Source organism: Pseudopipra pipra, chromosome 1 (genome assembly GCF_036250125.1).
Source record: "Pseudopipra pipra isolate bDixPip1 chromosome 1, bDixPip1.hap1, whole genome shotgun sequence".
Classification (NCBI taxonomy): Eukaryota; Metazoa; Chordata; class Aves; order Passeriformes; family Pipridae; genus Pseudopipra; species Pseudopipra pipra.
This window is the reverse complement of record NC_087549.1, coordinates 113,478,248-113,530,397: the sequence shown is the minus strand read 5'-3', so window position 1 is coordinate 113,530,397 and position 52,150 is coordinate 113,478,248. Positions and strand designations below refer to the sequence as shown.

The 52,150-nt window shown below is 40.2% G+C and overlaps 2 protein-coding genes across 2 annotated transcripts; both read right to left on the bottom strand.

Annotated features, from left to right (window-relative positions):
* Positions 1–11,036: 11,036 nt before the first annotated feature.
* CMTM6 (CKLF like MARVEL transmembrane domain containing 6) lies at positions 11,037–18,680 on the bottom strand. The gene is made up of 4 exons (XM_064672340.1): positions 18,418–18,680; positions 13,644–13,820; positions 12,646–12,744; positions 11,037–11,196 (listed from the first exon to the last, which is right to left on the bottom strand). Exons 1-4 carry the CDS (start codon positions 18,541–18,543, stop codon positions 11,047–11,049), a joined length of 552 nt encoding a protein of 183 aa, XP_064528410.1. The 5' UTR covers positions 18,544–18,680; the 3' UTR covers positions 11,037–11,046.
* A 6,968-nt stretch (positions 18,681–25,648) lies between these two features.
* DYNC1LI1 (dynein cytoplasmic 1 light intermediate chain 1) lies at positions 25,649–51,561 on the bottom strand. Its single transcript, XM_064672318.1, has 13 exons — positions 51,311–51,561; positions 50,940–51,013; positions 39,894–40,010; positions 38,222–38,452; positions 34,765–34,934; positions 33,515–33,608; positions 31,933–32,068; positions 31,459–31,570; positions 30,395–30,454; positions 30,223–30,267; positions 29,181–29,301; positions 28,855–29,013; positions 25,649–26,597 (listed from the first exon to the last, which is right to left on the bottom strand). Exons 1-13 carry the CDS (start codon positions 51,478–51,480, stop codon positions 26,485–26,487), a joined length of 1,602 nt encoding a protein of 533 aa, XP_064528388.1. The 5' UTR covers positions 51,481–51,561; the 3' UTR covers positions 25,649–26,484.
* Between the last annotated feature and the right edge of the window lie 589 nt (positions 51,562–52,150).

Here is a 52,150-nt window from a genome sequence, read left to right as displayed (position 1 = left end):
CTTCAAAGCCTGTGTCTGGCATTTTCATGTTCTGCTAAAGCTGCAGGAGGATGCACGAGATCTGACATAGAGGCTGTGGAACATGGCATCAAGTTGCCACATGCTCTGCCTTGTTTAACTTAAAATTGCTCAGGGCCCCACTGTTCTTAGGGACAGCATGGAGCAAAATGTTGCTGCTGAGGCTGTGTGCTGGCCAGTGGCCTTGGCCATCCCTCCAGCCTGGGGCCAAGTACAGACCTTTTAGACTGAGTGCAGTCTGAAAGCCAAGGAGAGCTGCAGTTACATATTGCTGGGCCCTACTGATGCACTTGACTCTGGGGTGGCATCCTGAACGTGCTGCTGGTTGTGTGAGATGGGGGGAGGTGCTTACCAGAGAAAGGGTCTGTGGGAGGCCCACATCCTGTTCTTTCTGCCTCCAGGGATTCACACCCATGTGGCAAGAAAGAGCTCTCACCACAAACCTCTGTGGTACTCTTACACAACCCCTCTGTTGGGGCTGTTTCACGTTTCAGACTGGAGTGCAAGTGCAAGTGCCGTGCCCTTGGCTTACCTTTTGCTCCTCTGCAGATGCACAGGGCTGCACACTTGTGAGGTCATCCTGTTGGGAACAGGCAGCCCTTGCTTTCAGTCCCTTGGTTTGTTTAACCCTGCTACATGGAAGCAGGTCAGAAAGTCACTCTGGTGCGTGTCATCTTCCTCTCCTGGAGAAGGATGATTACTTTTTTCCAGCACAACAGCAGCTGGAAAACAGGAAGAGCAGTAAGTGCTGTTAGCTGCTCCTGTCTGTCCCTTCTGGAGGTCACTGATAACCCACAACTGGCTACTCCAGAGTTTATTTCTTTTCTGCCTGTTCCTGAGCCCAGAGTCCCTCAGCCCCAGCTAGTCCCCTGGGTCAGCACTCTGGTTTCTCATGGCCAGTATGGCAAGTACACACTGGACTTTATTACTAGGGACTGACCAGTATACTCTGGGTTCCCACCATCCAGGGGCTTTCATGAAAGTTTAAAAAAAGGCCATATTTCTAAATAACTGATGATTTATCCTCTTATTATCTCATATCTGCACTGTTTTACTGTGTAAATGACTTGCTAATTTATTAAGTATCAAACAAGCTCTCATCGCCTGCTTGAACCAGTCCCTCTGCCTTGGGGCAGTTGGCAAAAAAAAAAAAAGAATCTGTCTGCTTTTTTAACCTCTACCTCTGTCTGAGCTGCTCTGACAGTAAAAGTGAAATTGTCTGGCCATGCCCAGAAGCAGCACTTGACACAGGTAGGAAGACTGAAAGTTAGGAAAAATAAAGAAGAAAAAAAAAATTTAAAAAAGGTTGCAGCATCACAGGAGTTTCCTGCCTCGAGGGTGAAGTGGCTGCCAACACGAGCTTTCAGTTTTACATGGAGGCAGAATTTAGATACCAAAATCTTTGCCATTTTTCTGGCTTAGTGCTGTGAAAGCTTGGCTTTAAGAAGCCAGTGTTGAGTAGCCAAAGGCACGATATTGTGGCTGGTTGATACGTGTTGTGAGGAACAGCAGTGTGATAGGGAGGCATTATAAAATGGAGGCAGAGGAGAACCCTGCCTTTTGGGGTGGTGAGGAATGAGGGAAGAGCTAGAAAAGAAAGTGCAGATGAAGAAGCCAGAAATCAAGGGAGCACTGCAGAGTAGCAGCACTACCGGACTACCTTTCCTGAGGGAGCAGCTCAGAATAGTGCTGTTCCTTGGGTTAATGTTTTTGTATCAATTCCTGAACATAACATCACCTCCAGCAGCACCTGGGCTTTGCATGTTGCTGAAGTACAGCTTTACAGAAAGGCACACAAGATAAATATTTTCAAAAGCAGTTTTGTCACTGTGTAAATGCCAACTGACTCTCAGGTGTGTTTGAGCAGAGTATGTCCTTCAGAGCATTAGTCAGCCCTGAAGGCCAGAGCTTTTGAAGCAAAAGAAAGGATTAGGATATAGATAAATTTACTTCAATTAAAACGCATTTTTGTTAATCCTGGCTTGGACTGAGTTGAACTCAGAGTGCCCAAGATCATATAATATCATTTATTGCTCTTTAGATGTTTACAGACCTAGAACAACAGCAATACACAAAGCAATCATTTGAAAGGAATAAAATGCAACCTCTAAAGCATTAGCAAAAGAGCAGCAGTCCTGCCCTCTTAACTGTGACAAGAAATTCTGCCAGCAGTGTCAAGTGACACAGGAATGCACAGGTGCCAACACTCGGTGCTACAAAGCCCCCAGGTTACTCTGACTGGCCCTGAAGTGATTTCAGGTCTGCCAGGTGCTCAGAGGCACTGCCATGTACATCACCTTCAGAGCCATTCTCATGGGTGACTCCAGAGAGATGTGCCCACAGGCTGGGACCGTGCAAAGGCAGACAGGCAAATGTGCAGCAAGCCAAGCACCTGGGGAAAACGGGGAACAGCACAGACAAAAAGGAACAGGCTGAGTGCTCTGTGCTTTGCGTGTGTGGGTATGTGCAGAAAAAAGTAATCTGTGGTGGTGAAGGAAACACCTGCATGTTTTTGTGGCTGATGAAGGGGCTACCAAAAGGCCAAGAAGACTACATCAGCTTTTGAAGTGGAGTTGGCATCTGTGTCAATGATGTGGCAGGCCAAGCAGGGTGGTGGGGCATTCCTCCCCGCAGGGGTGGATATCCTCAAGCCACTAATGTAGAGTCATTGCTAAATTAAGTATGTCTGAACCACTAATTTTCTTACATGTTTGCACTTGTGCAGAAAGAGCAATAGAAGACAGGCAGCCCTCTTGGCATAGGAGGAATTGCAGCAAGCCTCTAGACACTTGGGGAAGAAAATTCCACAGGTGTAGACTCGGAGGCACCTAACCCTTCAGCAATACAAGGTTAGACTAGGAAGCTGAAGACAGCACTCATTTTGCACCTATTTTTACAGGGCAAACCGAGTAAATACCATTCTCCCAGGAAAACGCACAGTGTGTCTTGGGCCTATTTGCACAGGACTAGCCTTAATACCCAGCCACTCTCCCCTGCAAATTCAATGAAGAAAGAGAAGGGCAAGAATGAATCAAGCAGCAGTGACTCAAAGTGCAGGAGTTACCCTTCCCTCTGATTCATTCTCTCGATGTGCCTCTTCCTCCATCATGTACCAGGGGTGCTTGGCCACTCAGCTGGAACATGTAAGGGTATAGCTGAGGAGAGACCCCCTTTCACTTTTCCCTGTGGAGCTGCGGCAACACTCACCTTTTAATTCCAGCACTGGTATCTCACTGTTGCTGGGTGGATGGAAAGGGACAAGGCTAGGAGTTTGTTGTCACCTCACAGCCTGTAGCTACCCAAAAGCATCCATTTGCAGCTTCCTTCTATTACATCTGCAGGCCAGCTGTGATGGTAGGGTATGATTCCCCCTCCTCCCCCAGTACAGCCCTGCCAGCACACACAATACACTAATACAACTTTCTTTTATTAAGATTATTGGGGGTTATATGAGGTGGACTAGTGCTGGTGGCTTTGTCCCGGCCATGAGTATGAATCACAGTTCTGCTGGTACAATAGCTCCTTTTAAATCAGAAGTGCTTTGTCCATCTAGCACAGTCTACTGTTATTTCTACATCTGTAAATCACTTTTAACATAAAACTTAATGATCTGCATCCCCCTTTTTCATGAACCCCTGCCAAACAAGAGCACAATGCTGCAGCTGTAGCTATTAAGCTATGGTGGCAGCAAAGCACTCCATTAATACCTCATGCTCAGCAGTTTGTGATGCATGAGAGCTGAATAATTATGCCCTTGTTACCCTCCAATGAGAGGCACAATTGCCAGAAACAAGTGTTTACAATTAGAAAAAAACCCGTATCAAGTCAAGGACAACATTGGCTCATTCATAAAATGAGCCTTTCTGAGCAATAGGACTGTGAGGCACAAAACAGGCTTACATTAACGAGACACTTGTTTCTAGAGCTGTATTGTACCCCCTCAGACAGACCTCCATAGCCACTTTATCCCAGATGTTTTGAGAAACTAGCAGGCAGAGCTTTAGCCAAAGCTCTTGTTGCTATGAATTGCACTGATAGGGAGATTTAGTTCAGATTTCAGGTAGAGGAATGGGAAGCATCAAAGAGGATGTGAGCATCAAAACCCAGTGATCTGAAGCACTTGAAACAGAGCAGACAGGCAAAAGAGACTGAAAACAGGTGTTAACAATGACAATAGGAGTGGTGAGTCTGTGGTTGCTGAGGATGCCTTGCTGGTCATAGCAGGATACCAGCTCCACACCTTTGGTTAGTGGAGCTGGAGACCACAGAACAATTAAGTAACTGTCCCTTCCTTACCTACAGCTCAACATGAACGGGGATTTCAGAATTGTATCGCACTGATATTTCTGGAAGAGCGACAGCTGGTGCAAAGGAAGTAGTTAAAAGGAGGGCTGCAGTGCAGACAGACTTGCATTATTTTGAGCAACATTGCACTATTCTCTAAGCAAGGGTAGAGCATATGGTAACAAAAAACTTGTCATGCTTTTTGTCTTACAACATTATGCTTTCAGTAAGTCCAAATGAGCACTAAAAAGAGAGCTCTGAAGTACCCCCCAAGCTTAGCACTGCAGAATAGTACATGCTTTCATGCAGCACATCTAGCAACACACACCTGACTGGGTATTTGCTGTCCTCCTCTGGCTGCACATGAGTCATGCTACTGAAGCATGTGCTTATGCTGTCACCTCCTGTGAAGCCCTGATTCTCACCTCAGGACTTGCCAACTTCAAACCAGCCAAGTCTGGTTTGTTTTCCCACCAATAATTTAGCCAAGAGATAATAGGTCATAAGAAACAAACTGAGTAAGTGATCAGGGCACGTGGGCTGGTCAAAGCAAGTTTCACTGGGGTGCCTGAAGAGGACTAGAATTGCAAGAAGTCCTGTCTGGCATGCTTTACAGCTATGTTTGCCAGCATTTCTGGTTGTGGGCCCTGATTTTTTTCCCGCATGCATAATTTACATTTTTGGATAATAAGCTTCTCTCATTTAACTTTCCAAGAGTCCAGGAAATGCTCAGGTACTCCCCGCTCCTTTCTTCTCCCACAAATGATCCACAGACCCTTCATTGAAAACCACAGCACAGTATGGACCACAAAAATCTCCAGTGCCACAGTGCAGTGCTGTAGGTGGCAGGCATCGTCATGCAGCTGAAGCTCAACTTGAATTTTTAAAAACATCTATTGACAGCTTACAAACCAAAAGGAATACAGGTAAAACCCTTTCAAACTGCTCAGGTAAAGTATCTGTTTGAGACAATATTGACCTGAATATATTACCAAAAACCTTCAAGCTACATTTTGAGAAATAAGCATATGATTGGAAACAGTATCCCTATAATGAACAGTTAATTTATAGCCACGCTGACAAGAGAGGGCACGGGGCAGTTCAATTCCACTGAAAATACAGGTGGGAAGAGGGTGAAGCCCTCCAGACTAAATAATTTCAATCAAGGATCATCTTTGCCCTCTTGTGGGCAAACTTCCCTCCTGCAGCTTCTCAGCAGGTTCCTGTGCAGATGGCATGAACAATTCAAAATACACTGCAGGCTCTCCCTGTGCTTCCTTCCGCAGGCAAAGAATAGCTATTCTGAATCCGAAGAGCAGTCACACCCAAAGACCAGCCAAGCAGTGAACCTTGCTTGGTTCCTGCACTATGGCAGCTCTGTGATAGAGCAGGTGGCCAGTTGTGCTCCTCACTGTAAGGAGAAACCCATCCCAAAGCAAGGAAACACATACGTGCCTTGAATAAAGGATGGACAGACGGCAGCAACCAGGTGGTGCCTGTGCACTCACAAAGAAAAGCCACAGACTACCAGCCCATATTCTGCCTTGCTGCACTGTGCTGATAATTTACAGTAACCTAGTTTGGATTACACGCCTGAAAAAGGAGTTGCCATGACTTTAAAGTGCATGGTCATGATTGGAATTATTAAATCTAGGACTTCTGAGTTACTTTCTCATGGTGTGTAAATCCACCACTGACATACTCTTTTAATACAACATTTTGCCTCAATTGTTTTCTTGCATCTAGTTTTCAAATGTAATTAAAAAGCATTAGGGACCTTTTTCCCTTATGAATCCTTAGTTACACCCATCTCTGGCAATTTCATCAGAGATAATGTCACCTTTAGCATTTACAAGGAAAATATACGGTGGCATTCCAATTTCAGTGCTGACAATGAAGGAAATGGCATTCTCCTCCTGTGTACCAGATGACCACAAGGTAATAAGCAAATAGGATTAGGAGACAAAAAAAGCACTACTCTACCAGAAAGCATGCAGGTTTATTTCCTTTTCTTCACCTCCTATCATTGATAATCAGCCAAACAATACTTAAAGTATCCAGCGGCTCTCCCTCAACCAAGTGACTTGGTCACCTGCGTTTTTCTACACCAGAATAAATTGTTTGCACTCAACACCTTTAACTAGGTCATGCTCCTTCCTTTAGCAAGTCTGCCACTTTGCTTTTTTCAGATCCATGTGATCAATAGGAAAGAGCACCACTTGGATTATGCTTGTCACAGTAACCTAAAGAGCAGGGTATGTAAAGGCTACTGCAAACTAGTTTGGCTGGACCCTGTCGTCAGAGGCAATACTGACCTTATCAGACCTTTTCTCCTGGGAGCCTTCTGTGAGAACATCCAGCTTTGCAAGTTAGACCCCCTGTTAACTGGCAAACACAATGCAAGCTCTTTCCTCCAAACCAGGAACAAAGAATGATGTTATTTCCTATGGTTGGCTCTAGGAGAACTGCATAGTAACACTAAATCATAGAAGCCAAAACAAGAAACACTTATTTACCAATATTTTATTTTAAAAATTATTACAAAATATTTTATAAAGTTCTTTAGAACAAGAAAGCATAATACAGTAAAAAAGATCACAGGTTTAAAAGGGAAAAGAATTTAAGCATTTCAAAATTATTTAGATGAAAATTCAAGGCAACACTGGGAACAAAATTGTATAAAAATTTTATTATATATAAAATCATTGTATTATCATCATGATTTCATAAACATTAAAAATCACTTAAGTTCTGACCAGCATAACATTTAATATCAAGAGAACTGCTTATGTTTACAGCAATAGACTAAAACAGAGATGAATTTCCATCTTAAAGGCACCACCAGCATCTTGAGTCATTAAAATTTTACAGAACCTTTCAAAAATTTCATAAAATATTTCCCTTCAGTGTAGAAAGCTTGGTATTTTTAGTGCACAAATTTGAATGAGGATTACCGTGACAGCCATTATGCAAAAACATCTTGTGCTGAGCTCTGAGATTTGCATGAGATCCCTCACTGCTCTTCCAGGTTGGAAGGTGCAAAGGTAGAACTCAGCTGTAACAGACCACAACCCTTCCCTGCTATTGTGAAGCACAGAGTGCAGGCAGTAAGGCACAATTCCTTCCCATACTCAGAACCACACAGCACTGGTAGCACTGTGATTTTAATGTGGGCTAAATGCCAAACAAAAATTAACAATCTATATAATGCCCAATGCAGATTTTCAGAGAAGAAGCTCACAGTCCAGCCACTGAACAAGTCCTCACATGTCCTGGAGAATCCTCTCCGCTGATTCTCAATGCACTGTAAACAAAGCCTGAAAGTGAGTGCAGAACCTTTAAATATTTTTGGATGTGCTCAGCTGGAAAACACTAAAGCTTTTATGTGTCTGAGCAGGCTTGCAACACCACTGCCAAGCACTGTGGTGAAGAATGGAGAAGACAATCCCCAGACAGATGTACTGGGACAGTTGCTTCTTTCCACAGGTTTTACCACCAGTTATGATGTACAGAGATGGTTGCTTTGAAGAAGAAGAAATTTGAGACAGTTGCCTCTAACAGCACTTTTACCAGAGTTCCCACCACTCTCCTTAAGAATTCCTAAACCACTTAAGCAAAATCAGCCACCTTAATGGAGACAATTTAAATAGGTGGTTTAAATAAGGTAGGCTGATTTCATCAGAAGCAGGGTGGGAAACAAGCAAACCACTTTGCTGACAGAGCATGGGAGGGGTAAGAGACATCCAGCCACACAGACAGAGCTCCTGCAGAACCAGACATTTAATGCGGCTCCAACGGCATTCTCTAGGATCAGTCTAATTAAAAGGCAGACATATAAAGCCAGCACCTGACACCAGAAGCATCAATGGGGGCATGTCCAGACTGCAGCAGACCAATCTACTCAGCCACTGCAGCAAGAAAGCCTCTCCCCTTCCTAACCTGGAAGGGCAGAGGAGCAAGGAGTGATAAGGAAAACTAAGAAACTATAGAAAACTGATAAAGCATTTAAGAAAATGACCTAACAGAAGCAGAGAACAGCATACACACTACCAAACCTGCTTCTCAACTACTTAAAAAAAAGAACAAAAAGAGCACTTTATGAGTTGTTAGGATTAAGAAAAGAACACTTGATGAGGAGCCTAGGATTAACAGTACCACCATGCATGTTAGCCAACAACTGGTTTGAAAGCAACAATTTAGCAATTGCCTTAAATCTGTAACCAATATGTGACTTGCTTGTAGCATTTAACTACTATGTGACAGATTCATGGCTGGACTTCCCGAACGAAGATTTGGGAAAGGTCTCTACCCACATTTGTCAAAAGCGTGCTGGTGGCTAAAAAGGCCAATACGAGACAGGCATGTCCGATTGCAGAAGGCACAGCAGAAAGACTCCTTAGGTGGTAAATTCTGCAAGGCACGATTCTTTCTTATGTGACAGATAATTGCCAGGTAAACTGCCAAGGCAGAGAGATGACTTTACAGATCCCTTTTGGTACCAGTATCTCCAGTTCAGGAACGGACACCAGCAACATAGCACTTTAGGTGGGGAAAAGTCTATAGAAAAAGCAAGCAAAACCCAGACCTCTAGTAACATATTTTCAAGCTGAGAAAAATTACAGAAAAAATTACCTCAAGATAAAAGTCATGCCATGGTGCCGCATTGCTTAATAAATATCAGCAGCACAGTATTGCTCTTACACTATATTTACAGCTATTCATTACAGAGGAAGATTTAGAGACTACAGACATTTTGATGTGAAAGCAAATTCAGTAGTATCCTAAGCAATAAGAAAAAAAATGAGACCCCCCCCTTCGAATGTTAATCACATAGGCATGATCCCCAAAGTAAGAGATTGCAGATCATAGCAGAGATATTTCTCACTATGGATATTTTGTATCATCAGTAGCATCACTTGTAAACAAACCAGCTCTAGGCTACACAGTTATCAGAGACAGCTACAGCTCTGTACACCTACACTAAGATCAGGTTTTAGTGCAAATGAAGACTAATAAATACAAGGGGAAAAAAGCCAGTCTGAAGAGCATTACTTCTTTACAGTACAGGAAATTCTAGGAAGGAAATGTCTCTTTCATCCATAGGTCTGAAACCAAGCTACAGCTTTAACTTGGTGCTTCACACCACCTGTCAAAATTTTACATCCTCCAAGCAAAGCGTAGTGTTAGGCTTAAGTCTCAGGCTATAGAGGGAGAACATCACAAACTCACATTCATCAGAAAGTGGCAGCAATGGAAAAAAAAAAAATCATTGATCTGCTATTACAGTCCTTTGTCTTACAACAGCTTCTTCTTCCTCTCCCAAATACAGGTTGCTCAGCCTATTTCTGGGGGCTTAGTCTCAATGCTGCCACAACAGGTTACAGGACTATGAACATGTCAGACTAGGGTAGTGATGAAGTGGACTTAAGACATGGCAAATGGCATGAGCACTCAAACAAGAACTGTTTTTGCATAATCAGCTTTTTCTCATTTGCTTTGGTATTTTGAAATGTCTCCTGGCTTACAGCAATTTGCTCTGCTTTTGAAGGCTTTCCTCTTAGAAGAGGTGTAGCATCTTGCTTCTACCTCAGACAACTGAAAAATGCTTTTGCACCCCTTCATTTCTTTTACAGCCATCAACATCTGGTCTGACACATCCGTCACTTGTCTGATACCTGTCATATCAGTAGTGTTTCTTGCATACCTACAGACTGTTGCTTTCAAAACAAATCAAGGATAAAAATGCTTATTTACCTGTTTACCAACTGAGCTAGTCAGTAGCAAGGACTCTCAAGGTACTGCCACATATTTATAAACACAGAAAATAGTAAGGTTCATAACCATTCTGGCAGAACTTAGCATTATCTGTGCATAGACAAGCTGCATATGTATTAACTTTGCAAGCAACATTCACCAGGATAGTACCAATGGGCTGTTAGGTTTTTCCCATTGATATTCTGATTTTTACTTCTGAGGTTACTTCATGAAAATATCTATTCTTTATCATGTTCCTCCCCCAGGTGGCTTTTCAAGTTTCTTCCTGCAACTTCTATAGCTTTTCAAACCATCTGAAAGAAGATTCTGGTATACAAGTCCAAACTTTGACAATCATGGGGTGCAAAACTGTCTCCTTAATATACCATTTACATTACCCTCCCCATAAAACCCCTACAGTCACTATTCCATTAAACTGATCTCCACAGACAGAACTGAGACACAGGAATAGTAAAAAAACCCAAACCCCGTTATGTGAGGATAAGCATTTCTGTAAGGTTCCAACTAGGTATCCCTTTCACATTCAGTTTCATTAAGTACAAAAGTGAATTTTGCTGTTCTAATTTATAACTCATAACAGAAGCATCTGGTCCATTTATACAGGAAATATCTTTAGGCTATATCTCAGAATTTATGCCTCAGACATTAACCTTTTTTAGTTACCTCTGCCAAAATCAAATCAGCACATTGATTGTGTGTTGTCCTTAAGTTATTTTAGTTAGACTCAAGGTTTTTTAGTGCATGTCACCTGGGCAGGTGACAAGACCAGTCATTAAGCAGGACCAGTTACCTTAGAACATTGTGCTCAAGATGCCATTACTTGACCTAGGGATCTATCAACATTTTGATGAGCAATGTGTACAAAATTGATTAGAATGAAGAGACAGAAGTTGTTACCTACAGTGCACTGAAAGTTCATTTAAGTTTGCTCCATTTAAAAAAAAAAAAAAAAGAAACAATTTCACGAAGTTAGGTTTGTTTATTCAGTGGCTGATTTTCTGTGGCTCTCGGAGTGTTACCAGGATTTTCAGATTGTCCAGCGACGTTTTGTTTTCGCCTGTGAATGCACTGTATAACAAATTCAACTACAAATGCAATACTTGCAAGAAATCCAAATGTCTGTGAAAGTGAAAGAAATATGTGATTTTAAAATGCATAAAAACAGTAACAGTATCCTAACATTGTCTGGAGAGATTTGCTGGACCATTTGCATACATTAATAACACTTACATATTAAGATTACAGTCCCCCTTATATTGATAGTTCCATTTAAATTAGAAACAGATCAGAATTCATAACTCTAGCACATTTAATGCAGAAGTTTTTACAGTTTTCATTCTTTTAATCACATGTGAACTCTATACTGTGTTCTAAACAGCCCTTAATAATAAAAATATATTAATTTTATTGCCAAAAATCAGTTACTAAAGCAGTATGGCATTGGTGATATAGCAGAGTATTTATCCAAGAGATGATTGCTGACTGAAGAGAGTAAATGAAGAAGAGCAACACATGGAAGGTGAAGGGAGATGAGATCTGTAGATCCTACGCAAGTCCTTACAGGGTCAGCAAGGGAGAAAAAGACATTTTGTGAATGACATTTTGTTACTAGTCTTGGCAAGGAGAAAGCTGTTATTAGCTGCTTCTTTCAAACTAGGAAAGAAACATGCACTATTCTAACTCTACCTACATTTTACACAACTGGTTTGGTCCAAAGCAGTTTGACGCTAGTAAGTATTAAATCACAGTAGTTTTTATTTTTCCTGCACCAGAAAAAAAAAAAACAAACCTGAAAGACTTTATACTGAAACTATTAGGTCTAAATATATGAACATCACAGAAAATAACTATACAAAAGTGTGCATCTCTAGTAGCTCATCCTGCCTGTGGAACAGAATTATCTTGCTTTCTTTTCTAACTCATTTTTCCTTGTTCAAGAATGAAATCAAAATTTGATGTTTTAAACTAACATATTCACAATTCCAAGGTTATTCAAAAGAAGTGCCAAATGACTAAGGAATTATGATATCCACAGCATCCCAAAGCCTTGCATGCCCTGACTATTTCTGTCACTGAGGAAAATGCTGCTCTTATTGCAGCCTTTGCAAGTCAGCATTGTCCACATATGCTTTGTAACACCTGGCAAAAGACACGGTTTCTTGCTGACTTTGTAAGCGGGAGCCATTATGACAGGACAATTGAAGGGAAAAAAGGAATTTCAGAAGCAGGGTATCAGAAAACTGGGGAAGCTGCAAAAGATAACAACATTGAAACAACAACAGACGACAGAAAACAAAACAAATTCAAGAGAGCTTCCCAGCAGGAAAATGCTGGGGAGCTGCAAGTACACACAGAACTTTCCAGCAATCCTCAGGAATGCCTGCTGTTTGGATTTCCTATGTTAAGTTTCTGGAAGTTCTGAAATAGTTAATTCCCCCTGAAACATCACAATGCACTGAATTCTATTCCCTGCCCAGTTTCTTCCCTGCAAATTGAGTGAAGTTAAAAGGTCAGAGAAATTAACACACCAGATAAATACAAAGTAAATCCTGCCATTTTAAGACTTACACATGCAGCACTTTCAACAGCAGAGCCAGAGCTGGTCACAGCAAACACTATTGATGCTAACACAAACCAGGCAGCTATGACTGGCATGGCCCAAAAATTCTGCAAATATAAAGAAAAAACGTTATTGAATTGTAGATGGGTTACCTGAAGAGAACAAACATCATAACAGCAGCTGAGTTAACCTGCCTGTGAATGTATGTTTTGAAACTTCATGCTAATGGAATCTTCAGAAAATATATTTTACAACTACATTCGAAATGACATTCAATATTATCAGCTATTTAAACAACATTATCAGATATTTAAGTCTCCCCCATTTTTGTCTTTTTTAAGTATTTAATTAATTTCACCTAACTTTTTGCACACTCAAATTCCACCTCAGAACAACCATGCTAGCATTATTCCCTATGTAAAAGATTTGGGAATTTAGAAACCTGTAAGTAAATGTGCTCATTCAAATCTTTTACTACACTCCCTCAACTTTACCTTCACATAAAACCCCAACTGTTTTCTCTGAAGGCAAGTAGGAAGGGACACTTGTAAGACAGTATAATGTTCTTACTGACTTTACAGAGCAACCTTCTCCCACTGCTGGATTTTCTGAAATATAAAGCCATACACTGTAACAAGTATGATCATTACCAAAAAGGAGGTAGGCTACATCCAGTAGGAAAACAGACAGGGTAAACTGATAAATTACAAGCATCATGCTGGCAGTGAACTTTATTCTGTCTATATACATATATGTGATGGCTATACAGCAGCATTAGTCTGTGTGAAAGATTTTTTCACACAAATCCTAAAATCCTGCAGGTAGCCAATGTGACAGTTTTGGAAAAGTTGTCAATATAAAAGGGAGTCTCAAAGTTTGATCATTTTTTAACTATAAACTACTTTAACCTACCCTTTAAATGGAGAAGGAGATTCATTCTGCATAGCCTTTTTACTCCACAGCAGTCTTTATGCACTTTGTTTTTTAAAAAAATAAATTTCCTTACCAGTTTCTCTACTTTATCTTCCCCCAGTGTGTCATATACATCAGTGCAATACACAGACAGAATCAGGAGGCTCAAAAGAAAGGCACTGCAGCTAGTGAATTCAAAGAAGTAAAGTCCACCACAATTGCCGCAATCCTGCACAATTTCTTCACAAGTAACAGCCACAAAGGAGAAAATCTGCAAACAAATAACATGCTTGAGTTGAAGCAAGTCTCTAATATATTCAGCAAACAGACATCTCTTGATATGAACATCAATAAAGATAGCTATGAGGAAAATCCTCAATCTACAAAAAGTCTGGTAAAATGCTGCACTATTTTCTTACAGGCATAAATAATTATATAATGACATGGTTTACAGTTGCTGCTAAAGGTGACTGATAAACTACACTCAGGTAAGCTGAGCACACTGCCAAACACAAGCTTCTGGATTAACAGTCAAGATTCCTGTTTTGGGGTTTTGTGCAACTGCCAGTTGGAAGCAGACGAGGAAGGCAGCATGGGGAGCACACATCCTGCTCAGAACAAGCAAAAATGCTGTCCCTTACTACTTACAGCTGCACTCAGTTTTAAATCCATTTGGGTTCAGGGAAGTGGGGGAAACTGGGCAGCAATGACACACTCAGCTACCTCCCTAATAGTTTACAGCTGATGTCACCTTGCTCGATAAAACTCCAGAGAAAGTACAGGGAGCCAACAGCTCGCGTGCTTATGACCCACTAACGACAGAAGCTCAAATATTTCTGTAGGAACCAAAACTTCAAACTGTGTTTAAGCTACGTTGGACAATATTTAATCTATGCAGAAGCTCATCTTCACCTTCCTGCCACAGTATGTTTTGAGGAAAGAATATGAGTTAATTAATAACTGCTGGATTTTCTACTATTTTATTGTACAAGAAAGAATATTGCTCTATTTAACTGTTCTCTTATTTTGGCCACTTCTTGCTAGTTTCCTTCATCCCATAAAGTTGACACAGCTTTATAGATCCTCTTAGTATGGAGTTCACCAGATTATAAGAAAACCATTAACAGGAATCAGACTCGGTCATAAAATTGAGAATGATATAAGGATGACGATCATACTTTTAATAAGAGTATATGAGCAATAATGAGGTTGACGGTTCTTAAAAAAAAAAATCAAATTCTAAAATTCAGAATTCTCAGAAAGTAACCACTGGTCTTCGGTTTCAGGTTTTTAACAGTAAAAACAAGAACAACAATTTAGCAGTAGGAACTGTAAATTCCCCCTGCTAAGCCAGACCTCAGAAGGGCACTTCAAAGAATGATGTTTTGAAAATGCTACAATCATATAAAGTAAACAGGAGCTCCGAAAGGGAAATAAGCCGAGCTGGGAAACTGCAATATTACTACCAGGCCTCCACATTCTACCCTTTTCTCCTGCAGTGGTTGGCAACACAAACTTCTCAGCAGCCCTCGGACCTAAAACCGTGACTACAATGGCTGTCCAATGAATGTTTTGAATTCTGAATTTCTGATTTTTATGGGGTTTTTTGCATTTGAAAAGATCTGCTTACAGCTGCGTCCAATGACTTTTAATTTCACATTTTTCACAAGGTCAGTTGTGAGATATGTTTTCATGTGTAGTGCTATCTCTTTTTATAAGCTAAATGCCATTGCTTTCATCTGGGCTGAAACAGAACAGATAGGAAATAAACCCATCCTTAAATAGAAGTATAAGTCCAGATAACCACAATAACTAACTAAATAACTGAAAAAAGCCTCACCACTGAGTGTACAAACAAGCTGAAAAAAATCCCACTCAAAGAACAGTTTTAAGCGGTTCTGTGTTAAATACATGAGATTTATCAAGTGGAATCCTTTGTGGGGCTTGTCCAAGTCAGTGTTCAATTTTTTATTAATAAGCTGAACAATAAAATAGAGCATATCAATAAAAAAACTTTGGCTGGAAAAACTTTAAGTTCTTTGATTAAGTTGGTGTACCAATAGCACATTTATAAGACACCAGAGAATTCTGCTTGGGTTTCTTAGTTTGCTTCTTGATACCATTATCAGAAACAAAAGGAATTATGCTGTTGTCCTACTGCAAAAAAAAATAGTTTTAAATACCAAAAGCATTGTTAGAGAAGAAGTTGTTTTGGGTTCTTTTTAATTTTATTATTAGTCCTATCTGTCTGTAGGTACACCAGAAATTAAACAGCTTTATCTGTCCCTTACCAGCAAGAAGTTATTCATTGATATTGACATTAATGTTGGAATTTTCTACACAAGTGTCAGGTTTGTAAAGGAGATTTAATAAGTAAAAAGCTACAAAAGAATGCTACAAAAATAGAGCAGATCAATGAACGTGCTAACAGGCCTGTGAAGATGCTTGGCAGTGGTATTCCCAGCACAAAATCTTCTAGTTCAGATGGGTGGACTTGCTAATACCCTATACTATATATAATACTATAGAAAGTGAACAGCTCAGAAAAAGAGCAGATATTTAGGGCTGAATTACAACTTTCCTTTCCAGTTAGGGTATTTTGGTTAAAGACAAACAATAGTTGATGACAACTATTTCTCTTTTAGATAAGAATTTGTTTCTACCTCAATCTTGGCACAATATACACTGTGCCATTTACCTTTGCACAGAATTTGAACCAGTCATGGACCAACAAAAACATTCCACCTATTTATAACAAAACAACAACAATCTAGAAACCCATGCAATAACATGCCTCTCAGCATCCTTTTGGCAGTCACATTTTCCTTATTTGATCTGCCCAAAAGAACAGGCTAAGGTTACAACGTATGCCATTATTAATCTGAAGAAAACTATTTCTTAGGTCCAGAAACCAGTTTTCTGCAGGTGATTTCACAGTATTTTATCAAACATTTGATCACTAAAATGAGGAGAGCTCACTTTCTGATTGCAATACCCTGTTTAGCAGAGTGATTATCCCACTAAAAACCACTATTGCAACACAAAGGTTAGAGATGTTAAAGACCATCACTGGCATTTCCAAAAATCAACACTTTCCCAAAACTGGAACCTTTTTCTTACCACAGAGACTGAGGTTTCCTTCCACCTTCTGGAATTTCGGGGGCTTGTTTAAAGTGTTTTAACCAATAACTCCAAGATCTGTGCATTTTGATAAAGGGTTACAAAAACGGAGCAAAAAATGTTGGCAATTAGGAGGGTGAACAACTATAACTCCATCTTCTTTTTCCTCTCACTGACAGATGGGTGCAGGCCATAAACTGCTAATTATTTAGGAGCATATCGAGCACCTATTCATCCTGATGAGAATGATAATTTTTCTTCTTCCTACCTAGAAAGTTTTATAAATAATTAAACATTTTAAGACTTTGGTATACACCAGTAAATTTGTATATGTAGTCGCTTATTTTATTGTAGTCAATTAACCCATCTAAATAAATGATCTCTTTATCAGGGAGCAACAGTCAGCACATCTTACTTTATTAATCTCCAATAAATGAAGTTAATGTCCTGTTATATTTATTGAAAGCATTCTTGGGTGTGATTTTTTAAAATACTCTTAGAAAACTTTATTTTTGGCAGCGTTACCATTACCTTTACCAGCATTGAAGCGTATTATGTTTTTCGTTGAGGGTTTTGACTGTGTATGAGACAAAGTTTAAAAACTAAATGTCCTCTGGCGAAGTAATGAGAAAGGGTTGGAAATCACCTACAGTTCCTGTGAGCATGACACATCTGACTAAAAAGCCACTGTGTTGGCTGCAAAATGTACAGTGACACACATTTACGGTCAGCTGCCCTTTTCCACTGCTGGTTTCACTACCTCCCTGCCAGTACTTGAGAATGATGCTCCTCACGTCCTCAGCAGCAGCCAAACTGGCACATTCTGGAAGAGCCCATCAGCAGGCACAGAACAAACAGGAGTTTGAACTGCGAGCCCAACTGCCTGAGATGAAGTGACGTCTTGTGCAATGGGCCACCATCAACAGTACACTTTTCTGGTGGAATTTTCTACCACAAATTATGGGAGAAGTGAGCACTCTGGTTTTAGCACAGACAGTGTAGAATGACAGGCTTACAAAAAGGGCTGCAGGAGCAGCAGGAGAGGGAGGTCTGGATATCATGACCCAGTAAACCCTTCCCTGTTATACTGCCCTATTGTGAGGTTCAACCAAAGGCTTCTACATCCTGTTTTCATCCAATGTGACCCTCAGAAAAAAATACTAAGTTTCCTGTGAGGTTTCCCTCAGATTTTAAGCCAGAGCAGGTGGTTTTTAAGGCCAACAGGCAGCTGAACCACGCCGGCTGCAGCACCGCACCTCGGCCGCACGACGCCGACGGCCATCACATGTCAGCACCTACTCCTGCAGCTCGGACATGGAAAAGGAACGCTCCTGCCACTTCCCCACCATGAAAAACTCTTGAGCCTGCATTATAAGGCACCGCGCCGGCTTTTCAGCTGAGTTACAAGTCTGCACAGCTTCAGTGACCCCATGCCACGTCTCAAGTCAGGACATATTCCCGGCGGAGCCAGCCCTTTTCTAACCGACAGGAGCCCTTCCCACGAAGCCTGTCCACGGCCATCTCCCCAGCCCGCGCTCGGCCAGCGAGTTTAATTTTTAAGCGGCGGGAGACTACCCGAAGGTCATCACAACATGCTCCTTTCCATCCCAGCGCAGGGCACCACGACAGCCCCCGCCCGCTGCTCGCCCCCACCCCGCCGCCCGCCGGCCCCGGGCAGCCATTCTGTCAAGGGGATGCTGCCTCCGCGCCAAGCCCGGCACGCCCCGCCAGGCGAGGAGGGCACTCACCGCCTGGACCGCCTTCGCTGGCAGCCGCCACCCCGGCAGGTGCCGCAGGGTGCAGCCGAAGGGGCGGCGGCGGGGCCGCTTCGCCTCCGGCTCGGTGGTCTCGTTGTAGACGGCACCGTTCTCCATGGCCGGGCCGGGCCGCCGGCTGTCAGCTGGGAAAAAGCGAAAGCAAAAGGGTGGCGGAGGCGGCGGGAGGGGTGGGGAGGGAGAAGGGGAAGGCGGCGGGAGGGGCCCCGGGCAGGGCGGCGGTTGGACCCGGCGGTTGGTCCCGGCGGGACAAAGGCGCTTCCTGCGGCGCGCGCCATCGCTCCCCCTGGCGGCGGCGGGCGGGGCCGGTGTGTGAGGGGCGGACGGCGGGGAGGGCCGGGACCGCGGGGGCTGCCTGAGGCCCCGATCTGTGCTCAGTTCTGTAAACGGGGCTTGTTAAATAAAGTTTACAAGATTATCCACTCTTCAGTTGTCACACGAAATTACGATATCAGAAGAGTTTTTTTAAGCCAGAGCTTTCCCATGTCAACTAGACCATGGCACTAATTGCCACGTCCAGTCTTCCCTCAAATATCTCCGGGGATGTGACTCCACCACCTCCCTGGGCAGCCCATTCCAGTGTCTAATCACTCTTTCTGTGAAGACATTCCTGCTAATGCCCAACCTAAACCTCCTGTGGTGCAATTTAAGACTACAGCCTCTTGTCCTGTTGCTAGTTAGAATCATGGAATCATAGAATCGATTGGGTTGGAAAAGACCTCCAAGATCATCGAGTCCAACCCTTGGTCCAAATCCAGTCCATTTACTAGATCATGGCACTCAGTGCCACGTCCAATCTGCGTTTAAAAATCTCCAGGGATCGTGAATCCACCACCTCTCTGAGCAGCCCATTCCAATGCCTAATTACTCTCTCTCTAAAGAATTTTCTCCAAAAGTTGCCTGGGAGAAGAGGCCAACCACCACCGGGCTACAACCTCCTTTCAGGTAGTTACAGGGAGCAATAAGGTCCCCCCCAAGCCTCCTCTTCTCCAGGCTAAACAACCCCAGCTCCCTCAGCTGCTCCTCATAGGCCTTGTGCTCCAGACCCTTCACCAGCTCTGTTGCCCTTCTCTGGACTTGCTCCAGCTCCTCAATGTCCTTCCTGAATTGAAAGGCCCAGAACTGGTCTCAGTAATCAAGGTGTGGCCTCACCAGTGCCGAGTACAGGGGAAGAATCATTCTCATTGAAGACATTCTTTGTTAATGAGAGAAAACATACATATCCCCAAGTCTATCCTAATATACTACCTTTGCCCAAATCAACTTTTAAAAGAAGCTAAAGATTTTGATGCCTACTAAGAGTAGATTAAGCCTGTTGTATGTAAGCAAAAGTGTGTTACATTCACTTCTATATTATGATCCACATAATCTATTATGGTCCTTCATAGTCAAGTTCAGTTATACTTCACTTACTTAAATTCAGTCAAATTTAATAGGCTGATTAGATCTACTGGTAGAAATCTGAGAGAAATCTACTCATAGAAAATATGATTTACTTTCTTAACGTTAGCTGTGTAGGAACAGATTCCCTGCTAGGGAGATCAGGCTGATCAGACAGTTCTTTTGGAACCACATGGTGCAGTGGGAGTGTGTGTGCTACAGGAGGTAGGAGTCTCTGCAACTCTGTCAAAGCCCCCATTAACTGGGCAGATGCAGCAGTATGGGCCAGATATAAGCAGCTGGGCTATGCTCCATGCTGAGTGCATACCAGCAGTCTGTTTGCCTGACTTCTCACAGTAAGACAACACAAGCCAGGGGAACATATGGTGTCCCCAGGCAGATGGTACAGATTTGCCTGTGCCATAAACAATGTTTGGCTGCAGGAACTGGCTTGAGAGGCAAATGAGTAGGGCAAGTCCTGTAATTCCCAAGGCATGGGAGTTTCTGCAAAAGTGAGGCATCACTTCGGGTGTGCCCTAGCTTCTGCCTGGAGTTGGAATGAATCTAACATAGCTCTGTTGGCAGCATCCCAGGCTACAGGACTGAGCAAGTAGGTGTAGTCAGGCAAATTTACTGTTACTGCTTATAAGTCCTCAGTGCCTTCATTACCTTTTTTTACACTAGTACTTTATAAGTAAGATTATGTGACAGAGGCTGACATCTCTCTTCTGAAGGAAATTCCCTTTTAGTTTTGTTTTATTCCTTGATAATATTTCAAAACTAGTTGAATAACTCCAAAGCCACAAAGCACATGTCTAGGCTATGCCGTGGTCTGAGTGGGACAGGACTTAACCAAGATAGAAGCAATTGTCAGCTCTTTTAAGATGTTTGGTAGCATTAAAGGCTATTTTGTAATTGTTCCGTTCTGAGTCTTTATGAATGCCTTCATGCAGCATGCCTAGGTTACCGACAGAGATGTTAGTACTGAAGACAACTGTCTTGAGGACAGCCTGCTTTCCAAGGAGCCACAGAAACATGAGAGAAGCCTAAGAAAGATAATGTAGATGGCAACCTCCTTCTAGTTACTTCTGCCTTTAAAAAGAGTTGGTTTCCTGTTCAGGCCTTCTGCAGGAAATATATATCAATGATGCATGAATGATAAAGGTTAGCGTGCCATTTAAAGCCTAACTTATTGAGGCCACCTTATTTATTTATTTATAAGGAGACACAGCAAAACAACAGCAAAACCATGGGAACTGTAAGTTCTTGGGACAGAGAAGAAATGAAAACTGGACAACAGCATAGGATCTGATAGCTTAAAAATACTTAAAGCACGATGTTAAATCATACCAATGCTGCTCTTCACACAGGTGCAGCAGGTGTTCCTCACCCTTTTCATCAGCACTGTCTTTCAAGTGTAGTTTCTTTCCCTTAAATAGAGAATCAAAATAACAGTTACAATAAATAATAATTATGTGTAATGGAAATAATAGTAACTGGCTGGCTGTGATGTGATGGAAATCCCATTCCAGATATGCATCCATTAGTTTCCTTTCATTTATGTGCTATATCTGACAGTTTGCCGCATAGAGAAGTCTTTCTTATCCCACCGCAGCCTCTGCTGGAATGGCAGGACCAGAGCTGAAGGCAGGACATGGTGGCAGAGAAACAGCCCTGCAGTTAGATGCTGAGCTGTGGTAACATCTCCAGTCAGCCAGGCAAAGTGGGAGATCGGTGGAAGCAGATTAGTGATGAGTGACCTAGTTTTCTCCCTCATTACATCTTCTCCAAGATACCTTCCATAGTGACCAAAAAGCAATAGCAATTAAGTTGAGAAAGCCACCTCATTAGGAGAGATTGCAGTGTATACAGTAGAGCTGTATGATGGTCACCACTTCTTGCCCCCAATGTTGAAATAATTTACAAAAAAGTGTGACAGGAGCTCCTTGAAACAGTTGAGTAAATGCCAGCCACAACAATAAGGTGGATTCAGGCCATGCTGCATCACCGTTTCCATCAAGTGAACCCTGGTGGCTCTTTGGCACTATCTGTGTGCTGTGTTACAACGTGATGCTAAAGCCTGAGTCCCTTACACTCATGAATGAATGTTCTCCTTTTCCCACGTTCATAAATGCATTTGTGGGACTTTTAGTTTTTCTTCTCAGAAGGGGAGGGAGAAGGAAGTAGAGGAATGGGAAGGCAGCTTAAAAGCCCAAACCACCAAAGGAGACAGACTTGGTTTCATTGTAAGAGCAGTGAGGTTTATTGCTACTGCACTGGGGAACTTTACTGAAAACAGCCTGTCAGAGGCATGTCTTTCTCCTTCATTTTGGTGTTCTCACATAGGCCTCTCAACAGCTTTTGTTCATGACTATCACTGTGTATTACATGAAGTAAATTCAGGATGACTAGCAAGCAAGCAGAATATTCCAAGTACTGCAACGAATTGCTTAGAAAAGACTGAGTTAAATGTGTTGCATCTACTGAAGCTTCTTTAGCTCTTGAAACTCTATTTTTGGGCTCAGTATTGCAACTGAACTTCACAAACCCCAATCACCACACTAACATGCTAGAATATGTGATTTTTAAACAGCTGAAGAATTAAGCTTTTAAACAGCTATTTCTAAGTATCCCTTATGGCACAAGAGATGAAAACCCCCAAAATTCCCACATTTCCCAAATGCAGGACTAGGCCAACTCTTGTCAGTGTTTTTCTCTGTGCATCTGCATGGCACAGTGAAGAATTAAGCCATGAGGTATTCAATAGGCAACAGTTCTGCAGCTGCAGGTGTCCCACTACGAACTCTTTGCTCCCCAAGAGGAGATGGCAGCCCAGCAGCCTGCTGCTTGCATTTCAGATGTATCACTAAAAATTTAAGTTTAATATAGTAGCTACTCCATATAACCTAAAGTCAAGTACACATTTCAGAGACTGCCATTTTCAGTTGAAAAATATGACTTTTCTGGAAATAAAGTGGCCATTTACTCAAAAATTTCAAGCTTAAAATCTGCAGAACAGCTATATTATAAACAGTATACTCAAAAGAACTGATGTAGGAACAGGGTAGAGAGAAGCAGGAAGAGGAAATGTATAAAATTCCCCTGAAACAACTTAGTTTGAAGCTAATCAGCTCCTTGTCTACATAGAACTAGCCCTGAAAGTCTAAAGGAATTTACTAATTGTAGCATTTTTTTCAGTGTTCATACTGCAAAGCATTTAAAAAGTATTGTTATTAAAATTGTCCCCTGTAGTTCTTGTATTACCTCTGCTTTTTGCATCTGATGTGCTAGTCTGAAACTTTGTACTTTGCACTTAAGTATTAAAGGCACACAAGAGTGATTAGAAGCAAAATCAATGTTATGCATGCTGTTACTCTTTTTAAAATTGGGGTAATCGCAAACTGACCCCCTCTCAAACTAGAGCAAGAAAGCACAATGACGGATTATGCAGAAGTATCCTTGCCAAATTAGCTTCATTGTTTTACCCAGCTTATTTAGTTTGGTGCCCGACTTGATGGGGAAGGAGGGATAAAAGGGAGAAGGATTTATTGGCACCGTATTTCGCAAAGAGCCTTTTGTCACAGAGACTCATTTTGCATGATAGTTCTGGTAGATCCCACCTTAATTGCCTACTCTCATGAAAGTAGTAGTTGGGGGAATTGCAGCTCAAGAGGACAAACCACCACGGAAATCTTGGTCTCATCAGCGGGAAACGAAGCCGAAGCCACAGCCATCAGGTTACACAGAAACATTCTCAGATGTTTTCCTTTTGCAGTAAAGATACCTTAAAATATTTTTTCCTGCAAAGAGCACGAGCAGACTGTAAGAAGATAGTGACAATGGTATTAAAAGAATTTGTACTTTAAGGAGGGAAGCAGGGTGCTTTAGTCTTATGGAACTGCAAAGGCATGGTAGGGAGACAGCCTTTTTCAAAAAATAGTAATAAAAAGTTAACCAAAGAACCCCAGAGCTACTGGTGCTTGGGGAAGAAATAAATTTAGAAGCTTTAAATGCACAGAAGTGACATTTGTTTTAAGAAGTGAAATTAAAATGAGTCATTAGTAAGGTTTTCCCCTGTTCCAGCCTCCCCCCAAAAAGGGCAATTGCAGGAGCTAAAGCTGTCTTTCGAAAACCTGGACAGTACCAACTAGTTTAAGATGTTGCCCTAAAATCCAAAGTTTCGCCCCACCAACACACAACACTGCAGTTGTGCAAGGAAGGGTGCTGTGATGACAGAAGCAGGACCCATTCTCCCAAGTACATCTCAAATTCTGTTTCAAGAAGTTTACGTAAGGAATCTAGAGAACTGTTCTGATACTGATGCATGCTGTGCATCTATGATTGGAAGTCCAATTTTTTTTTAAGACATAATTTGTTCTACACAGCTGTTCATCAGCAGGTCATGCATTTCCCCATATACGCCACCTTTACTGAATCGCTGCCACAAGCAAAATTTTGAGTTACAGTTACGACTCTCTACTAAAACTTGTCAGTCCACAATTCAATCTTCTGAGTCAATTTTAACAAGTGTGCTTAACTCTAGGGAGTTCAGTGTACAAAGAATGTATGTTGTTCTCAAATAAGTTTAGGTATTTTGAAAATATGGATGTAATTTAGGTAAAGGGAGGTGATCCTGCCCTTCTATTTTGCCCTAGTAAGTCCACACATGGAGTACTGTGTCCAGTTCTGGGCTCCTAAGTACAAGAGATACATGGATATCCTGGAGCAGGTCCAGCAGCAGGCAACAGTGATTAAGGGACTGGAGTATCTCTTTCAGAAGGAAAGGCTGAGGGAGCTGGGCCTGTTCAGTCTTGAGAAGAGATGACTTAAGAGGGGTCCTCATCAGTGTCTCCAAGTATCTGAAGGGAGAGGATGGATCCAGGCTCTTCTCAGTGGTGTCAAGCAATAGGACAAGAGGCAATGGGCAGAAATTGATGCACAGGAAGTTCCACCTGAACATGAGGAAGAAATTCTTTACTGTGCACGTGACCATGCACTGGAACAGATTGCCCAGAGAGGTTGTGGAGTTTCCCTCACTGTTTTTGAATATCCAGATATTCAAAAACCATCTGGACACAATCCTGTGCAATGTGCTCTAGGATGACCTTGCCTGAGCAGGGAGGTTGGAGCAGATGACCCACTGTGGTCCTTTTCCAACCTGATGCATTCTGTGATTCCATGAATTTGCTAGAACCACTACAGAATGCAGGAACTGGAGGAGAAGAGTACCACCATGTTCAAAATAAAGAAATTTCTAAATAATCAGAGAAACTAATGTAAGATTTCTTGATTAAAAAAAAATAAAAAACCTGAACTCATTAAAGAAGTGTATTTGGCAGTCACTTGATCAGGATATACCTTTTACACTTCCTGTTCTGAGGCTATAAGTGGAAAGTGACTACAAATTTCACAGAGTAAAAAAGTGACACAATATTTGTGTAGTGAAAGTTTAAATAACGTCTCAGCCTTAGTGGTCAACTACTTCTTAGACAACACACTACTGCAGTCATGAGCAGGATCCTTAGTGTAACTAGTGAGCTTTTAAAACACATTGCAGCAGAAAACCACTCAAGTAGGATAAGCTAGTTGTACCTCTAGGAGCAAACACTGCAGACTTATCCCCTTCCTTCAGGATTTTACCCAGATGATTTCTGAATATATGGATATTCAAAAACACCAAAATAATGTTTTAAGGAAGTTCAAATATCTACCAGTGATGTTATTCACTGAGAGATAAAAATATAAATGTATGTTTTAAGATGTTTTACACCACATCCTTAGATTTAACTGTAAACAAACAAGAACACCATGGCTCCAATGAAAGTTATTTAAATTTGAATGCAGAGAATACTTTATTAACTGATTACAGTTTTGATGACCAATTTTTAAACCATAAGTAGTGTGGGAAACATAGTGGGGGACATTAAGGCCAAGCCATATATATATAGACAAATCTGGATACTGATAATCTGTACATTTAACCTCTGCTTTTTCTTTATACATCTTTTATTCAGTGTCTGAAATTAATCAAAGAGGAAAAACCCAAAAGAACTGGCCACTAATTTAGTCTTATACCTGGAGCTTTTCCATGGGTTTTTGAACGCAGTGTAAATCTCAGTGGAGATCAAACAGATTTTTTTTTTAACCATACTCCCAATGAAGTGTTCAAGTATAACTGGACTTTGTTTTTGTTGTTACAGACTTGTGCAATTATTTTTCTCTTTCAAAAACTAGCAGTAGTTCTCTCGTGTAGAGGTTAATCTACTTAAGATAGTATTAAACTTAGCTAACAGATTCGGAAATCAATATAAATTAAGTGCCTGTGGTGTGTATCAGTTTTCCTGCTCTAAGCAACCCCTATCACTTAAGTGGACATACTTGCAATTTTACAGAATTACACTGACTTTTCAACAAAACCCAGAAAAAAATTAATTTACTATTCTTGCACCGTGAGCAGTGCTCCTACACAATGTGATAACCGTTTCCCATTTGTACAACTCCCTTTTGTAAAGTTGGGCAACACATATGAAAGGAAGACAGACATCAATTGTTTGTGTTCTGAAAGAAATTTCAGTTCTTTAGTTCCAGTCACTGAAGGAAGAGGCAGAGGCAAGTTTGAATTATCCCAGAAAACTGAACAATTGGTTTTATTTGGTGTCTTCAAGATGCTTCACCTTCTGTGGGAGATGTAGATGATGTAGGAGAGACCATTTCAGGTTTTCGTGAAATTCTGTCCAATTCTGCCTGAACATCTGTTAAAACTGGCTTCTGACCTACAAAATAAATGTGTAATATTCAGTCAGTCATGTTTATGGAAGTCATATAGTATCTTTAATTCTCAAATCAGAAAAATCCCAAAAATTGTTATCACACGCTTTGGGCGCAGAGTAAAGGCATAAGGCCAAAACCCAAAAGAAACAGAAAGGAAACAGTACAGAGAAAGTCATATCTTTTAATATTTCCGATTTCTCAAAGAAACTTCCATAATTATATATTGTCAGTATATGAAGAGTTAATGTATAAAATATTTTAAAAGTTTACTAAGGCTAGCAGTTATGACTACTTCTATGCAATTTCTGTATATGTATTTTAAATAATTCTGAATGTAAATCAGGGGTTCCACCAAGCCCGGTAAAGTCAGTTCTGCACACTTTGTCAGCATAAACATGACACCACTGCTCACGGGTGCACACAGACCTGCAAATGGCAAATCCCTTTCTCTCCTCACCCACTCACCTCCTCCCTAACTTGGAATGGCACAAACATTTGTGCAGTCATACTCAGACCTAATTCAAGTTTAAAACACACCATTTTCCCCCCATCCTTTTAACTCTTACTCCCCAGTCTAGGTTTCTATCCTGCTATGTTTTATCACAAGAATGAAGGAGACAATATGGGAAAACAGAATATTAGAGTCTAATGCCAGGACAAGTGTGCATAGTTATCTTGGGCTGTAAGGGAACATTCTGATACACATGTAGTTTTTTTAGCAGTGTCCCAGCACCCTTTCTGAGGATGCAAATTAAGAGAATTACCCACAAAGGTAATTCTAGCCAGATATAATATGCTGCTCTTCAAATCATTTAACAAAAGCTAATGCTGTATCAGAATCAAAGCAGCTAATATTCCAACTAATAAGCAGAGGAATTTCCCACAGCTGCTGAGGGAAAAGTAATTGTCAAATCCCAAACTGCTCTTTTAAAGCCAAGTTTCAGATCTGAAGAGAGAGTGCCATAGATATCACCCAATACAAGACAGCAAATACTGAGGAAGGTGAGGAGGCCACATCTAAGCCAAATGTGTGTTGTATTTATGGTAATCACTTAAAAGCACAGCCCTTTGCAACATTAAACTGGCTACACCGTAACCCTATTTTTGTTGCATATTAGGAAATTTCTGAGAACATTTTTGCTCCTTAATAGTTTAATTCTGTTCTTGAAGTTTCTGCCATGGCCCCAGACACGACACTTTTCTGGAGTGCTGCCTCCGTTTGCCGGGCATCACCCAAACCTGCTGCCCAGCCACTCCCCACAAGATTCTTCAGTGGGTGCTCTCTGCACCTCATATTGCATCAGCTGCATTTGTTTGAATGATCTCCATATGCTGTTCAAACTGGAACTGCTGACTTTGCCTACAGCAGATTAGGAAGTACTCACACTTCCCTTTGCCAACTGAGCTTTGCATTTAAAAAACGGAAGTGCACACGTATAGGAAAAAAAACCCAAACAGGGTCAATCTACACAAAGTGTTTGTGGGAAATGTGTTCTTCTCTTTTACTGCATAGAAGTAAATACTGCTTGTGTTTCATTGGTACTTGACATTACTCTCCCCTAAGTGCAGCATTACTAACCTCTGGGGAAGCAGAGGGAAGGTGTCTGTATATGTATATTCTCAATTAATACAGAAATATTTTAAATTGGAATAGCAAGAAGCATCAGAGTAGTCCTGCATCTAGCTTTAGCACAGTCACTCTTAAACATTTCTAGATTAATACTAATTGTTAATCACATCATGTAATGTTAAAATAAAATAGGTAAGTATTTTACAGGCTGTCACCAAACTCAATCAAAGCATTCATCACATCAGAGCTAGAACACTAGAAGAAGAAAATTTAAAGCTATTTTAACGCTGACAGTATTGTTAAAAAAATCAACTTGGAAATTTAGTCCCAATCTACCTGAATAATACTACAAGTGGCTTATAGCATAAGCCATTTTACTGGGATGGTGAGAACAAAGGAAAAAACTAAGAACTCATGTAGACACAATTCATGCTTAAAAAGCTACATGAAAAGTTTTTCTTTGCTCTTCTGAGAGCCATAAAAAGGCAGTGCTAAAGTGCTGTGAAAACAGAAGCAAAAAGCCATATAAAATATAAAAGCATAAATATAAAGCATTTCTATATATACTCACACACATAGATAAAGCATTCAGTTAAATATAGCAGTGTTCATACTTCTGATAGACTATACTAACAGGAATGATCCACCACTTAATTTGGATTGAGTTGATCTTTTGTCATTAATCATACCTGACTTTTTTGCTGATGGTGCTAAATTGCCGCCAGCACCTCCAGTGCCACCTCCTCCTGGACTGCCACCAACACCACCAGGGCCACCAGGAGAACCAGTTTTCTTGCTCAGGAGACTATTGAAAAAGTTAGCCAGGACTCCTTCAGATGTAGCTCCAGCTACAAGGAGAGGAAGGAAAAAAAACCACAACACAAAAACAACACAGATTTTTTAAGTAAATACTGATTCAGTGTGTTCACCAATCTAAATAAGTGTATTAAAGCAAGCAGGCAAAGCAGCTATTTTACTTCCCCAGATGTATTTGTACTCTCATAAGAAAAGGTACCTTTCATATTGGGATCAATTTTTTTTGACCCAGTAGGGATAGGTGTAACACTGGCAACGTTTGATGTTACAGATCTATTTGGTGTCCTAGGAGATCCACCAGGAACTCTTGGTGAGGCATCCTATTAGAAAAAAAACAAAACCAAAAAAACCAAAAAGCAAAGTGTAAGCATATATGAAATGAAGCATTTTGTTATTTCTCACAGCTCCTGAGCTTTTTTTTTTAAATGTAGTATCTCATGCAACTGAAACAACATAGGATTAGATTTTGCTGATTGTGTACGTGTTTTTTCATATTTATATAACATTCTTAAAACTACTAATTTTACTGCAACTAAAGCACTAATGAAACTTTTCATTTTACTCCAATGAGAAACTTGAAAATCCATCAGTTACTCATTACCCTAATGAAAACTGTACCAATTAGATCACTGAAGAGCTACAGCAAATTTCACAAAAAGACAACACGTAGCACCAACACTGCAGAAAGGATTAAATGCAGCCCAGGAGAAAGAGCATTATTCATTACTTCAAGATAATACTTCATGTTTCTAGTTCATCTAAAGAGGTAAAGCTACCTTTGTAAGATCACAGGCTCCCCATTTAAACTTGTGTTGCCTTTTAGTTATTTTATTTGTATTTTAAATGTAGACGATAGTTTTCATTTGTCCTTAATTTTATGCCACTCTTAGTATTCCTAGAGTGATGGTGCCAAATTTAGGATATGAAACTCACCAAGGCAATTCAGCCAGCATAGTTTGCTCCTTGGCACACTCTTGGGACAGAAAGGGGAGTAAACTAACTGCTTAGATGCATTCTAACATATGAAGAGGAAAGCCATGTCATTTAGCCCTGGCTGTCAATACAAGTTGTCATGACTAGCTGTGAAGTGTCATAATTTTAGGGCACTATACAATGAGACGTTAAATGCTATGTAGTTTAAAACAATTAGATGAAAGAATATTTGATAGTGCAGTTAAAAGCAACCCTCTAAATATATGAATAATTTTCATGTGATGATATTTAAAATTTTTATTACTAACCACTGGCCTTCCTGCAGCAGTAGGTGGTTGTTTCGCCAACTGTGACTGCAAAAAACCCAAACATACACATGAAGTGTTAGATATTACAGTGACTGAGAACAAACCCCAAAATCTGTATTGGGAATGTTGTTAATTCAAACACTGGCTGCTTGTTTTATAGACAGAAAGTTACCTGCTGCTTCATAAGAAACACTTGGTCATCTTCTGCTACGATTTCTTTTTCATGAACAAACTGCAATATAAAAACATAAACATAATTTTGACTAAAAGAAAGAAAGGTATTTCCTTTAATATCTCCTGGTGAATATGACCAAAGCATTCAATAATGAAGTACATGTATAAAATACTATGATGACTGCATATCACATTTTCCATATTTAAGACTGCTGCCTCAATGATTCCATTTAAACTAAGTTAATTAGAAGTGAAAGAGAGGTATCATTAACTCCTTTGACCTGGCAGGCATAAACTCTAAATGTATTTGTAGAAAGACCCATTAAAAAGTTCATTAAAGCGTTCAGTAAAAGAGGAATGAGGTAAATTGTAACAGGGCACATTCAAGGCTCTGAAGATGTGTAAGAAACATTCATGGATGCACACACTCTGCATCATGCTCACATCTCCCTTAATTTATTGAGGCCTCCCCTTAGCATTCCTTTATAGGTAACTATGGCATTTTGCTGGCATTTTGTTCAAGAACCTCATTTATATTTACAGGTAGTTCTGTCATAGCCTTTTGTTAAATAGTACAAGAGAGAAAACATACTGAACATATGGAGAATCTGTTTTCACATGTTTATTTTTTGATTTTACACTGTCTCAAGCTTTCTGATTTTAAATACTCCAACAGAAACAGAAGGCATTATGAAGTTATAAGCAACTCAGAGCAAAATAGAATCTTTTTAAAAAACAGTAACTCAATCTGACAAACAGGCAAATGACATTCAGACTTTTCAATACCAAATACATATTAAAAGCAAAACAATATATTTGTAGTCTTGAACAATGTAAAAGCGGCAGAAAAAAAAGTGCAAGCTCAAGAAAAGCTATAAAATACATGGGTTTTTTTTTTTGATAGCTAAAGAAGAACTTTAAGAACAAAACAAGAAAACCCCCCACAGGGTTTACCACAGTTACTATAAGCTGGAAGCACAGTCTCAGTGAAAGAGAAACAGTCAAAAAACTGACAGGCAAATAAATAGCAAAGAAGTTGAATGCCAAAACATCTCAATTTACCTTTCTGACTGGTGGTTTTGTTATGATATCTTCAAAACTGTCATCTGCTTTTAGTGTCTGAAAGTTCTCATGCAATATTCCTATCTTCTTGTCATTATCCCAACCTGCAGGACTAGAGAAAGGATTATTTGGCTTAAAATCCTATTGTTACTTCAGGCTATTCATGTATGCACTCCTGAACTGCACAGAACTGAAAGCCAGGAACGCTGTCATAGCTCCCATTCTCCTGTGCAAGTCATTGATCAGTACAAGCAGGGAGAGATTGGTTCACCATAACAGAGAAGAGGAAAATCTCCGGGTTTAACATTTCCCTTTGGGGCAGCGAAACCTTTATCCACTGGCACTCACCAAACTCATGAGAATGTTAAATGGAACTTTAAAAAACATAAACCAAAAAAGGCTCTAAATGCTGCCTTATGGTATTACACAGATACATTTTGCAGTCATGTACATATAATAATGCAGGTAACTTACATAAATACTGCATCTTTTTCCACAACAACAGCTGGAACATTGAAAGGAAATCCATACAACTTCTGGACTATATATTTATATACTAAGTCAATGTTCTTGTTTTCTTTTACTGAAGTGTAAATAAGTGCTGCCCCATCTGAATAAACTTGTTAAAGAAAACTTAGTTTAGTGGCTATTAAGAGATGCTAAAGTAACCTTTAAACTACCAAAAAAGGGTGATCTATGTTGTAGAATTTAGAGCAGGAATACAAAACCAAATAAGTCAACTGAGTTCCAACACTTAAACAGTCTTCTGCTTTTAGTGAACAAGGGTTTTCATGCCATATCCTTATATCTTGTCATTATCCCATCCTGCAACACAGTCACAGCAACATTAGCATTAGTAGCTTCAGAAATGCCAAAGGTCTTCCACTTTCCCACTTGGGTTTTTTTAAATAGGGGAGCAAGTTCTTACATTATACAGTGATCTGCTTTTGAATGAAATGAAGGCAAATGAGTTGTACTGTATACAAGTTACTAAAAGACCAAAAGAGTGCTGAGCATTCCTGCATGGCTCAGTATCAAATTAACACATCTTATGCACAGGATTAATAAAAAAGCAATTTTTACTTTAAGATTACAAAAATACCAAGGCCCCTAATTTATTTCTACATGCTTGCAATTCAGATTCTACAAGAAAGTTATATAATGGGGTCTGACTCCCATTCAGTGAAGTTTAGAATAGAATTTCAAGTCGTACGTGGCATATAGACTCATGAGGCTGATCCCTATGAATATTTTGTATTTTTCCTCCACCCACAAGAGTTATTACAGTTACCCAGAATTCCATTTTCAAAAATTAGGTCTTGCAAGCCCTTTGAAGGAAGTGCCATTTCAACTGAGGTCTCTGGTTCTTGGGTTAACTTTTCCATCTGTTGTCAACTGCTGTCTCTTCAATAGCATTTGAACTTCCCTTTACTACAGCACAAGTGATGACACAATGTAGGCATGTTACTAGCATCTAAAATCTATATCTCAGCATGTCTAGCTGACTAAACAACACTAAACAGTATTTAATATACTTCTTTAAAAATATGAAATCTAAAAGTGATAAAAGCACAGCAACAGCTTCTGTGCATTGTCTCTGTACCAATATAAGAGAAGTCACACACTTCTTTCCTTCCCTGAGAACCTCATCCTGTGAAATTACTGAACACAGAGGAGACTGCATATTTGGGACAAAAAGAATAACATGCCTTATGTACATCTGGAGCAATATCATACTGAAATGAATTATCTTTTTATTTTAGGCAGTTAGTCAGTTAAATTGTCCTGTTTTGCAAACTGACTCCTAAACATGGAAATGGAGGCAAGTAAAGAAGTTCATGGTAAGGGGACATGCTAGAGACTCCTGCAGCTCTGTAATAAAATAAAATTGAAAAGTTTAATTCAACATTGGCTGTAGGTGCAGCTGAAGCAGACTGCCAGCTACAGTAAAGGAGTTGCATCCTACTTTGGTACAGATGAAAACACTCTTTTAAGCTTGTCATAATTAATAGGAAGATTTGAGTCATAATCATCTTTATGATGGGTTAAAGGATACACTGTAAGCAAAACCGTCTGATATGTGACTGAATGAAGTCGAAGTGTTCATCTCTGTAGTCATGCTCTTTTTCCAGAACACTGATGGCATCACACTGTCAAAATAAACACAAAATTAATATACTACTTCCAGGCACCTGCTGAAATAGCAGTGCTGCTACACATCCAGTTCACAAGGGGAAAGGGAGATGGAGTGGGGAGGGGTAGTGTAGAGGAAAACAAAAACCTGCTAAGATACTTTAGAAGCATAATTGAATGTTTTTGTTTTTAATTATATATAACTTGATGTACATATACTGTGGTGAAAATTAACTAGGGAGGTAAAATGATTGGCATTTTTAATTCACTCCCCCTCCCCAATCCTGTGCAATAACTCAAAGTCTCTCTTGAAAACTTACCCACTAAACGACTTCGCTATTTTTTACCCAATGTTTTTTTCACACACTGTAGTATTACAAGACAGTCTTTTCAATCCAGTTACTAACTAGCCCTTCGTAAAGGGAGGCAAAAGCAAGGAATGTGGAAGCAGAAAAAGAAAAAAAAGGAGTGGGGAGAAGAATAACAGAGCTGGCAGGTGAGAAGGAAGGTGCTGCTCAGATGAGAGGGTCAGACTTCCAGTGAAGGAACAGCATATGCATCAGAAGGTTTATGCCTTCACTGTGGGCCAGCAGAAGCTGCAGATGCAGTATGCTTACTGCCAATGAGAACTGAAGAGCCAGGGGGAGAAAAAACAACAAAAACAGCCACAGGAGAACCACACTGTTGTTTTCTTTAGAGTAAGAATATGGTTACATATCTGACAGAAATCAAAACAGATCACAAACACCCTAAGAAGTGAGGAAAGTTAATAGAGCAGCACTTTACTAACTGTAACTCTCAAATATGTTCATCTTCAGAAAAAAAGATCAGAAATATTAAAAAAACTTATCAAAACACTATGTTCAGCCCAAGGAGGACTGTGGAAATCAAGGGGAATTCTAGTTGCTTACTGACTAGCTCACTTCCGTGAGCAAAACCAGATCTGAGGTGTTTCTCAATTTCTTGAAAACTGGTAGAACTAAAGGAAAAGATAATTCCAAAATAACATGCAATGAGAGGTTCCAGAAAATAACCAGTCTTCAACATTAAACAAAGAATTTTTCAACAAGCTATTCAGAATAACTTAACCACATGCTTCCCTCCCCAATTCCACAACTGACAGAGAGAGTTGCTTAATTTAAATATGCAAAAAACCTAAAATGTGAAACAAACCTTTGTACAAACTACTACTACTGGAATGCCTAAGTTACATGTTAGTGTATCTGCACCCAGGGGTAAAATCACACTGTCATCTTTGTCTTCCTGTAATGAAGTATTTCTTCTCTGTGGAGAAGCTGGAAAATCCTCGCCTGGTTCTATATATTCCTGGAAGTCTCTTACCACTGAAAGTAAAAAAAGTTATATTAAAACATCAGCTACTTTATTATTTCAACAATGATTTCCACTGGCATAGATCTCTAGCACTGTTGATTGCATAGTACTTCTGCATCTTTATGTTGAAAAAATGGAGCATGCATCTAGTGCTGACTAGTTGTTTGCTCTGTGCAGCACAGGAAAAAACTAGCAAGCCTAAGATCTGCTGGACTGGCGGCCAGAAGAACATGATCTAATAAAACTGTCCATAAGGACAACATGAAACCATTTTTATTTTATCACTGTGGAACCACTAGGCAGGCGCTATTAACGATTACTGTTTCATCTTTTTCCTGAAGGACATAAGTTTCTTTTCATTCTTCTTGGCAAAATTAATGGAAAAGTTTGTCAGAATAAACAGAATTAAGCCCAACACATACTGCTTAGCTGCTACCATATACCAGGTTTTATCTACAAACTCTTTGTCCATTCTTCGCTCTTTGTACAGAGAATCTACAGTAGTAATAAACAAAAAAGAACAGAACACGCAAACACTATTTATCACCTAGCTTTATAATTAGTTAATGGCATATTAAATATTTGGTATGCTTTTAAAATAGATCAGACACTACTTTAAAATTTAGCAGGGAGGGTAAGTCAGAATGTAACTTTCTATTTTCTCATTCTTGTCGCAACTGTCTTGTCATGTTCCACTGCACACACCCAAGCCTCTCGTAGCACAGCCACTTACTATTCCTCCAGTCAGGGATGCAATCTTAGGCATAAAATGTCTGTACCTTTCACATCATGTCCTGTTCCACACAGCAGAAACAAGATTCTACCAAACCAAACCACTGATTACTATTCCATGAGTAGCACATGCTAATTCAGCAAAAGAAGTCAGGCAGCAAGGCAGTTGAGCTGCATCACACACAAGGGCAGCTTATCTACCCCCATACATTCTCACTTCTTTGTCCTGATTTGTGTTAACCCACTGCTACCTTTGCTAGACTGACTAAAGCCCTTCAAATTAACACCTAGAAAAGCACTTGTGGAATTAACAGAGTAAGACTTACTTCAAAACCCTAGAGGAAAAATTATATTAGGTCAAGATTATTCAATTTTTCTGCAGCTCTCTGAGTTCACAATACCAAAAAGCACGTGCACTGATTATAATCTCTACTTGAACAGTCAACTTGGGCTCTTATTCAGGGACTGCTGCTACTTCAGTCTGGTCTGAGAGCCTCCCAAATCAACTGAATGTGTTTTAAACCCAGAGTCCTCACCAACATATGCCAGTCACTCAACATCTTTCCTGCACAGTATCCTGTCTGTTCTGGGATAATTGCATAAAATAAAAATCACACTACTCCAGTGTGTGAATTCCTAAAATTCCCACTGTATGATCATAACATACTAATCTTTATATAAATACAGAAAACAGTAAAAAGGAGGATTGATTTAGTGTATCACAACTCAAAGAGTGTGAAATACAATCTCAAGTCTTTCTTAGAGACACAATTTCATTAGACACAGACTAATTCAGTAAAGAGAGAGGGCTTTTGCAACCCTTCACACACAGCTGCTACATACCCCCTAATATCTTTCCATATGAGTTCTAGTCCTCCCAGGGTCTGTCTTTAAGAGAAGCTAAGCTGCTAGAACGGGAAGACAAACACAGCAGCATATCTCCAGAAAACTACACACACAAACCCTCTGCAGATTTCAGCCTTGTTAGCAAGTTAAACCAGCTCAAAGGAGCACTGAGCCTGACACAGGAATAAAGTAGGACCATGAAGCCAAAAGTCATACAAGCAAGACTCCTCCCTGCTTCTTCTGGCAGTGTCAAGCTCCTGCCTGCCTAGCAACCCATGAAGCCACATCACAAGAGGATCAAACAGCTTCCAGTCACATCTGGATTGTGTCCAGGGCTTCTGTTATACCCAATGTATAGACTATCAGTATCTGTAAGAATTAGACCAGATGATAAAAGAACAAAACAACAGAAAAAACTAAACGAGTAGCATGTTTTATTGACTTGCCTCATGGCTTACAGTTTCTGGATTTTGTAGAGTTTTGCTATTCTGTTCACTCAGTCAGTAAGGAAGCAAAACTACCAGCTACACATTTTCGATAATAGAGATATTGCATCCTTACTACTTTCATCCAGCAAAATCATATCCTGAAATTGTATGTCACGATGTTTAATACACATACACACACTAACTCCACTCCCAAAAACCAAAACAAAAGCCAAACCAAAAACCACATCCAAACAAGCTCAGCTCCTCCCTCCTAAAAAAAGTTATTTTCGAGGAAGATATGATTCTCAATGATACTTCCCTTAAAAGAATTTCTCTCTTAAAAGGATAAAGAAAACGACCAACTTTCCCCCCTTCTCCCCATTCTGAAGTATCTACAACCATCGCCTGACAGTTTATCACAGCACAGCTACAACCTGCATTTCTAAAATAACTATTCAGCAATCTGGCACTCAGATGCTTAAGAACACACCAGTTACAGAGTGACTTCAGACTTACAAAGTTTAATCATCCTATTTGATCTTAACACACAGCTTTCTCAAATACTTTTCCTTGCAGTAATTCACCAAGAGATGAATGGGAAAGACTCATGTTTTATTACCCCAAGGGAAATACACTTGTGCCCAAAAGTAATATGGAGCCATAATGTTAACAAGTTCAGGCAGACAGTTTAGGGAATCCTGAAATATTTTTGTGTTCTGCATGTTTAAAACTAAAAAGACAAGACACTGACAGAGCCATATCCTATCCATGCCAAAACAAATATATAGCTGTGTTAATGTCAATAACAATTATGATAAAAATCTTCAAGTAGAAAGGGCCCAGGCATAGCCATGTTGTCATGAACTCTCTCAACACTGACACTTTTGGCAGGCACAGAATAAGTCCCAGATTCCCTGAGTAATTACAGGAACGATTATGAAGCAGATGTAGTGACCTACCTTTTAAATAAATTAATAAATTGAAAAATTGAAAGCTAAGGATTTTTTTTCTTGGAATATCTCATCTAGAAAAATATGTAAAATGCAAGATTGTCATTTCAGCTGTGTTTATTCTGAAAGTTTTTTCCCCCCAAAATTGTTATTCTGTTAGAAAGAAGTACTAGTATTGTTCATACAGCTACTTCAGACTTATCTGAAGCTCGACTGGCTTGATAATCTCTAATTTTAAGTAACATTTCCAAAGAACGAAAAAGACTGCAATGGAGGGATTAAATGGTGCAGAAAGCATTAAGCATATTTAAATGGATTCCCATGTATTTGCAGAATACTCACACTTCTGTTCCATTTCTTTCATTTCTTCAGGAGGAATTTTTAACTTGTCAATATGTTCTCTTACAACACTTGCCCATTTTTGTAAAGAATCCAGTGCAGTCCAGGGTCTAGACATGTCTACTACCAACATAATTAGAGTGTCCTTTAGAGAGCTCGCCTCCATTGCAAATTTAAGAAGACCTTTGTGATACAGGTCACCATCCAAAATCCATACATTACATCTCGTTTGGTCTACAAAAAAAAGGGAAAACATTTTATGAGATTTACTTGAAACACACCACTACAAAATGGCTATTAAATCTTCTTTAGACATGTAAAATACAAGGAAGAAAGCAGATGACATATCTTTATCAGTCAATTGAACATACATAACATCACAGCAAACTGCATCTTGTGGAGACAAGCTCCTCCTCTTCCAAACCCTGATGTTTAATGGTGATAACTGAAGATCTTAAATACATCATCTGAAAGGGAGAGATAGCATTCAACATTTCAAAAATAGTTGTTCACTATTTTAGAGAGAGAAAATGTTTTCTTCAAGATGCATCTCAGAAGAGCAGAACTGGATGAACTCAGTCATCCCTTTTCAGCCCTCGGTCTGCTCAACTCTCAAGGGCTGCCATCTCCCCTTCAAAACTCTAACATGATACACCTACATAACTCTTAAACTACAGAATGTACCTTGGCCATTCAAAAAACTGAATAACTGCAAGTTTTTAATGATTGAGATGGACTTGAAGTTATTCTTCCAATTTGTGAAAGTGCAATCAACATACAAATAGACCATCCCACTGCTTTTTTTCCCCCAAAAACCCCCACCATACTCCAGTATTCACAGACACTTCTACAGTTAATGAGGAGCGGTTGATTCAAAATTAAGGAGCTTAACAGAATTACATTTTGCCTTCAGGTAAGTTTTTATCACTTGTTACAGAAGTCTGATTTAGATCAAACTCCAAGTACTCTTAACCCTGGTTTCAAGCATGAAAGTCAGGAAAGCAGATGATTTCATACATCCCCCTCCAAAAAAAGAGGCCAACTTCTTCTGGTTCTCCTTCTACACAGATTTGTTCTTATAGTATAGGCAAGAATTCCCATTTTTCCCTAAAGCTTCCAGTACATCCTTATTCACACCCCGTAACTCCAGGTATTTGGATCTTAAACAGGATCTTAAACATACTTCTTATTTTCTAGCAATGCCTTCACCCAAACTTTTGGATTGGTGGTTTTTGGGTTTTCTTGTTGTTTGTTTTTTACATCTCCCTTAGCATCGTGCACATTTCCCCACCCACCAATCCATGACAGTAGTCCTGCAGATTCCATGCCACCCAGACAAAGGTTTCTCTGTAGGTTTATGGCAACTACTTGCTATAGTAACTGAAATGGAATATAGGAGCCTGGGTATCTTTTCCTCTAGGCCTGAGGAATGTACATCTATTCAGAACGTTGCAGCTAAGTCTGCTTCCCTGGTCTTTTCAGCCTTTTCTTCTGACGAGTTCTTCTCCTCCTCTACCACTTAAGTGGTCATTCACGGTATCTACTAAGGAAATTACACTGACAAACTTCCTTACCATACAAATCCCTTCTGGCCTAAGCCATGATAAAGAAAGAAGATCATCCCACTATATTATCACTATGTTATCACCCAGATATATCACAAATACAAACTTACCATCTCGGTCTTCATCATGCACATTTAAATACAAGTATTCCATTCCTCTTCCTTTTTTGTATTCCTCTATTCCTTGAATTTTTCCTATTAAGCTAGTTTTACCTGCTCCATCTTCACCTGCAGAGACAGAAGTAAGATAGCACTCAATCTTTAATCACTGTTACATATTAAGACCCACCTGGGGCAATAAGAAAACCATATCCTAACAGGGTGACTGACCTCACTGAAGTTTTGAAATATAGCAGGTTTTGCCCAACTCATCCATCCATGAGTGCATGTCTCAGCTTCAAATCTTATTTCTAGTTATTGATAAATGCAATTATGCCACTAACTATCTTATCTGAAATAGGCTCTTACACCTATCTTTAAAAAGCTCTGTTAAGGAGTAGTTAAATACCTCAAACAATTTCGGTCTTTCAACTACAACCAAAGTAGTAGCAAAGTTTTTCTAAAGTAGTTTCTAAGCTCCTCTTACAGGTCAGAAGAACATGATTTAGAACTCCCTCATATCAAACAGCACACAACACCAGGCTGAGTAAGGCAAATCTGTTTCCTTAGCTTTTATGGGTTGGTTCCTTTGAATATTTTCTCTGTTACAGGTCTGAAGAAACCTTAAAAAGAGGTGACAAACAGTAAGTCCACTGCCTTACAGTACACCTGTGTGTATTTGGGTAGCACAGAGGAACAAGCCTGCAATCCAGATCCATTCACTCCTATTACCTTCCCTCCAAAAGGAGCTCAGGTAACCAATGAGCCTTACAGCACGTGCACAATGTAAACACCTCAACTAGCACCAGAGGCTCTTCTTGAAAAACCTAATTTCTAGTCATATGTCCCAGAGTTGGAAAACTTCACATGCAGTTTTTCCAACTTGAAGGAATAATTAAGCTGAATTTGGCCACAATTTGCCACTCTGATTTGCAGAATGATGTGTATGTAACAATTAGACATCAGAAAATTCTTGAAACTCACTCACAAGTTACAAAATTAGGATTAATCCCAGGTCCCTAAGAGGCACCTTATGAGTTTTATGTCAAACGCAACATTTTTTTCCCAAGTCTCTCCTATACGAGGAGAGTATAAACACTTGCTTTCAACCACATAACAAAGAGGAAAGTTCAAGGGCAGTAATTTTCACTGTTAAACATAATGATGTTTTCCCTTTACAGGGAACTGATCATGACCTTATAGACAGTATTATGGCTACATTAAAAACACTACAGAAAAAAACACTGGGAAGAGCAGAAGAATTACACTTTGATAGACTGATTTTGAATTTGTTTAACATATCATTCCTAAGGTTACCACATGAAGCCTTCAATTTAGAGGTAAGCTTTATTTTCATATTTCACTAACAGCCTAGAAAACTTAAGACTGCTGACTTTAGGGAGTCAAGGGGATTTTACTCAATTGAATGAAAAGGCTATTTTAAATAAAATATATTTTTAAAAATAGAAAAAAGAGAAAGAGAAATAAGACCAGAACTGAAGTTTAAAGTCTAGTTTAGACAAGTGAAAAATTAAGTTGTATCCATTTAACTTTTTCATAATTGAAGAGCTCATTTGTAAGTTTCTTAACCATGTTATATATATCACGACATACTTGAGCAAACAACTACAGCTATAATTAAATAGTTTTAAATAACTATTGAAAAGCACTCCTATTTTCTATTCATACATCAAGCTTTTCCTCTTCTTGTAAGAACATTCTATAAAATAAAAATTCTGACGAAGAAGTGAGGAGTTCAACCTTCATCACCAGGGATGAATTACAATTCCTCCTCCGCTCTCACCCAAGTACTTATCCAAGCTTCTTAAAATTGTCATCTAAAAACAACTGGAAGGAGTTTATTAGCTGCTACTCTGACATGTTATGAAGTTACTTCAACTTCTGCCAACAATGTCTGTATGATTCATTGGGCTATTTTACCTTTTTGAACAGGCAGCTTCAACTAATTTGTGCTAGCAGAAGGCTCAACAGGTAAGACAAACCAAAATTATTCCTTTTAATGAGGGGTTGCACTCAGCAGCGTTCTTAGTTTCTCAGAACAGCTGACTCCCAGCTAAGTTCTCGTGTTTCACACAGGTGGCAATAAAGATTTCAATTGCTTGCATTGGGAAAGTTTAATATCTTCTGCAAAGCATATCTGCCAGTTCTTAGCAAAAGTTGCTGCAACAAGTCTGCATAACTGCAGGTGTTTTTTAAAGTTCTACATCTGACAAAAGACACACTTAAGCAGTCTAAAACATGCTTTTACAGATGTTAATAGCTATGCAACTATTGTTTGAAAGTGCTCATGCTAAACAATATAGAGAAACTTGAAATATATATCCCACAAGCCTCTTACTTATCACAGCTCTGTGTTATGTCATTTTCTCTCCACCCTCATATTTCCAACTGCCTAAAGTAAACTGGAGTTCAATATTGTTAATATCTTACGGCAAAATAGGAGCTGGAATTTTATTTCCTCCCCTAGATTGGAAGAAATTTTATCAGTACAGCATAAGACAAGTTGAGTTGATGTAAAACTAGTACTTCTGGACATGTATGCACACACGGTAGAGTCATTTCTATCTTCCATCACAGAATTACCTAAATTCACTCTGTTCTATGAAGAGGACTGTCTACTCCCTTCTCATTAGCAAATATCCACCCATTTCAGAGCACCAAGGTCAGGCAGGTGGATCACTGACACATATAATGGTATTGGACGAGTCACTGCATGCAGAGAGCAGCGCTCATCTTTCAGTAGAAAGCCAGAATGATGCATTAGTGAAGTTTAAAGGGATTGGTACTACTTTCATTAATTACTCAGGTAAGGAAGAGAATAGTACAGTTTGCAGAGGATGTAAGAGAAACCAGAAGATCTGTGGAGAAAAGAGTTAGAAGCAACACTGACAAGTGGTCCAAAACAAGTTAGCAATCCATAAACTAACAAGTTTACAAACAGGATGACCCACTTGCAAGAGTGCAAGACAGCTGCCTAGCCAAATGTGCCCAATTCCATAGGAGATCCAGAGTTCTCGACATATTTAAGCCAAATTATAGTCAATATTTTTTCAATATCACTGAAAAAGCTGTCAGAAAGTAAAACTAGAACCATTGTATATGACATAAGGATTTCTTCCTTTTTGTCCAAGCAATTGATCATAAAAAGTGAGGAAAAGATAACTGTCTGGGCCAAGAGAACATAGAATCATAACTGAAGAGTTTGGGTTTAAAGGAAGTTTAAAGGAAGGGACTTTTAAAGTCATCTCATCCAACCCTCACACTAGTCCAACCCAACATGCTAAGACGTGAGGTTTCATCTGCCTCTACTTTCTATGTTTAATATGTTGAATATACCTTTTAAAATTGTGGAAACTCCAAATGTATTTGCATCGCTGTTAATTTTTCCAACCTGAGACTTCAGTATAAAACACTTGAAAAGTCAACACACTTTGAATATACCAAGTTATGCTAGGAAAGAGCAGCGGTAGGATTTTGTTTTGCAGCTACTCTTCAGCAAGAATATCAAAATACAAATCAATTCTAAACCAGTGCTCATCTAAAACTCCTAAGTAGTTACTAGAAATCTAATTACCAAATTAATTCTGAGTTCATGCAATGCTAACTCTTAAGACTTCTCAAAACTCAAACATTTTACTGTAATATCTTTAGTGTGCACAAAAGATTCTCTCCCTAAGGAGGGGGAAATATTTGTAAGGAAATTAAAGTCTATTAGTCGTTTGAGGTTTGATGAATAATGTACAGCATAATAATGCAATTAGTTTTAAGTCCTACCAGGGACATATATAAAAGTATATATGCTTTGGAAAAAACCCAATAAGAATACATATATACACATATACTATATGGCATTCGAAATTACAAACTTTAACACACTTAAGCATATTTACCTTTGTTTTTTGTCTCTGGATATCTCTAAAATATCTAAAAAATAATGCTGCTTAGTTTCAGACAAAACTAAAATATCATATTCCCTAGGCTTAAACATCAATGCATACTAATATTATGAAACAGAAGTGGTTTTTTTTTTAAAGTGCTACTGAAGGAGTACATAAAACAGAGCCTTATATATCTTCAAAGAGAATCATCATCATCCTCCAGTTCCTTTAAAAATTCTAAGATGGAAAATCCTCTAGCTTCTTCTTTATTTCTAACTGTGGGATTATTAAATTAATTATTGATTTCCATACACAAACTCACTGAGCAAAACATTTCTGACACCATTTTCGATAAGGAATTTCAAGGTAGAATAAAAATCAGGTAGATTTTGCATCCTGCTTTTGCAAACAATACAAAAGGTCCTCCTTTTGCAGAGTAAATCCTAAAGAACTAAAATGCCCCATTACATCAAACTGGACTCACACACTAATGCTACAATGAGGACACAGAAGTGATGCTTCTACCAAGCAGTGCTATGCACCAAAGCTGAGCACAAGTAAAAGTGAGTCAACAGATTTAATTTTGCAGAAAAGTCAGGATAGGAAGCAGCTGAAACAATGCCAACTCAATCTGCTTATGCACAGTATTTCACCATCTTGTTAACAAAACGGGAAGTCTTACACTCAACTAAGCGAAAGCCATTGCATTTTTATGCCCACACTTCTACTACTTCATCAGAGTTTGGGGTTGTCAAAGCTCCTCTGTCCAAGGTGCTACTCTGTCCACAAAACAGTTTGACAACATCCTTGTTGCTGCCCTCAAACATATAAGAAACTATAGTAATACAAACCCTTGCCAGCCTCCTCCCTTCTCACTACTCCAGGCAAAACGCATGTTTACTGAGCAGAAAATCAAGCCTCACTAAATGTTCTGCTACAATACAGAATTTAGCAGAATGGTCACCCCCAGACAGGAAGGATGGGAAATGAGGTGAATGAATTGCCTTCTGCGAGTGCAGGCAAGCGGGCACTTATCGATGTACTGCTACACAAACTGTTCAGCCATAAGCTATCACATTAGAGAGAACTTAGGCTCTATTACAGAACTTCTTCAACCTTTCAATTACACATTTTAAAATTCAGAATATTTAACACTTCTGCTTTTTCCACATTTCTTTTTTCTTTTAGAAAATTCAAATAGAAGTAGATTTTCACTTGTCGTAAAACAAGACATTTCTTACTTCTCACAGAAGTCTGTACATGAAAGAGCAACCAGTGTGTTATCTCCAGGACAGACATGGGGTTTGACTTTTTATTTCAATTGTTTTTCCACTGCAATTACAACATGTCAAGGCAAAGAAGCACAAAGTGAACATTTCTTTTGTGCCATCAGTATTGATGGTCTGCACCTCTTTGATCTAGGGCTTTGATTTTTTTTTTTTTGACAGCTCTTGGAAAAACCCCGGATGCATTTAATTTTTTGTAATCTATAATCCTACTGGTGCCTTGATGGGAGTTGGTGTGTTTGCATTTTAAACCAATCAATTAAAATTCAGCTTGATATGAGAATTATACAACTCATCTCTTAAAAAAAAAAAAAAAAGTCCAAACAAGGCCACACAAAACTAGAAATGGTCCTAATTAACACCTTCTGCACATCCCACACCCCCAAGCATATTTTCATGAATTAGCTTCACACGTCTTACAGTGCAAAAGACAGCTTCTGGGTAGAACAATTTAGAACATCTAATACCTGTAACATAAAATATTGAATACTTTTATTAATAGAAAAACATCCATCTTGCTTAAATATGATAGAACAAAGCCATCAAGTCTAAACATGAGTTATTGAACAGGACCAAGACGCCATCCCAGAATACCAGAGCAACCACTATTCTACACCATGTGAATGACTGAATCCTGATACATAAAGGTCTTCTTCCTACTAGAACCAAGCACGTGGGTACTACAGCTATTTTCAAGATGAAGTACTTCTCACAGACTAATAACTGCTTTTTCTACAGCTGCATATTAGTGAAAGAGGCTTGTTCATACATTCTATACTAATTGAAGAATGCCTTTTGCAGAACAAGACCAAAATAATCCGAGTAAGCCAAATTTAGTTTGCTTTCAAAGAACCGAAGAACAAATTAACCATGAGATGATGAAATCCTTCTCTCAATCCCTCAAAACAACATGGAAGTTCACAATAAATAAGTCATATCAAGCCTTCACATAACTTGCCACTAAATTATTATTTACTCATTGGATAAAAAGTTTCTCCTCCTCCAAGTTTGTTTTGCACTGCCAGGTTAAGTCTTTCTCCTCATATATGATTTTTTTGGTATCTTTGTGGCACCAAAAAATTATATAACTTCTCTGAGGAGCACCTTAATTGCACTTCTGCATTTCAACAGGATAGAGAGCAGATTGTAGACAACTCTTCCAATATGTCTTTTGCCAAGTCTTCCACCACGAGAAAACAGGGCCTGACTGTGGAAAAACGCACAGCAGAAAGTGTTACTTATGCTTGGAGAGACCCACAGTCAGAAAGCCAAATGTTGCACAGAATTCCATAGTGAATATGAACAGCATCCATCTCTTAACACAAGCCTTCTCCTTTAACATAGCAGGAAGTCATCTAGTGTATTTTACCCAGGCTCACTGCTAAAATAGAATAATCCCATGTTACTATCCAAGGGACACCTTTATAGGTACTCCTGCCACTAACCTGCCTGGAAAAACAGAAGCACAATTCCTTTCACTGTTCTTCACCTTTGAAGGTATTTCAGATACAGATCCAGTAACCAGCAGCATCTCTGACAATGACGAGACAAACTAAAATAAATGCAATTCAAGGATTTCAGAACTTCCTATGCTGTTCTAAGTGAGTTTTACTACACAGCATTTGTGTAATTCTGACTTTTTGGAAGGGTATTATAGCTGGAAGGACACTACAAAGAAGTACTACTTAATTCTAAAAAAATGTAGCTACAAACCAAGCAACTAGAATTTTATCTAGGTCAATGCCCCATCAAAACAATTGACACTTTAGGAGTATAACTCTGCTGAATGAAACAATTTGGAAGGCTACGTTGACTACATTTGGAAGGCTTTCATTACCAGCAGAAGAAGTTGCAATAAGAGGAGGCAAACAAGCTCTCTGACTTAACTTCTGCAATCCTATGGAATTAAGAAACATTTGACATTAACAATATGGACAGTGTGAACAAGCAGTATTTCATCGGTTACACTGATGATCCGATCACAGTGGAACTTTCAGGTGTTTGAACAGGAAAAAATAAAATGGAAAACTAATTTTCCTGGTGTTGAGTACAAATTTAAGTAAGAAGACTTTACATACTCTCATGACAATTTGCCGTAATGGAACTTAAGAAGTTCACTATATTTCATGGGTCCGCTAGAAGAAAGAGCTCAAAGATTCAAACAGGCCTGGCCCTGAGAAGTGAGATGTCTAGGGTAAAGAGAAAATGTGGACACAAAGCAGTTGAACTCTCAGTGCCCATAAACTCAAAGCCTTTATCATCAAGTGGAGTAAAATGAATAAAGAAAATCAAAATGCTAGTGATTCAGTAGAAGCATAAGTGTGCAATACAAGACACAGAGTCAGGTGTACACGTGTCACTGGATGGTTTGAAATTGCTAGAACTGTAGGCAAAGAATATACTATGCCCCAGAGACAGAGGAACATATGAAATATAAAGCCACACAGAAAACAGCTACTCAATCCACTTGCCAGCTGGGAGCCTGTTTTCTGGTGCATCCTGGAATGACTTTGAACATTACTGCTCGAATGCATGCTACAGTTTATTGGATAAATGATTAGTTCGGGTCTCTGAATCCAAGTCTCCACACATTTTATAGCACTATGGATTCCATCCATCATCTGCAGTGGTGACTTGTCAGCTGCTCCCTCTACTCCACTGGCTGGTTAAGACATATCAGAAAGAGAGCTCCCAGTTATAAGCATCAGCCTTCTCATCACACTCAATAAAAAGTATCTCCTGCAATCAACTACCTTTATAACACAAGGGAGCAGAAGAGACAGTCCAGGAGGAAAAAAAAAAAAGAAGCAAGAGCAACAAAAACACACACTTTCAGTTATCTGCAAAAAGTAGCTAAAAATGTCAATGAAAGCAGTCAATTTCCTTATGAAGGCAGGGACATCGTATATTTTCTGCTGGTATAGTCTGCTAAATGAGGTAGCAGACTATAGTGACCATAGGGTCACTATGACAAAACTGCCTAGGAATGAGAGTGTGACTCACATAAAGTTTATGAAAGCTTGAGTTTTCATTATTTGTTCATACAAGAAGAGAGAAATGCTTTCATGCTACATGTGGTGCCAATCAGAGTGTAAAGTCTTCACAGAAAAAGAGTTATTGAAAAAATGTCTGCAAGTGAAACAATTTTGGAGGAGTAAAACTGTGAGTTAATTAATATTTGGCTGATACTAAGCAGGGATTACCAATATTATATGTTAACCTTAACTTCATGAAACTATGTGCCATATCTAGAGGTTAACATTTGGCATTCCAGTTTCCTTTAGTTATTGCTGTGATATGTCAAACTGCTTGCCAGATTCTTAAAAATGAGATGTTAACATAGCTAAAAACAAATACTGAAATAGGAGAATTAGCATGCCAGGTTCTCAGAACAACTAGGCATACAAATGTATGCACTGTTTGAAAAATATAAATGTTGTAGGCAAATTAGAAAACTTGTCCTAGCAAACAAAAGAACACTACGTGGTGGGTTTTTCTGGTTGGCTTTTCGGCGTGGGGGAGTGGGATGCTGGAAGCTTAGGGAATTTTTTTTAAATGCAGATTGTAATGAAAATAAGCACTAATTTGTTACTGTGTATCATGTTTCAGCTGGTAAGTTTTGACCAATATGACTGTTTATATAGCAAATATTTGTCCGCCACAAAATGCATGAAAACCATCAAGACTTTGGTCAGCTTTACAACTTCTGCTTAAAACTACTGAAAGCATAATGAAACTGAAAATAATCATGGCAAGAAGTGATCTGTATTAATAATAAAAGTTAGTAAAAAACTATCAAAAGGAACAAAGCTTGAACACAGAGGAAATGTGAGATAACAGAGAGACTGCAAACACACAGCTCAAGAACCCAAACAGACAGAACTTCACACACTGAATCTGTCCAATACAGAATATGTAAGTTCTCTCCTTTTTTTCTGTGCCAGTGTGCTTCAGGCAAAGCATCATGACTTGCAAGTGAACAACAAAGGTTAGGTATTCTCACAAAGAACATGGCCATGGTCCTCACTGGTTGATCCTCAGATCTGATGTTCTTTTACCTAAACACACGTCAAGCTTTTTTTTCCCCCCTTTGGACCAAAAACCACAATTTCTAAGCAAGAATCAGAATTTCCTTTACAAGCTTGCACATCTTTTAAAAAATGTATCAGTTGAAAAAAGGAAAAAAAAGTATTACATTAAGTCATTCTATAAACTCTAAGTAAATGGTAAAAAAGAAAATTTCTATACAACAGGTTGAATATCACAAACTAAATGAGCTTTTGGAAACATTCTTTGGTGCCTTCTCTAGCCCCGAAGGAAGCAGTCTCCAGTTATTGAATACTAAGGATTACTTGACTATGAAGAGAAGAAAAACAGAGTGTAATCTTCTTGATAAGGATCACAGTTTGAAGAAGAATCTTTCAACTTCAACAAGGACAATCATCCATTTTAGGTTCAAAGTATCACATGAAAAGCTGTCAATCATTATGAAATCTTTCTTTACTACTACTAGAACTTCCAATCTCAATATCTTACTTAACTACATAACATAAAACATAACAAATTAAAGGGGAGTGAGTCTTGTAACAGTTTCACTAGACCATCCTGTAGTCCTTGCACAGTCTTCTCAGTCAGTTTTAAGTCACCACTCAGCTTATCAAAACAGGAAGAAAAGGATCACAGTGATTGCTTTAGGCTTATGGAGGGAAAAAAACCTTAACTTGAAAAACCTCAAGAGACTATAAACCAAAAGACTATGCAGAATTATAGCGTGCATAGAGTCCGCATGAAAATCTTACTGAGTTTTAACCACATTTCCAAATATTAACACACAGTTCTTTCAGGGGACAGGGAGGTTAGCAAAGGAGTGGAAGAAGTAGCTAGTTATAAATCCATCCACTTGGATTCCTCGTGTTGTCTACTGGCATTAGCATTTAATAGTCTTTCAGGGAAAAAAAACAACAACAAAGCAACAAAAACCAAAAAACCATCCCACTAATAATAATAGCAATAATATATTCATACATACATGAATATGATGCTTGGGAGCATCCATTTCTTCTCCCCCCGCCCCCGAAATTTTTAATTTTGACGAATCATTTTTCTTCTTTCTCTCAACAGTGAATATCAGCTGGGCCTCTCATTATCGCCTTATCAAAGTCCCCTTCCGTAACTCCTCGCCCTGGCCAGGTTGGACTAAGGCACTGGGTGGAGATAAGCGGGCAGCAGCCGGCGATGCCGATGCTGCCGCTGCCGCCACGCCGGGTGGGCAGGGCAGAGCCGGCACAGCCAGCACGCCCATACGGCCTCCCCGCCCTCCGGCCCACGGCAGCACCGTCACTGACACCGCTCGGGCCACGGAAGCAGTTTTTGTGTCTGCATGACACACCACCAGGACCGGCAAAGCAGCACCGCCGGCTCAAACGGGGGAGGTTTCAGGGCCCCCGCACGCACCCCGAAACCAGCACTCATGGGGGAAAAAGACAATAAAAGCTCCCCATCTAAGCCATCTAAATTAAGGAACCAGGGTGGGGGAAGGACAGCGAGGGTATTATGGCGGGGTACCTACGATGAGGGGCGTATCTAAAGCATCTCTGGATATTGCATATCCAAAATGAAGCTAAGCTATGCAAGGGAAGAAGCGAGAGGGTTAAGACAGCACCTTGCCACCCATCAAGCCCCCCTCCCCTTGGGGCGCTAAACAAGGGAAGCTCCAGAGAGGGCTCAGGAGCCAGCCTGTGTGCGGCGGGGATGGGAGAGGGATCGGGATGCTTTTCTCAGCCTGTGTGCAGCGGGGATGGGAGAGGGATCGGGATGCTTTTCTCAGCCTGTGTGCGGCGGGGATGGGAGAGGAATCAGGATGCTTTCCTCACCCAGCAGGAGGACGTTCTTCCCCGAAGGCAGCTTAGAGCGGGAGCGCGTGGACACCTCGCTGAGGATACAGGACCTGGCGTGGAGAGACGACACCGCTTAGGAGGGGGCTCCCGCTTCCTCCCGGTCCCCACCCTCGCCATCTCCCGGGAAAGGAGGATAAGGCGCGGGGGGCAGGGCAGGAGTTGCCGCTGCCAAGGGGAGGTGCCCCCCCAGCTCGGTGACTGAGCGGGACTGAGCGCCAGCGGGAGGGGAGGATTATCCAGTCCCCCTCCCCTCGCCGCCCGCAGGGCACGGAGCCGCTGAGGGCGGCGGCGGCGGCGGCCAGCGCGCCCGGGTCCGCGGCCGCGGGGCGGGGCGGGAGGGCGCTCACCAGAGGTTCTGCCCATCGTCCTCATCGGCGCCCGCCCGCAGCTCCGCGTTGTTGTTGTTGGTCGTGGCCGCGGAGGCGGCGGACGAAGCCGAAGGAAAGCCGGCAGCCGAGGAAAGCCCAGAAGAAGCAGAGGAGCCGAAGGAGCCGACTCTCCCCACCGCCGCCGCCATCTTCGCTGCTGCCTCCTCCTCCCTGCCCGGCCCCGCCGCCTCCCCGGGACGCGGAGCGGGCGGCGGCGCCGCGCCGGCGGGAACCCGGATGTTGGGAGGTCGGGGGCGGGGACGGGGCGGGGGGATCGGCGCTCCAGTCGCCTCCGTCGGCCGGCCCGGGAGCGGAGCGAGTGCCTTTGCGTCGGAATGTCCCCAGTGCCGCTCCCCGCTGCGAGGTGTTGCCTTCGGCAGGGAGCTGCGCTGTGCCGTTTGCTCCCCCGGCAGCCCCAGCCCTGAAGGAAGCACCTCGCATCCAGGAGAAGTAAGTGCGGCTGGGGGCGAGACGTGCTTTTTGGGGAGGACAGGGTGGCCACCCTCTCCAGGAGGCCTCGTTACTTCATCTTCTCTCACGAGTATTGTTGGAGACCTGGAAAAAGATGGGTCGCATCAGCACCATTTTAACATCTCGACTCTTGCTAGAAGTCCCAGAAGAAGCAAGGAAGCAAGTCAACCCTTTTCCCTCTCTTTACTTTGGTAGCGTGTTTGTGAGTGTAACACGTGAATGGCTTTGAATTCTATAAAAGTTTAATGGGTGAGTTCTGTCCCTTCGGGGCATTCAGGGAAAACCCAATGCAGGGGACGTTTCCTTGTGTACCTCTATTTCAGACAAAGGGTGCACGTTCCCAGAGCC

Excerpts from the sequence above, each read along its gene's own strand:
- CMTM6 (XM_064672340.1), bottom strand. The coding sequence starts at position 18,543 with ATGGAGAACGGTGCCGTCTACAACGAGACCACCGAGCCGGAGGCGAAG. Across the intron at positions 13,821-18,417 it reads CAGCGAAGGCGGTCCAGGCG|ATTTTCTCCTTTGTGGCTGT; the intron begins GTGAGTGCCCTC and ends ATTTGTTTGCAG. Across the intron at positions 11,197-12,645 it reads CTGTTGAAAGTGCTGCATGT|ACATTTGGATTTCTTGCAAG; the intron begins GTAAGTCTTAAA and ends TCACTTTCACAG.
- DYNC1LI1 (XM_064672318.1), bottom strand. The coding sequence starts at position 51,480 with ATGGCGGCGGCGGTGGGGAGAGTCGGCTCCTTCGGCTCCTCTGCTTCT. Across the intron at positions 29,302-30,222 it reads CTGCTGCAGGAAGGCCAGTG|GATGCCTCACCAAGAGTTCC; the intron begins GTTAGTAATAAA and ends TTTTTCTAATAG. Across the intron at positions 26,598-28,854 it reads ACCATCAGCAAAAAAGTCAG|GTCAGAAGCCAGTTTTAACA; the intron begins GTATGATTAATG and ends TTTATTTTGTAG.